At 37.6% G+C, this 72,089-nt stretch overlaps 1 long non-coding RNA gene across 2 annotated transcripts; it reads left to right on the top strand.

Annotated features, from left to right (window-relative positions):
• The first annotated feature begins 35,821 nt into the window (after positions 1–35,821).
• LOC149797830 (uncharacterized) lies at positions 35,822–64,229 on the top strand. 2 transcript variants are annotated; one of them, XR_016421886.1, is made up of 7 exons: positions 35,822–35,849; positions 44,977–45,038; positions 47,702–47,889; positions 48,694–48,813; positions 57,949–58,034; positions 58,536–58,602; positions 62,017–64,229. It is a non-coding gene; the product is annotated as an uncharacterized LOC149797830 (long non-coding RNA). The 2 variants fall into 2 exon arrangements; XR_016421887.1 differs by having other exon boundaries at positions 49,824–58,034.
• The last annotated feature ends 7,860 nt before the right edge of the window (positions 64,230–72,089 follow it).

The raw sequence follows: 72,089 nt of genomic DNA, 5'->3' as shown, positions 1-72,089 counted from the left end.
TCTCTAGCCCGAGTTTTTTTCTGACCCTTCCCACCTCATTTTAGATATTTTGTCATTTACGTTGTAGTACGGGGTCAGAACACATTGGTTGTCGAAAAGCTGGAATTCGCCAAGGAGGCTTAGGGTAGGCCGATAAAGCAGCCCCTCCCCAGTGATGATATTGATTTCGGTTTCGTCTATCAGTATCAACACAGATGGGGGTGGGGGTGATTTATCGGACTAGCCATGGGGTAGCTGCTTACTACTTGGTAATGCAAACTTAAACGACCTTACATCGAACCCTACCTACCACAAATTAATAGGAAAATATTTTTCTTTCTTCACACACATTTATTAATGTTAAAAATCGAAAATATTCTTTGAAGATGTAATGTTTGCAACCTCTAAACAAACAGAACAAAAGAGAAAAACAACGAAAACAAATAAACAAACAAACAAACAAAACACCGAAATGACACAGTTGTTTTCATATGTATTCCGAACGCAACGCTCAGACACGTATCGTTGTTGCAGCGACATGGACAAAGCCAGATTCATCACGTGAGAGCAAATATCAGAGATAGCTTACTAGCATATAATTACATTTTCCAGGGGAAGGAGGCTGAATTTTGTTGAGGAAATAATTCCCGCCATAATATTGGTTGAAATTAATTTTCTTAAGGTAAATGAGAAAAAGAATTATCCCGGATCCGAATTTAATCCCATTCTCACCCCTAATGTACCAAGACCACCAACGGAAGTTAATTGGTCAACTCCCTTGGTTTCACCATGGAAATATGCAATCACGAGCTTCAGTTGCATAGTACATGTAGCCATTGTAAACAAACCAACCAAACGTCACGTTTAGTCTCGGATTGTATTTATTTCACAGAAATACAAAAGCAACAACAAAGAGTAGTTCAGGTGTGGATATTAAATTCAAAATACGAATGAAATTTATCTTCGAGATTCCAAACAAATCAATCAGCTGCAGAATGCACGATGACTATACTGCTTTCTTTCCTTTCTCCGAAATTATTCAAGGGAGGCAAAAGTTGTATCCATGGAGAGTCTTATGAAAAGGGAGGTGTGTTACTTTCAACATTTATATCGCAATTTACAATAAAAAATAAAATACGAAAACTCGGTAGATGGTATCGGCGATGTGATAGCTTCAGAAACTCTGGGTCTAGAATAGGTTGTTGACTTGATTCATTTGAAATACATATATCAATTTTCCGTGAGTTCAGAAGCTAAGGATTTGCATGCATTTGTCTCGAATGTTCGAATTGATATGAATTTGTTCGAATTGCCTAGTTCAGGTGTACTAAAAATCGTGTACTGTAGGAATTGCATGCATTACTCTGATAGGAATTGTGAGAATTAATTTATCTGTCATAAATAATATGTATCATACATGCTAAGAATTGATTTTACTATGTCTATGTCAATGAAGAAGTGAAGTCCTTTAATTCACTTGTGTAATTAAATTGTGAATTATTTTAACCAAGAGAATCATCGGATGTCGACCACCATCGTTCAGTTTGTAATTTACATTGGAACGTAATATTTATCAAAGAGATCTAATTATGTCATGGTCCCAATTGGGATTTCGAGCAGTCGATAGAGAGATATTGAATTTATGTTAATAGGATTGTGTATCAGTATTGGATAGTGAACTGACCACAGCCTTAGTCTGTTGTGTTACGATAATACAGTATCTGACATATCAAGAGTGATAATATTGTTCAACGCCAAAAAAGAAAATGCCTGATAAATATTTAATTTCATTTTATTTATTTGAGGGAAAAATAGCACCATACGTGTACCATACAGTGGGAAAAGAAAGCAGACAGACAAATTACTGTTGATGACCCGAATAAGTTGTGCACAGAGAGAGAGAGAGAGTCAGGTTATGCTTTTACATGCTGGCAATTTGAGTTCGATCACTCACTCGATTATATGATGAAATTTGTTCTATCGGTACAACAGAACGGCTAATTGCATTTCGTATAAATTTTGTAATTATATTTCTATTAGAAAATTTACCATTTAAATGTCATGCTCAATTTCATTTTTGTTTATGTAATTGACTAAATTGTTACATTTTACATACGGGGACTTGTGTCTCCTATTCTATATCTTTGCTTAGATCTCTGAGATCTATGTCACTCCCTCCATTGATTTCATTTTGTTATGTTATTAATTACTTTGGTCCGGGCAATAACACCGCGGTCGACCGTCTCCTAGATAACGATAACCAAACCACCATTGAGCCATAGAGATGGGGGGATCATATCACATATAACTATTACACCCTAACAGAGAACATAGTTTAAGTTACTCATTGTCTATATTTTCGAAGCTTTTCGAAACAACGGCGAATATAGCGACACGTAAATTGAAATATTTATGAACATATTTTCATTTTAGGTAACCGTATCCATTAAACCGTTACTCATAGTTATTTTTGGTACCAATACAAAAAAACTAAAACACAGAGACACACGAAATGCCATACTCTTAGGTCCGTAGTATAATTGTGCAGATTTTGTAAGAATCCGTGTTGCTAAGTGCCCGTTTTATTCTTCGCATATCAAATTCATCGTCCACCTGATCGTCATCGCCATCCTTCGCCTACAACTGTTATGCTCCACACTGTCATTGTCATCATCATCAGCATCATTATCATCCTTCACCTACCACTGTGCTGTCTACCTTATTATAAATAGCACCATTATCATCTTACGGAAAAAGGAACTATGCAGCCATATATATGTTAGATTTGTTTAATTTACTTATATTCACATCTAGTAATTAATAACTGCTAAATCTGATTCCATACATGGTATGAGCATGTGTTAAAGATTTATATACCTTTTCTTTAGAAAGGATTAAGTACTGTAATAGTATGATTAAGTCTTTGCACACACCTGTTCAAGATTTTAACTGAGAATAGTTAGCAACTGGTGCATTTGTCTCCACATTTTTCATTGCAAGGTAAAAAGGTATGGACCCTTGGTGAAAGTTACTATCTATTGTCCAGAACCTTTTCATTTTTATTGCCAACAATAGCCCAGTTGACCAGAATTAATAGTGGGATTGTCTGTTTCACCGGCCTGAATAGGCACTATTTTTCTTTTCACCTCTTATTAATGCAACCCAATGTTTTGCATTCACGGCCGCAGTGCCGGAATAGAGATGGCGGCCAAGGTGACCGTTGAAAATCATAAATTTGACATAGGGACCTGATTGCACAACGGGGCCTACAACAAATCTTTGGACCCCACAATAATGGGTTATTTCATCAGGGAACACCCTAATTTCAGCACTAATGGTCAATTTAAGAGGACCTGTGTTTAATTCAGATGCCTCCTCAGGGCAGATGGTATGTTCTGCATTGAACATCGTCCGTTCTAACCCGCGGCGATACACTGTGGACAGGACATTAGTTAAAACCAACGGTTTAATTACAGTTGTTACCTCCAGGTTTCAAATCTACACAAGAGACACCTAAATGTACATAACTTTCACTTTCGTTGACGGCCAGGAGTGTCGGTGCAGACCGACAAGAAGCTACAGTATGAAGCCCTTTAGCTCAGAGCACCATATGCCGACAGAGAGGGGATTTATTCGGTGATAATTCTTACGAGTTCTTTTATGTGAACAAAACCCAACAAGACACTATGTTGTGTCTTAACAATATATGTGTTGGATTATCTTTTTTTAAAATAAAAATAATATATAAGAATTTGCAAAATAGACACATCTCTCTCTCTCTCTCTCTCTCTCTCTCTCTCATCAATCAAACAGAACTGTGAAAAAAGATTGGCGAAATCTCTTCAAGTTATTAGTGGATTTGAGATATCATTGCAGTAAGGATGATTGAGTGGAAAAAGGAAAAGAAAATATTTCTTAGAATAAATGTGTTGTCTTACCAGTAAAAGTATTATGAAATACATCAATCTGCGCATATTATTCATTCATTATTCATTCATTATTCGCTCATTATTCGTTCCTTTGTGCAATAGGTTCATCCAAAGTTCTTTCTCTCCAACAAACTGGACTAGCCAACTGACAGACTAACAAACCTATCATCATTTAATTTATTCACTCTCACCCATCTCAACTTTGTTTGCCACCCTCTTCTTCTTGTTGTATATGTTTATATCAAGGAATTCGGAACACACGTATACTATATGCATGCATGTATGTGTGTGTGTGTGTGTGTGTGTGTGTGTGTGTGTGTGTGTGATGGATAAACCTTAACTTAGCTAGCGAGACATAAGCATAGCTTAGATATTTTCCCTAACGTCTGGCTGCAAAATAGACACGTCAATAACACGAGTTACACAATGGCTGACGACTCAGCCAAACAACATGTTACACTGGGAAATCTCAGAGCTTCAAGCGCCACGTGACGGAAACGATTGGTTTCTTGTTAACCGAGTTTATTTTCATATGAAATAAAAATATTTTCTTACGTGCAAAACATATTCGTGGCAATCACGACAACTACCCTTTAATTATCCTGCCCTAAGGCTGCGTTGGCCTAAAGGAACGATTTTATAGAACGATAGTAGAGACCAAGCAAAGAAAAATAGTTTTACTTTTCGCACAAAATATGCTTCACACGGTTGCTGCTGTATTAAACGAAATCAAAAGTATTTAGACCATTTAGAACATTTATAAATAACAAGGCCGGAACAGCTCAACTGCTTGTTGGGTGGGGGAAGGGGTTTCCAAAATTTCATAAGGTCCCTGACTTTCCTCGAAAGGGCATCAAAGCAAACGTCTATGTTTCTATTTACTCAAAGTATGCATACTACTACCAAATAACGTGCGCAGGAATAAAACGATGGTCAAATTTCAAGTGACCAGCGATAGTACATTTGTGCGTATGAATGTTTTTATTTCTATTTTAGCGGGGGCTAGGTCAGGTAACCCTGCCCACCCACCCCTCAGGCAATTAATGAAACCTACGGCAATATGAAGTTTTTAATGTTTCGTGCAACCCAGATTTTGCGTATAGTTTATAACGATGTCATTAATTCTTATATTTGAGCATAAAATCGAATTTCATCTCTCTCTCTCTCTCTCTCTCTCTCTCTCTCTCTCTCCTTGTCTCACCGTTCCTCTGTACGTGCGTGCGAGGCTACTTTGAAACTAACATTTCCGTCCTATTCGTATATTTAAATCTATACTTCATGTAGATTCAACAGAAACACACTCTATTCGTCTATCCTTCATGTACATTCAGACGTAAACGCAATCCATTGATGTGTCCTTCATGTACACTCAAACATAAAAACACTCTATTTGTTTATCCTTCATGTACACTCAAGCATAAACGCACTCTATATTTAAATATCCTTCACGTACGCTTAAAATAAACACACTCTATTTGTCTATCCTTCATGTACACTCAAACATGAACACATTTTATTAATCAAAAACATACTAAATATTTAAACCTTTCATTTACTGTTGCGGATGCTCAGGAATCATAGAGACCGCTTACGTAAGAAAAACAAATGTTACGTTCCTATCTGTAAATTGTAATCGTGGCATTCATTCTTGATTTTGCATAAAGTTAGAGCAATTTGGGCAATGTATGTATGTATGTATGTTGTATGTATGTATGTATGTATGTACGAACGTACATGCGTAAGTACGTATGAATGCATGCATGAATGTATGTATAGCGGTGCTACTGGTGGTGTTGTTGTGAGGTTGTACGTTCTTACATGGTGTCCGCTTTATTTGGCTATCGTTATCTAGAGGGTGATCACCCTCTGTATTGCTGCGCGGATCGAGTAAATATTAAAATAAGGAGTGCAACTTACAGATGGAATAAACAGAGATCTGAGCAGATATATTGAACAAAATGACACGAGCCCCCGTACATGGAAAAACAAAACAAATTAATCAATTACATACACAACTGCGATAATACAGTACATGTAGAAGATAACACTTCTTTTTTGAAATAAATCTTTCACCGAATTTTAAACACAAATATATTTATATAAATAGCCGATCTGTTTTAAATGATAGAATTAGTTCATCATATTATCAAGTGAACGATCGAAGTCATTGCTTTGTATATCTTCATAACTTGCTTATTCCAGTCCACTCCAACTTCACTGTGGTGGTTCCTCTCGGTGCTTGCTTTTTCCCTTTTCCAATCTCCCTACTGTCTCGTCTCTTTTCGGCCCTCAAACTTTGTGTGGGTAGGTGGATACGTAAGTCGGTACATACGTAGATACTTTGATAACTAGGTACGTGGATACGTCAGTAGATACTTCAGTGGATACCTGAGTAGATACTTGATTGGATACGCCCGTGGAGCTATTTCCCCTTTCAAAATAAGCAGAGAAGCAGCCTTAATCTTCTGTCAGTTGTCCTACTGGGAACAGATCGTTACTCCGCTCTCGGGGGGCCCCGAGTGGCCGAGTGGTCTAAAGCGCTTTCCGTTACGGATCACTGCCATCTCACCTCTGTCTGCGTGGGTTCGAGTCTCGGATTCGGCTAATGTGGGTATGTGAGAAAGCTTGCCGGTAGCTTCTCCTGGGTCGGTGGTTCTTTCCGTGGTTTTCCCGGGTTCTTCCTCCACCATTAATACTGGCCGCCATGTATAGCCTATCGTGTGCTGAAAAATGGCGTTAAACCCTACAACAACAACAACAACTCCGCTCTCGTTACGTCAGATATCGTTCTATCGGAATTCAAAGATACCAAAGGCTGTCTGGTCAAGCTAAACATGGCAGACCGTAAACAACATAGTTTCGTAAGATTGATGTACTTCTGTTATGTATAATTGACTTAAAATTGCTGTCCAGATTTCTACCTCCCTAGTCATTTGAACTTTATTTTTCGGGATATAAAGCACCACTGAACGACTGAGGCTGTACCTATTTGGAAAAAAATATATCCAATTATAATCTATCCAGAATTGATTAACTCCAGAAAGGATAGCCTGAATATAACTGAAACCTCCTATTATGACTTCCTCGAATATTTTGTTTGCACGTCTACAACGGCTACCTATACAAAAACTTATTCTTTATTTTAAAGGCATCATGACACATAAGTCTTTAAACGATCTTTTTCCAGATTATATCTCTAACCTAACTGAACTAAGATCACTAAATACTGAGCGTAATCTCCGATCGACAACTCACAACGATCTCCAGATTCCGTTGTCGAAAACCAACCATTACAAAAGTTCGTTCAATGTATCAACATCTACTGTATGCAATTCCTTACTCCCGAGGATACGTAATTCAAACTCCCTTGCTTTAAAGAGGTTCTTGCCCAGCCTGAATAACATATCAAAGCCTCTGAATAGAAAACTTTATCATTAGGTCCATAAATAATATGTCCAGGTCTTATCTGATGTATAAATATACACGACAGCTTATGATGATATATATGTATCTGTGTATCCTTTCTTGTTCATATATGTATCTGTTTCACAGTATAGTCACACATATTCATTCATTTAAATATGTGTGAATGAGCGTGTAAGTATACCTGAATATGTGTATATTTTTTAAAACTTTTAACAACCAATTAAAAAAATGTGGACCACGTGGCAGATGTGTCAGTTATGACCAAATGTGTTATCCTCGTTGAAGAAAGTCAGTCAGACACACACACACACACACACACACAGTTAGGTATACAGAATACACTTTTATCTCATGGCAAAATTCTTGGTTACTGTTCTGTTACAAATTTTACATTTTCTTCACTGTTTAAGCAAAGTAGCTTGAAACTTGAAGGAAGCTTCTTCATTTCCTCGATATCTTATCCCGGCATAGAACAGAAGCGTTGCATGGGTTTTGCACGACAGTTCGAACCTCTCTGGCATAAGTATTTGACTGGTAAGTAATCCAATTGTTCCTTGAGCAAATATTTTGAAGTAAATTAAAGTAGTCCATTTCATAGCTTTTGTTGAGTTTATTGTAACCAAGTTAAGACTCATAAATGTTCACTGTCTCAAATATCAAAAGAAGTTTTCAAAACCAGAAATGTTCGTGGTCTCAAGTACCAAATGAAGAGTTTCAAAACCCAGAAATATCCCATGTCCAATACCAAATCAGGCTTCCAAGACACATACATGTCTCATTGTCTCAAATACCAAATGATGTGTTCACGTCTTAATCTACATATACACGGATATTTAGCTTAATTTTTTTTAATAAAATACTTATAAGCTACGACATCCAACCGAAAACAGAACCTAAGTTATAATTAAAAAAACAGTGGAGTAAAACATATATGGGATATTGAAAAGGATGTTAGCGTATAACATGATACAGTAACACAAGAATGATTTGAAACAGATATGAATTAATCTTAATAACGTTAACGATACCGCAGTACAAGCAATGATATTGATATAGTTACATGATGCATGGTGGACTGAGGTTTAGCATATAGAGTGAAAATTATTCGATACAAATTCCAGTTTATAACTCAAAGCGAATCAAGAAAAGAACACAGATTAACTATATGCAATACTATCGGAGAAAAATATATCCAACCAAAAGCAAATAGTTGAGTATACACTGCAAACATCAGCGATAAAGATATGTACATAAAAATAATTGAATGTATCTGAGATAATGAATACAGGGACGAAGTATGTAATATAGAAATAGCAAAACGAAAGCAAAAATATTAAGGGGGAGGCAGTTGTACATCTCCCACTGAGGGAGTAAGTTCTCTGAGTGCGAGCTGACCCACCCCACACAGCCATAATTAACAAACATGAACTTAAAATCATAAAATTGATAACACAATGTAATGCAAAGATAACAAAATAAGTATACATGCAAACGAAGTAAATATTAAAATTATGCATGGGGAAAGCAGTTATACCTCTCCCACAAATCGAGTAGGTTATCAGGGTGCGAGCTGTCTCCCTCCCTCCGCAAGTCACAGTAAAAAAAGACCATAACTAAAATAATAAAACTGAGAGTAGAATGTACTGCAAAAAGATAACAGAAGAAAATAAAAGATGCACTAGAAGAGAATATTAAAACTACAGAAGGGGGAGGCAGTGATACCTCTCTCACAAAAGGAGGAGGTTCGCAGGGTGCCAATTGCACCCCCCCCCCCCGTCCCACACAAAGAGACATAGTCAACAAACATAAATTCAAATCAGTAAAATTGATGATAGAATGTAATGCAAAAATAGCTATTTAAATATATACGCAATAGAAGTACATATTAAAACTAAGGAAGGGGGAAGTAGTTATAACTCTCCCACCATGAGAGGAGAGGTTCGCAAGGTGTGGGATCCCCCCCCCCCGTTAAAAATCATACATTTAAACAATACAGTTGATAATAGAAATACACAAAAATAAAATACTTTAAAAAAAAAACTTAGGTAAGGAGGCAATGTCACTGGGCAAAACCGGACATATACTAAAGAAAAACAAAAGAGAAGCCAAAATGAAAATTCCACATAATTTTTGAACACAGTGAGTCACCAGAAAAAGAACTACACATAACTCTCATGTACAAAATCATATAATGAATAAGATCAAGATACATTTATAACTCGTGAGAGGGGAACTAGTACAATCAATGCGGGGAATGGATCAGCTATATTGCTTCCGTTAAGGGAGTAGGTTCATAAGGTGTGGGTAGGACAATTCTCTTCACATGATGGAAAGACTCACCTCAAGAAAAGGTGTATCATTTATATATATATATATATATATATATATATATATATATATATATATATATATATATATATATATATATATATGTATATAACACCAGCATCAAATGCAGACACTTATGCTAATCACACAAGAGACAAAAGAACGAACAAAACTGAACTCAAAAACCTCAAAGGCAGAGATCACATTAGGATTACAACATAAGAAAAGACTGGGAAACTGGCCCAAAATGGATAAAATGCATGACAGGAAAAAGTACAAAGCTAGTAAACGAAAACTGAACAACTTTATTTGCATAAATATGAAAGGGAAACAAAGAAATACATCAACCCAAATTGTTTTTTCCAAATACAAAAGAAATATATATATTTAGTTTTCTTGGGAAAGTACCTAAACACAAGAAGGGAGGACAGTGAGGTGTTGACAGTGATATTACATCATGTTTTCATTTTTCATGCAAAAATATTTGAAAATAAATAATTTTACAAAAGAGTTGAAATTGTCACAAATAAAACTTGAATATTATAAATATAATTATATTTATAACCCTATAATCATATGTTGGACACGTGTCACGTGTGCCACGTGGTGGCCAAAGGGAATGTTTTGAAAGCTATTCAGACCAAATCCAACTTTAGAAAAAAATTTAGATTTAGTAAAAATGTCTTCTTTTTTAACCTTTATATTAGCATAGTACCTTTGTAATATTACGAATAATCCTAAGATTTTTTAGGAGAGCAGATGTTACCTGTTTGAATTTTGAGTAATTTGTCAAATCCATAAAAAATGTTCTCGCTTGCTGAGTTAGTGTGTTTTATGATTACTGTCCCACTCTGATAAATATATTTCCCATTCGAAGTTTCCATGATTATTATAAAAATAAACTAGCTCGTAGGCTTAGATGTCAAAACTTCTATTTTAATCAGCAGGCACAAAAATGTCAGCAAAATGTCTATCATACGAGGTAAACTGTAACATAAGCTTAATCATCCCACTTTAGTTAAGTTTTGGATTACAATTTATAGAACAATTAACATACACATATGAAACGCTTTTGTTATTTGGTACTGACAATTTGATGTTTTCCTTTGTGTGTACGGTGATTTTGTTTTGAGCTGAGACATTTTATTGTTTTATCTCTCAATAATTACTTTGTTTCCTTCGAAGAATGGATATAATATGGTGTTAGAATACTATAAACCAGAGTAAGATATTTTTTCTAGCTATTGACAGACGGAAATTTCTACAAAATAAAAGTGTCATACCCCTGTCTATGAACATTAAATTGTAGGTCACTAATATAATTGCGATAGGCCGCGGTACGTATCGCGATATGTTCAGAAATACCGCAGTATACCACGGTATTTTTTGTTAATTTAACAGTATGTCAATAATAGGTTCCATTATTCCTTTAAGCGCTTTCTGATCATCGTCATGGATGCTCTTCAAGTCGACACTTTTTATATAATGTATCTACTTAAAGAGCGTCCATGATGATGATCCAAAAGCGCTTAAACGAATAAAGGATGAAACTGTTACTGATATCGTGATCCCTGTGTATCATACTGTTTGAGTCGTCAGCCATTGTGTAACTCGTGTTATTGAGGTGTCTATCTTGCAGCCAGACGTTAGGGAAAATATCTAAGCTATGCTTATATCTCGCTAGCTAAGTTAAGGTTTATCCAACACACACACACACACACACACGAGAGAGAGAGAGGGAGAGAGAGAGAGAGATAGAGATAAGTGTGATTGCTAGAAATGTGTTCATAGAACTCAAATGTCCTTCCACAATGCCTAAAATATAACAGAAGCGCAAAGTAGAATCTGATGGACGAACAGACAGACCAATGTAACACGATCGTATTCGTAGTGGGACAAAAAATTGAGTTCAAATCATATATATAAATTAAAAAAGTTATTTGTGTCTCGCAGATTTGTTAGAAATATTGCTTTGCCATTCTAAATAATTGGTTAATTATATGTCATTAATTTTAGTTGCTTTGAATGCGGTCCACCATGACGGTAAACACTGGTTCTTATACTTGCAGATACATGTGTTTGTTCGACATAACGATTAGTCTAAATTACAGAGGATTAAGTATAACACGGATCACTGATTAATTAATTATTCCGGTGATACATGGCAAGAACAGAAAGCTAACGTAAATACTTAAATGTACGAAGTACATGTATTTATATATTGAAACTGAGATAAGAGAAGACTTGAAACACAATTTATCGAATGTCCCCCTCTACCCACCATCCCACCTCGTAGGAAAAAATATTTTGTGTTTTTCTATCAGAGGCAAGAAGATTAATTATTTTGTTGCCATAAGCGCTAAAAGTCAGCTTGCTGTTATTGCTTGGCAGTTTATTTTATTTGCCAGACCAGGAAAATCTGATTTACCCCTCTTTATTTACTATGAAGACAAATATCATCATCATCATCATCATCATCATCATCATCTTCTTCTTCTTCTTCTTCTTCTTCTTCTCATTATTATTATTATTATTAGTAGTAGTAGTAGTAGTAGTTGTAGTAGTAGTAGTAGTAGTAATAGTAGTAGTAGTAGTAGTAGTAGTAGTAGCATCATTAAGTATTTAAGCGCTCTTTCTCCAGATCATATCTCTAACCTAACTGAACTAAGATCATCAATACTGAGCATAATCTCCGATCGACGACTAACAACGGTCTTCAGATTCGGTGGTCGAAAACCAGACGACTAACAACGGTCTTCAGATTTGGTGGTCGAAAACCAGACGACTAACAACGATCTTCAGATTTGGTGGTCGAAAACCAGACGACTAACAACGATCTTCAGATTTGGTGGTCGAAAACCAACCAGTATAAAAGCCCATTCACTGTATCATCACCTACTGTATGGAGTTCCTCACCCCTGAGGATACGTAATTCAAATTCGCCTCGCTTCTTTTAAAATGTCATTAAAGAAATTCTTTCTTGGTCAGCTGTAATGACATTAGTAAAGCCTCTGAATAGAAAACTTTGTCATAATGCCTATAAATAACATGTCCAGGTCTTTATTGATGTATGTATATACAATTTAGGTTATGCTGAAATGTATATATCTGTGAATAGAATATTGTTCATATATGTATGTTTCCCAGTATAGTCACACACAGTCATTCATATAAAATATGTATGAATAAGTGTGCAACGATACCTGATTATGTGCATAATTTTTTATTTCTTATTTTAACATAACAAATTACATAAATGGAGGACCACATGACATATGGGTTGGTCATGCCCAAATGTTTTATCCTTGTTAAAGAAAATTTATTATTATTATTATTATTATTATTATTATTTGCCCTTTTCACTCTATCAAGATTCATATTCATACTTCCTCAGATATTATCCAGGTTTTCCTTTCTCAGACATTATCCAGACTTTGTGTCGCATACATCAAGGATAAACTTTATTGACTTATTTACCTGCTATCTTGATCTCTTTAAGCAACATTCGCCTCCGGCAATAGTAGATTTTGATTTCCACTAGGATAACGGCACATATTTTAATGGACATTTTTTCTCTTTCAACGAATCTAATGTATCTTTTTCTTATGTAATGAAACCCGTGAGAAATTCTGACACATCCATACATTTATTTGTGTTCATCCAAGCATTGTATGATTAGTAAATTCTAGCATGACTTTTTCCAATAGTAAATGAATCAGTAACCAGGGCGTGCAACAACATTTGTGGTTTGCTAAGGCCAAATGACTTTGGATGGGCAAAGATTGCTTTATAATCTCTTGCCTAGTGGCTTTGTCTGGGCAAAGGTTACTTTATGATGTTCTGTGTAATTGCGTCAGTTAGATTTTCTTGGGCAATGAGATTAAAGTGTCTTGCCGAACATATTGCAAATTTATATTTTATTCAGATTAAATTATAATTAATTATAATACTTAATGTGTAATATGTTGCTATTTTTATAACCTGTCCTATTGTCTTGTATTCTTAAAATTTTTAAAAAATCTCTTCTAACTTGTTTTACCCCAATCGGAACACCTCTGCATAACACCAGACTCGAAATTCTACTTAGTCAGTATAATAGATTACTAATTTGTTTTAATGTAACAAAAAAATCTGGGTCAGAAGGATGATTTTCGTTTAAAATGCAGTCCACTATATGCTTTAAAAATTGTTTTAAGGTTTCTGTTTGTTGGGGGTTCTTTTTCTTCTCCTTTTTGTATATCCATATTTGACGGGACATCAGTATCATTCATCAAATAATAAAAGGCCCCTATTCCAGGACTCATTTTAGTATCATTTGTCAAATAATGAAAGGCCCCTATTCCAGGACTCATTTTCTTAAAGTTGGTCAAATTCGGTTCTGCAATTGTTGTTGTTTAGATTGTTTTATTTTTCTCAGTTAAATTGTGTTAGTGCATTTTTGCTGTCACTAACAACAGCTATATATGATGGCAGAAAGAGTACAGGTTATATAAATCTGAACGGCGTTAATGTTAGAACACTTTCTGTTTTTTTATCAAAGTCCAGTTTTTGAAATACATCTTTGAAGGTTTTTCTGTATCTATTATTAACGCTAAAGCCCATGATGAGAGATTGTTTTATGAAAAAGCTGGTCAAATGTTGTTCAATAGTGTTTCAGAGGTGATTGTTTAAAAGATTATCTATTTTTAGCAACGGCGGCCATATTTAAAGATAATTTTTCATCATTTGCATACCTTTGTACGCACTAATTACAAAAATGCTTTCTTTCAAATCAGATTCTGCTGCGCAGTTTCTGAGAAGATGTCGTGTAAAATTTTTAAATTTAATTTTAGTGACTGCAGGCATCTGTGATAACGGCCATGTTTGATGACAGATAAATATTATTTGATCAAATTTAAAGGCCCTTCATACCATAATGCTATCTTTCAAATTTGGTCAAATCCTGTTGAGTGGTGTTTAACAAGACGCCTTTCATTTTGTTTTCCATACTTAATAACGGCGGCCATATTTGATAATGATGACAGCAATTTGAACAAGTTTGAAAGAGCTTTATGTCAGGATCAAATCTGGTAATATTCTGTAGCGTATGTTGAGAAGAAATTGTTTAAAAAAGTAATCGTGAACGATGAATGTGCGAAGGATGACGCATTATGTCTGAAGCTCACTTGACTTTATGACAAGGTTTGGTAAAACTGAAAACTTTGGATAGTTTATGAGGGCCGGTTGATTTGGTCAAATGTTCTTTTATGTGCAAATGACATGTATTGTTATGGCAATCAACCACCAAATAAAAAGCCTTAATTTCTAGATGACTTGAATTATTTCTACCAATGATCGCTGGTGGCCTAAGTGGTTAGAGCGTCCGCATTGGATGCGGTAGGTCGTGGGTTCCATCCCTATCGAGTCATACCAAAGACTTATAAAAATGGATATGGTACTACATGTGTTTAGCATGATGGCACAGTACTAGATATCACTATAAACTGCCACACTGCAGACATCATAGCGAGATGACTGATATTGCTAAAGCTACGCTAAAAATCAACACACACACACACACACACACACACACACACACACACACACACACACACATTTAGACCAATACTTAGAAGCATTTTGTGGATATAAGCTACGTTTGATTTCCTAGCTGCAGCATAATTAGATCAGATCCTGAAAACAGTGTTTAAAGTGTCTATAAATTGGCAACAGAAGTAATAGGCGGCTATTTACGGACAAGTGGAAAATACATTACAGACCCCTTTGAGCTGTTTAGGGACAAGGTTTTTCATATCACCCTGGGTCTGTTTACGGACAAGATTTATATGGGTCTGTTTACGGACAAGATTTATATGGGTCTGTTTACGGACAAGGGAAAGTTGGGTTGAATAGGAATGGAACAGGTGAGGTGACGTCACGCTACTGGAGATTGTCAACAATGTGGCAAGAGTATGTGACCTGAATACGCGCTACTCATCAATCTATCACACCTAAAATATAAAATCGACTAAAAACGTTTTATACCGGAAAGCAAATCTTTTTGAGGCATATGAGTGGCCCTGAAATGGGCGTTTGGGTTTCTTCTTCTTCTTGTTCTTCTACCTTCTTCTTTTCCTTCACCATCTTCTTAGTTTTGTTATTGCTGTTGTCCTTTTTTCTTCGTCATTTTTCCTCCTGTTTTTCCTTCTCCTCTTCCACTTTCTTCCTCTTCTCATCCTCCTCTTCCTTTTCTATTTTTTCACTCCATTCTCTCATTTGTTTTCTGTTCTTTTCATCCTCCTTCTCCTCGTTTTATTCATTTATCATCTCTTTTAACGTGTCCTTTGACTTTCTCAAGCTGTTGATTTCCATCTCGACACGACGGGGACTATACTAATAATCGTCGTCCAGTTTGATCAGCATCTCTTCGATAATCCCCAAATTGTCCAGAACGTCTTGCAACTTCTTAATTTTATCAAGGTGATTACTTGCCATCTTAGTTTATTTAATGTTGAATAGCGTGAATGATGAACGCTGGACTTCATATCTATCAAGCACGGACGTCAAGGAAAACATCCCTTACTATAACTTCACGTATTATCTACTATCCGCACACGGTAAGTAGCAAAAAATAAAAAATATATTTTTTTGTGCTATCCACACACAGGAAGGAGCAAAACAACAAACACAAATTCTACTGTCCACACAAACGTAAGCGAACGCATACAAACACCATATCTACTATCCACACAATAGTACGCGAACGCATACAAACACACTGTAATATCCAAATAAACGTACGCGAACGCATATAAACACAGACTTATAGTCACACTACTCCACATTCACACAAACTGGCAAATTGAATGGTCTCTTTATAAGAGATCTGGTTAACTCTGAGATGGGGGTGTTTTTTAAAACTCCGAATACACTTGGCTAATGGTGATATCTCTCAGGCCTGGCACCACAGACACGTCGCCGGCTCCAGTCTTGCTCCCAGTTTGAGGTTGTGGCTGATAACGCAGAGAGTGGTTGACTGGCATTACTCTCACAGTCTTCACTTTCATGGATAGGAAGACTTCTGTACCACATTCCAGAATGATGTTGCCTCCTTAATAGTGTTGGCCCTGGTTGTGGAACTGGTACTGGCCGTGTAGGTGTCCTCACCTCATGCGGGACCTTACAATGTGGTCTTAGCATAAAGTGATGCAGGATCACTCTTTTCTTTAACTCTTCTTATATTTTTCTTTTTTTCCCTCTTCCTCCTCCTCTATCCTAGTTTGTTCGGCCATAGCCACCTCGTCTAATATGCGTCTGGCATACTCCAGGTGAATTTGGAGTTCGATCAATTTTGCAATTCTGTTATTTATTGATTTATTCGCAGTTGATGTGTCAACGCTGGGTAGCCATATTTGTGAAGCGTGGACGTGAATGAAAACATTGCTTGTCGCCAAAACTCACGCCAAAAACTCACAAGACAAACATTATCACAAAAACATGGAACGCACGGACCTAAAAGAAACACTCACTTAATTTTTACCTATAATCACTTACTAGAAAAAACACAGACTATTGACAAGCTAAGAAAACGAAGTACTTATTGACACACTTCAATATTTTTTGGACTAAAACAAAGAAACGAAGTGCTTATAGACACACTTCTATTTTTTTTACCTACAGACAAACACAAATACACAAAAGTGTGGCAATTCGACTAGTATTTCTTTTTTAGAATATTGAGGTAAAGGGCTGTGTTTTTTTGGACGGGGAGTTATGGCAATCTTTTATGGTCTAAGATTACGTCCCCGTCTGGCGCAAGGCTTTCCCATATGATAGTGTCTGCTTCTTCGAAAAGAGGAGAACTCTTTCGTGTCTACACGACAGTCAACAAATCCTCTGTTTGGTTTCTGCTGTTGCTGCTGCTGATGTTCTCTTTGCTCTCTTTGTTTCTGAAGTCTGTACTTCTCCGTCCACTCTTTTTGTTCTTTCTTGATTTTCCCTCTGAAGAGCTCTTCTATTAGGTCTTTGGTCATTTCGACGTTCTGACATTCTCTATCTCTTCAGGTTTCAGTATCAGGCTTTACCTGACACGATGTAAATTCAAGTAAGCTTCGTTCAGCTGGTTAGTCTCGAGCACATCTTCATAGGAAGATGAATCAACAATGGATGGTCAGACTGGAGACCGCATCGCTTTATATCGTTCAAAGTCGGACGCGGTAGAAAACATCCCTACGACTTTTTATTTGGTCGGAACGCTATCATATTTGAATTTAGGGTGAGGGATAGAGAGAAGGCAAAGAGCATGTGTATACTGATAAATATTGAAAAGAAATTACATACAATTTTTTCAAAACTCAATATTTTGTATTCAAACAAAAAACCAACAATTAACAATAAAACATATTTTCAAACAAACAAACAATTTTTCAAGCAAACTATTTTTGACAAGGATGTCAACGTTGTGAAGTGAAGTTAGATTTCCACTGATGGAAGTGATTGGGCCATTGATGTACACTACGTTTCCTAGCTAAAGACAAAAGATATCCATAATGGTTACAAAACCATCGATCTATTTTGTCATCGTTAGTAAAGATGTTACAATCAAAATTAGTCAACAAATATTGTTCACACACCATGGAATTCGTGCCTTGTAATTTCACATTATTGAATCGTGTCGTCTGGGCATCTCTTCTCATAAAGTCGACGATGTCGTCTTCCAAAGATGGTAATCCAAATACACAATCCTCTTTAGGAAAGTAGACGTCTACCTAGTGGGTTCCTTTGATATAGCAGTCGTCCGTATTGATAACATAAGCTTGATGGTCTTGAGGTTTGCGATGAGGCAATTCATCTTTAGCACACACGACTGGATTCTAAGAAGCAGTGTACGAACTGTGGTTCAAAAGGTAATAAAGTTTCCAGGTATCCATTTTTTTTGTTTTGTTTTGTTGTTTCTGTTTTTTTTTCTGTCTCCACAGGTAATGATAAGTCATCAATTTAATCTGGATTCTTTACTTGAAAACCCCTGACAAATAATCGTTTCTTTGCTTCGTCTTCACACTCTGAACCAAGAGAGTTACGATGTGATTGATCTTTAGAACAATCAATGGATGGAGGAGAGGAATGATCACGCAAGTCTTTATACCACTGCTTCCACCGAGATGAGACCCCAAGCGTCCTCCAGACATTCGTCAAATTTTTCTTCTTGACTCATCATCATATCTTTATCATTTTGAATTTGACTGGGATGACCGTTTTGACATCCATAGCAATCTTAAGTGGTCAATTCCGTAACGTTTTCTGCCAGGTGTTTAGAAAATCAGTAGACTAAATATTCTTGTTCTAGCCAGATGGGACCTCATTACTATATCCTCTTCGTCTTTGTCTTAGGTTTCTGCTTCCACGGTATCCTTCCATTACATTTCCATAGATTCTCTACTATTCAAAGAGGGATCAAGTCTTCCATAGCTTCTAATAGTCTAGAATGACTTCTCTTAAACTGTTGATTTTTATCGTATCATCGAATATGGCATACATGATGACGTTCACCGAATTGGTGAGAGCTTCTACTAACTGGAGATCCACACGCAGTTGGCCGGATTTTATAGGAAGGAAATGTCCCTCGTCGCTGCCTTGGTCTGGAGTGAAATCAAAGGACCACAAAGTGTAACCTCCTGCATAATCTTCGTACGAAATGCCGTGGCTGGTGTTGGTCCCTAACTGTCCAGTGGCTTCGTACAGGGACAAGTACGATCTCAAGTAATTCTTCTGGGCAAAGTTATGTTCGAAGGGTCGGGTACACAAGGTGTTGCCATCGCGACTGACTTAAATTTTGGACACTCTGTAGTGCTTAAAGTGGAAAGGATTTTAATCGTGGGATCCGTTGTGGTCTGTATTACTAACGATACCAGTGATTAAACGTTTGGGTAACTGTACTTGGAGAAGATGATCTTCGATCTTGGGTCGGAGTCCATCAACAATGATGAAAGTTATCTCTTCCACACGTCGTATCGGATACTTGGCAGCCGTTCTGCTCAAAGTGTGACAGATGTCGTTTCCCGCCTTAGGTAACACTTCCACACGACGCACGTTGAGCCTGGATGATGGTTTTGTATTCGTTGGCATGGGCCATCAGATTTAACGAGTGACTGCCACGATTCAGTCTAAAGCGGATATCCACCCCGTTCAGCAAATAACTTCCTTCCAACCACATGTCCAAATGCAAGCGATCTAACAGTTCAAAACTACGTCCTTGCAGGATTTTCTTTCTACCGTCGTTAAAACCCACATTGTAAGGATTTTTATCTTCTGTCAAGGCTGTGTCGTTAAATTTGTCCTTGCCTGCTGTGTTAGGTTTCCATACCAAGCAAGCATCCAGATGAGTGTTCTTGGCTTTCTACGTACGTCAAGTGATTTTCCAGGGACGCTTAGTAAGAGTAAGTATCCATGTTGCTGCTGACCAGTTAATTATTCAAATACAAATCCACTTTGTTGAATAAGGAATGCATGAAATTGTTGACTGGATCTACTCTAGCATCGGCTCCCGGATTGGTGTTGTCCATTTTGATCACTTCGAGTTTCAAATGCAAGTAACTGCTATTCAGATCTATGTAATCTACGGGCTGTCCTTTGATTTCAAACTCGATGGGAGCTAAATCCGTCAAAGAGGAGACGGGATGAAATTATACCCATTGGGATTCTTGCATTGTCATCATAGTGGGTGGAAAAACAAAAAGATCAAATTCCGACTTGGAACAGGCGAAAGACTCTCGATGGGGCACTTTTTCTTTCTCTGTGTGATTTAATGATCAAAATGTATGAGTCTCGGACGGTTCTTCTTGTTTTTTAGTCTTTCTAGATCTAGGGCTATGAAGGCTGTGTCGTTAAATTTGTCCTTGCCTGCTGTGTTAGGTTTCCATACCAAGCAAGCATGAGGGATGTCTTTTTCGTCGTCACTTTCTACCTTATCCTTGCTGTGGTGCCAGGGAAGCAAACATGATTGGCTCAGCAGTGTCTGGGGCATTTATAGCAGTTTCTCGTCGGCCCAAATCTCTTTGCCTGTTTGAAGCAAGAAATTTTTTTGCCTGCTTTCAAGAAAACGTCTTTGGGGTTTTGTTTAACGATGATGACATTTTGTTTGCCATGATGACATGTTGGAGAAATTCTTTGCCTTGCGTCAAAGTGGCATCTTTCAAGGCGTGCAGTCCTCGTGTCACCATCGGTTTCAAAACTGGGGACACCGAACGAAAGGCTGATTTTGATATATCTCCAGACCACGTCCTCGCTGTCGAGCGACTCCTCGGTACACTGGATACATGACTGACAAGTCGTTAGAGAATCGTTTTCGAAAATGGAGTTTCACCGTGACTTTCTCTCTGGTAAATGGAATATTTTGTCCCAGATCGCCTTTTACAGTAATGATGACACTGTCAAAATAGGACTAACTTACATGAGTTTGTGTAAAGTGAACGTGGCTTGTTCTGGTAACCATCGTTGCACTTGAGGTAAACGGAGACTTTTCAGTCGAGTTTTGGCAGCACGATACAATTTCTGAACTCATCCGTAACCTGCAGAATGGGCTGGATCGTAGTAAATGCTGGTTAACACCTTTTCCAGCTTATGATAAATCACCCACTCTTCAGTGATGCTATTTTGGATAGGACGAAAGGTGGCTTGGAAACGGCTTTACGTTTCCGATGTACCACGGGGGTGGAAGTCCATGGTAGTGGTTGCGGTGGTGGTGGTAATGGGATGACTTTGGTCTTCTTTTCATTTTTGACTCCTGGTTTCCCTTCTTTCTTTTTTGACTTCTGTCGAAGGAGGAGTGGACATCATCTTTCTAACCAAACTTTAAGTCCTTCTCGTTGGAAGTGGGGGAAGGGGTCAGAAAGGACCCTGAAATCTTACTAGGAATGGGAGCTTTTGAAAGACTTCTCCTGCTTTTACTCCCTCAGACATTCGTGGCGCTATGTCTGTCTTGACCGCTGATGGTTGTGGTGATGAGATTTTCACGAGGGCCTTAAAATCGTTCAGATTCGGCTGAGCTGTTTCGTCTAAAGCTTTCTGATGAAAGGGTTGTAGTCGTTGCAATAGTTGACCGTACCTTTGCAATTTTTCTGTTTCGGACAAATCGTTGCGATCCATCAAAGATTGCAATTCGTGATGTAACTGGGACATCTTGGTCAAATGAGGAATGGGAGACAAATGTGGGGTCCGTGGATCTTGCAACGATGGTATCCCATGCAACGTTTTTAAAGCATTAAAGACAGTTTTCGCTATGGTCTTAAAATTTTATATTCTGGACCTTTGACATCTTGGACCTATGGGCAAAACACCTACAAGGATTCGTCTCAGCAAGGCTCCCGCTATTCCTTTGTCATGAGGTCCTAAGATAAATTTTCCGCGTTGCACCATCATCATTTTTGTTTTTGACAGATGCGTATCTTCTTTTGGACCATATGGCGCAGAACGTGTCGATGTTTGGCTAAGAATTCTTTCTGGTGTTTAGAAAAAGGTATCGTTCCTTTCAAGACATTCAGACAGTATTCGCTCACGGTTTCGATGCTATCTTTGGAGGCTGTTTGAAAGAGTTGTTCTCGCATGGGTGAAGGAGCTTTGAACAGGAGAGACAACAAGTCCCAATGTTTGTCTAAACAAGGAGGAAGTCCATTCCTTTTCTTTTCTTTTTTTAGCGAGAGAGTGGTGTGCACTTGTTTTAGGAGGACATCTTTTTGGTTCAGGAGCAAAACATACTCTGACGTCCATCGCTTGACACGCGTCCTTTTATTTTATTTGTCTGAGAAGGTTTGAAAAAAAATCCTCCCTTTTGGTTATTTCTCTTTTCTGTGGACGACTGCGTATTTTCAGATGTAGACGTCGATGAATGGCTAAGTGTTTTTTCGGATGACGAGACTGTCCTTTTCTTTTATATTCTTTTTTATTTTTGAGCAGAAGAACGACGATGGTGACGGTGTGCACTTCTTTGAGTGGACATCTTGGGGCGTTCTGGATCACTAACAACACCGATACCTGTCCTGTCCGCAGGTCATTTTTATACTGGATTTTCTTTACGTCGTATCAACTTGACGACAGGCATACGTCGCGGAGGGGTTCGCAACGGACAAAATCGGGACAGTTCTTACTTGGACTAATCCAGGCAACCTGTAACATGCCCGATCTCTCTTGGACTTTGAAGTTGGGGGCAGATACTTTGTGAGCAGCTGATACTGCATCTAAAGAGGAGGAGGGTGTCAGCGCTAGATGAGGAGTGTTTGGAGGCGCGGGTTTTTATTGTTTCATCAAATGAGGTAAAGGGCTGTCAAATTGGGTTTGGCTGGCATCACCAGCAGCGGAGAAGTGGATGAACCTGAGGCTACTGGAGACGCGGTCACCGTCGAAGCAGGTCGTGGTTTGCGAATCTATGGAAGCTGTTTTCTGGGGGCGTTTCTTTTTCTGTGGGTGTAACCTGGTCTTGATGCCACTGTTATTTTTCTTTTGGGTCCGTTTGACTTTTTTGAGAGTGATTTGTTTTCTTGGGAAGACCTTTGGGGCATTGCGATCTCTTTTTAAGAGGGAGCGGCGAATGATGACACCCCCTAGAGATCCGCTGCCTAGGTTTCAAATTGATTTGCTTCTTGGCTTGAGTGTTGATGAGAGGATTGGCCAGTTGCGTCAAGGCAACTTTGTTTCTCTCAAAAAAGCACTTGGTTTGATGAGGGATATGAACGATGCCTTGCAGTAATTGACGTGCAGTCACCGTAAGCCATTGTACGACTTCTTTGAGACTAGCTTCTAATACACGAACACGTATTTCTGAGTTTTGTTCGGGAATGATGCCGTACAAGGCACGAATCAATTTGATCGGAAGATGAGACTGAAGGAATGTCACGTTGACGATCTGTGAGACAAACCTAAAGTGACCGAGGTTTTTATAGATGTTTTGTTGCTGTTGTGAAGTCGAAGACGGGGAAGTGTACAGGACAGGCCATCCGTCTTGGCACCAGTGGTGAAACAGATGGGTACGAAATCGCAAATAATCGGGGTTGGTGGGTTTTAAATACACGAGTAAACATCATGTGGGACTGATGGTGCAATGGGCTTTACTTTGTTGAAATAAATTTTGAGTGATGTAAATGACACTGGTATTAGGATGATGCCCTTTGCGTGTAAAACAGTTTAATTTCTTCTTCGTCTTCTCCTAAGATGTTGTCGAAAACAACCAGATGGGTTTGACTGGTGTAAGACACGATCCCGTCGTCTTCGCCAAGAATGTCTTCCACAAACACGATTAAATCGCCTTGACTTTATTACAAGAGACTGTACGCCGATTACCACTCTTTGTAACACCACACGATCCGTTGAGGTGGACGATCGATGATGTTTATGTTTGATTAAACACTTGACAAATTCGGTTTTGCCTGAACAGCTGGGTCAGGCAGTTAACATGTTAAAGTGATGGCAAAGATACAAGGCCTCTCAACTGGCACGATCTAAGTGTTGGTCGATGACTTTGAAAGTCGAGGAAGAGGGAGTAGAAACATCAGAGGTAGCCATAGTGACGGTTTTGACAAACTTGACCCGAAAACAGACAAGACAAGAGTTTTTATACCTTTTTCAGGAAACGTTTATTTCAACACATGTTTAAAATGGAACAACACCAAAGACAAAAATACTTAAAAGCCAAATGGTACAGCGATAACATATACATCACAACGATCGCTGTGGAGTATAAACAAGTCTCTATATACCATTTTTTGACCAAGCTGTGGTGTCCTGGAGACAGTGTGTTATGTTCTTAGAGTCTCTACATTGGGTACAATCACATATGATCCTCCCGGTATGGTATTTCGGGAATGTACATGACAGTCCTGTCATGAAGGGAGTGGTTGTCCTCGGTGACGGGTCCTTCTTCCTCTGGCACTGTCACTAACACATATTTAAAAGTTACTTTTTCACTGGACGTCAAACCACAACTCTCGGGCATAATTGGCCACTTCTTTGGTCCAAGCCTCGAAACCCCAACGTTTCCAGTCACGTACATCTCCCCAGTATGGGTGTAAGTCAGAAGTTACACACACATCGTGGTACACATCTTCAGTATCTAAAAGTTGACGAATCTTTTCCCCCGTAGAGGTCGAGAGGTATCGAAATGAAAACGCAAGGCTTTTAGCAGAATGAATCTCTCGTGGACATTTAAAGGGACCACTTTCATTATTTTATTTTTTTTGGTATTATGTACCGTTCGTAAGGAATCCACAAGGAATCGTCAGGAAAACGAAATCACAGAAAGGAAGTCACTAAGACACACACCACACGTCGACCCCAATTCATGGGACACAGTACTCTTAATAAGTGTTGATAATCCTCCACAGTTTGAATACTCTCATCGATTTTCTTCCACGAAATATGTTGTAACACAGCTGATAAAGGTTGTGGCATGGTAGACCTTTTTTTTATACCTCTTTTGTTGGAGATATTACGTGTACTTTTTGCACAAAACTGATCGTTCTCCAATAGCGAATCCAAAGTTTTTAGTTACTAGTTCACACAACAAACATCGCATATAATTTTCCTCTACGGACAAATTTGGATAGCGTAAAAGAATTTGGTAATCCTCTAACTCTTCCTCTGGAACTCATTTTAGTACGGCCAACTTGTAACAAAAAGGATGAATAGCCACCAAAGTCTTCTGGTCCTCGTCCAGTTCAACAACGTCTGACCACTGAAACACTTTCAAATGAACCAATTCTCTTATAGCATTCGGGTACCAGTGGTTCCAACATTGGTGACGTAACGGATGCAATTATTCTTTGCGTTTCACTTGTATTGTGACCAAATCTCGATAAATGTGTTCTCTCAACTCCACAGGCAAACCACGATGTTCTCTTGTAAAGTATACATTCAGTCTACTCCAAGAATCAGGAATCGATGGGTCTTGGCCAATAGCCTCGATATATTTGTAACTGAAGTAGTATCCTCCCATAATCAGTCTTCGTTTACTTTGCAAAAGAGCATAGTTTAAAAATGGATTGGGTTGGATGACATCTGTAGGGTGGTAATAAATAGCATCGCGTGGAGGTTGACATAAACCATGAAAACTACTAAAAGGTCCACGATAACGAGTGACATCGCTTTCGCATCCGTCAGGTTTGACACGCACATCATCACATAACAAAGCTACCGTGTTGTCCTGCAGAGGTAGTCATAGCAAAGTTCCCATGATGTCGTGCTGAAGTAGTCATAGTACACTTCCAATCACGTGATACTGAATCGCTGAGGTCACAGCATATGGAATCCCTGAAATCGCAAGGTACAGCATCGAATTCCACTTGAGAATCCTCGAACTTCAATGATGCCTGTTTCAAAGTATTTATCTTTCTCGCTTGGTCATTGTAGTTACAATGAACTATCGGTCCTAGACGCTGTCCCTTTTAATAAACTGACCAATATCGACGTGTCCTTACGGCAAATCGAAGTGGTTGTGAAGTCGCACTCGATTGTGGTACACGATTTGATACACATTTACCACAGGTCCACTGACAATTTAGTGTGTGTGGGTAAACGTACAGTCTTCTGCTGTTTGTAGGTGGTCACTTTAAAGTTTCCATCCTATCCAGACTGCAAGGCTTCTTTCAGCACACCAAAGTTCACCATTCGACTGGTGCGATTCAATCCTTTCACGTTACACTCGGGGTGCACTTCTCCTTGTTTGTCCCTGTATTCGTAGCATTCATTCTTAGGACCGCCACTAGTAAAACCTAGAATCTTGTCGTCGGGGTGCTCGTCAGTCCAGGCTCCTAAACGGTCTCCTTCGATGTCAGGGTGACGTTGACCCAGCCGATCAATGTAGATGCAACTGTCCGTTTCAGAATTCTGGACACGATCTCTTAACAGTTCTGTTCTACAGCTTCGTACAATTTTAAGCGAGCATGAGTCCAGTTCTTCTTCGTAACTGAATAAGATGAAATCCTCACGAAGGACGTCCACGTGTTTCATGTATTTAGTTTTGTCGTGAATCATCTGAAAGTAGCGAGAAGGTTCTGTCAAATACTCCGTCTTGGGTAAACACGGACGTTGTGCCATTTTGCCCCACAAGCAATTTAACATCATTCTGACAAACGATCGCCTTCCTTCATTTTTCCCCAAATGGTCTAAAGTGATGCCTTCTTGCTCCCAGTATTTCTCTTTGAATTTATTTTGGTCCTCGGGAAAGTGGCACCAAAAAGGATAGCTGCTAGCTTCTTGTTTCAGTTTCAAAATGGCATCCACGTAGTCGGCGAAAATGCCTTTCTGAGTCTCGTCTAGCTCTAACAGTTCGTATCCCAAGTCCAGAACTTTTAACAAATCCACGCTTACACACGTTCCTGTCAAGGAGCGTTCTTCCTGGGCGTGCTGACAAGGTCGGTCTTGATTGCATGTTTCGGCACAAGTACGACACAAGGGAAACACCAGTTTTCCTTGACAATGGTGTGGTAAAACGGGATGGTACAAGTCCATCTAAAGCAAAACTTTGTACCTGATCAATCCTTCGTATTGTCGAATGTTGTCCAGGTCGATGTGTTGCATCAGCTATTGATGTTGCCATGCGGAAAAGTGACGATATTTGCACACGTATGGATACATCGAACACACGTCCAAGTATTTGATTTCTTCTCCTTTCTCCTCGTCGGTTTGGTACATCAAACAGGTGGCATTCGTCAGTCCTCCGTACAAACTGTCCCTCGGGTTCAGTGGCTCCACCAGCTTGTAACTTTCCACGATGCGTTTAAACTCGGGATCGGTTTTCAAACGGTGATCATACTAGTAGTCCCACATTTCCACCACTTAGTATCCTTGCTGTTCTAACTTCAAGCACCGCTGACAAGTCGCCTCGTACAAGTATTCTATGGTACGTTATAAAACTGATCTTTATTGTCACGTTGAGGATAGCAGAGGGGACATCGGTGAAAAAAGCATCTGTTAAACTCATATACGATATTGGGGTTTTCTGAGTCCCATCTATCCACTGAATACGTTCCGATGTTCCTTTAGCCTCCTCCGTTTCGGACATGTTGGATCGACTTATTTTCCTTGTCGCACAAGTAATGTAACCAGCGTATTACTTTTACCAAGTACTGACGTTTGACAAAGTTCCCCGTTTGAGGGTTGATGACAGCCAGGGTATTTTCGGGTATGAATCGCTAGCGGTACACTAAGGAACACACTTTGGCAATGGTGCAGGCTTCTTTCAAAGGATCGATCCCTCCGTGTTCCATGAACAGGTCTCGAAATGTTCCACAGCAACGCCGTAAAATTTCCACGTCAGAACGACAATACTTTAACATTTCTTCATAAAAGTCGAAGGGGGCCACGCCGTGAGTCTGGTACCAAACGAAGAAAGTTTCTCGTTGTTCGGTGCGCATGTTGTCCGGGTCGTAGCAGTGTTCCTCAAGCAAATGGGGTAGAACGGCGTGTTGATTGGCTTCAGTACTGAAAAAGTTCGGAAAGTAGCCTTTGGCTATTTCTGTCATTCCAAACGTTTTAGGCATTCGACTCAAAGGCATGGCCAAGTACCTCATCGAATATTTAAATTGCACTCGGCCCACTTGCATGGAAATGATTTTGGCTCCGTTCAATGTCACTTTAGGACGTTTGTACTTTGTTCCGTATAGTATCTGAAAAGAAACTGTTCATCGTATCCTGAAAAATCGTGAGCCATCACCGTGGCATGGTGATGACAATCTCCGTAACGTTCGATGACCTCTTGGCGACACGTCTTGTCGACGGAGTCTAAGATACATGAGGCAAAAATCTTTCAGCATGTTCGGTCCCCAAAATATGTGTTGAATTTCTCCAGGGATCTCGCTGCAGTGAGGGAAATGACTAAAGATAGGCTCTTGGATGCACTTCTCGCACGCTGGATGAGCCACGCTGAAATTATGAAAGTGAATGCCAGTCTCTTGCATGCATCCGAAATCGAAAAAGATGAAATTACCTTTCTTCTGGTCATCTTCTTTATGTTGGAGCATGTATTTTTGAATGTAGCATTCGTGTTCCAAGTTTACGATTAGGTGACAAATGTTCCACCGTTTCTTTCCTGAACATACGTGATCGTTAGCATTATTGATACGTCCACAAGTAGGGCACAAACACTTTTTCTGCTGTGAACCTTGCGTCTTCGGATGTTGCTAGTAACAGGCAGGGCTGACAAAAGCGCGCTGACAAGTAGGGTAATGCACTCGTTCTTGTCTTTCGTCAAGACAGGGTTGAGAAGCCAAACCTCCTGAGCATTTCAATCCACAATGCTTGTATTGCTCTCGATTGTTATAACCATAGCCACATTTCTCACAGTAATAACCGTGTCCCAGAAATGCGGCGATACTGGTGATGTCATCGAAATGTTCATCATTATAATATACGTGAATGTATTTTCCGTTTTTGAAATCTTTGCCTCGAAACAATAGAGGTCTACGAACTTCTTGAGGGTGTACTTTCAAGGTGTAGCGTGGAGCCAAGACGTCTTGCAATTTTTGCATTTCAGGAATTCCGCAGCGTGTGTCTTTGAATAGCCCTGCTTCTTTTAGTTGTTTGGGTCAGTTTGACTTTTGAATAGTTTGCCAGGCTCTTTTCCATTCAACCGTGTCGTTTTTGTCGGCATACGTTCGTCTTACGGCACCGGTTAAACACATCTTGTCTTGATTGTTGTTAATTTGGACGAGACTCGTTTTGGTGCTGCGAAGTTCGTCCACCAATAACACCTTTTTGCGACCTGTCCCTTGGGGAAGAGACGCGTGGGTCATGAACAGTGTCGCTTTTCCATCGGTGATGTGAAACTTGTCTTTGGATTGTTGCACGTGTTGAATCTTGTCGATGACTTTAGAAGGTGTCAGTTTTGTTGGGCTGCTAAACTCGATCCAAACGGGGTATTTCAAACTGTCGTGATGAATGGAAAGTCTCAACAGATCGTTTTCTTTGGTTGTCATTGCCGGTTCAGTGTGGTTAACAAAGAATCCCACACCTCGCTGATGAACCCCTCTGATTTCTCCAACGGTATGTTGGACTTGAAATCTTTAAACTTCACCGTGTAAGTGTAAGCTGTAGTTATAAATTTTCTTGAGGAGCGCCTTTCCGTCTCGAATGTGGTAGTAGTTTTGAGGGGGTAATGGTTGTGGATTTTGTTCGGGTGTAGAATCTCTGAGTCTTGATTCTGGCCCACTCATGTCATCTTCAAAATCGCTGGCATGAATTTGAGCCAAACTTCAGCTACTGTGCGAGGTGATAAGTCACGTAGCGGCCTCTTACTTTCGTCGCCTTTCTCCATCACATGATGCGATCTTTTCATCTAGACTGCAAAATGTCAAATGACTGCATTTATAACGCCATGGGTCCCTTTATATCCATGTCAGACCAGTGTATATACAAAGGGTCAGTGTTAATTTAATTTCACTCTTAAACCGACCAGAACAATGGAAAAGCCCACACAGATCGAACTTCTGATCAGAGCTTTGCGATGTGTGATATGAAAGTTTTCTTCAGACAAGTCAACGGACTACTTCCCCTCCTTTCAGGATAAAGGTCAAGATACTTGCTATATCTGTCAAAAAAAAAAACAAGACAGGTGTCAAAAGAGACAAAAGTCAAGACACCTCTTAGCATTGTCAAGAGAAAGGACATTGGTCTTCAGAATGCCCTAAGAAACAACAGGAGCAAGAGGGAGAGGGGGTCCTGAACAGGAAGAAGACGTACCCTCCCCAAAGGAAGAAATTAGACACGTACAGAAAGAGAAAAAAGGAGAAGAAAAGAAGACCAAGCGAAAGTGAGGAAGGAGGATTAACCTGTGAAAGTGAAGAAATTTAAAAAAAACAGAGAGAGACAGAACAAAGAGAGAAGAAGTCTATGAACTTTTTAAAGTATTGTGTAGTGATATTGGATTGCAAAATTTGTACCATAATAGACGTACAGAAAACATAAGTGTCTATTGGATTTTATAATAAGAACCTACACTCACACAATCACTCACTCACACACGTACATCATAATAATAATAATGAGGACTTTGTATGGCGCCTAATCTTTAGAAGCTCTAAGCGCTTTACAACATTAGACAAAACCTATAAGATAAAAAACATATAATAATATTATTACAAAACAAACACCATGAAATTAGAAAAAACATTAAAAAATAAAAAACAAAAACATGCTGAGAATATTTCATGTAGGAAATATTATTAGATCTTTAAGTTTGTTCTTGCAGTCTAAATAAGTGAGTTTTGAGAGCCCTCTTGAATGTGATCACTGTGTCTTTGTGTCTAAGTTCAGTGGGCTATTCATTCCACGTTGCTGGGCCTTGGTATGCAAAAGAACGCTGTCCATATGACTTTGTTTTCATAGTGGGAATAATGAGTATACAATTGTTAGAAGAGGAGCGTAAGTATCTTGCTGGTGTGTACACATGGGTGAGATCGGATAGGTATGTTGGACTAGAGTCCGACAGTGAAACAGAGAACAAATTTTGTGTTTGATCCTGGATCGAATGGATAGCCAGTGTAGGGTACAGAGCAGCGGGGAGGTGTGCTCTGATCGTGGTACTCTAAGTATGATCCGAGCAGCTGTGTTTTGAACTTTTTGAAGTTTCTGGAGTAGATATTGAGATGAACCAGACAGAATTGAGTTACAATAGTCCAGTCTTGAAAGTACTAATGAACACACAAGTGTTTTAGTGGCATCAAATGAAAGATATTTGCGAATTAAGCTGATGCGTCTCAGCTCAATATATGCAGCCTTGCATATGTTCATGACATGTTGGTACAATGTGAGAGTACTGTCCATAGTAACACCTAGGTTTCGTACTGATTGTGTGAATTTAATGTTGGCGTTGCAGTTATTTATTGTTTGAGGTAAAGGATGTGAATGAGAAAGTCTTTGTGTTGCGATCAGAACGGCCTCAGTTTTATCATCATTCATCTGCAGCTTGTTACATGTTATCCATGATTTCACATCAGAAATCATGGGGGAATAAAAGGATTTTGAGTTTTAATTGATTTTGGCAAACTTAATGCTATCCCTTTTCGAGAGAAGTGGGTATTCCTGAAAAGGGCATTTGGGTGTTTGTTTGAAAAAAAAATTCAGGAACGGGACCTAGTCAGCTTTAACTGCCTTAAGCCTTTGCCACGGTCAAGGCCTAGTTCTGGACTGGCTCTTATCGATGCTGATTTGGTAGAAATCACTAGGGGTGGTACCGCAGGCATAGCAACAGGGCTGGGTTGTTTGGTTCATTAAGGTCTTTTTCTCTTGGGTCATATTAAAGAAGTCTCATACATTTGTTTCACACTCCTTATCTCTGCGAAAATGTCTAAGAGTACCGTCACTGTTTGCTTTTCACAGCACCCCTTCTATTCTAGACCTTGTTTCTTCTCTGATGCTTCTTCTTCTACCTGTGGTTTTCTTCTTCTTTCACCTTCTTCTCGATGCTGCTATTGAAGGAGAAAAGCTTGCTCTGCTTCTTTTTGCTGTTGTAAAAATTTCTCAAATTCTCCTGTCTGTTTCTGTTTAGAATCCTCGACATGTGGTAAAGAAGGAGAATTTGGCGAATGCATTGGTACCGGAATAAATTCTTGCGAAGAAGAAAGAAAATCCACTAAATCCCGATTAAAGTCAGTCTCTTCTGGAAGTAAGACTGTGTTGACTTTGGTAGCCGCTGCTATACCATCACTTCTCGTCTCCACTGCCGGTGCACCCCAATTAATCGTCTTCTTAATTTCCGTCATGTTTGAAAACTCTGTCGCATTGATTCACTCCGCACAGACGCTAGCGCACCTATATAGGGAATGTGACGTCATAGTCAACTCTCTTCGTATTGGAAGACATACGCCACACTGTGACTGAATTTTGTAACGAGTGTTAGGATTGGTGAAAAAAACTCAATCCTTTTCGATCCGCTCTTCCACTATAAACAACCGCAGTTCATTTTATTCCCTTCACCTGTTCTCGTCACAAGATGTGGACAAACGTAGAATCATTTACCTTCGTATCTTCCATACTGTGCCTCATGCACTTACTCATGTATGTCATACCATCATTGACAATTATTCGGATCACCGATACGAGCATTTTGGAAAAGAAGAATTTATGTGGAGAGACAAGGCTGTTTAAAGAGAGTCATCGTCTACGGTCCAGAAGTCAGAAGAAGTTTGAGGACGAGAAGAAGACCTATGCGATGCCCTCTATGGCAACGGAATGATGTTATCATAAACCCAAAGGTCCTTTTCAGGGTCACTGAATGCCTCGAAAAGATTTGCTTTTTTTGCCTAAACAATGTTTTAGTCTGTTGTATAGTTGTTTGTGTCATAAGTTGATGTTCATCAATCTATGTCTGTATGTTGTATCTGTTATATATGTCTATGTCCCGCCAGACACGCCTCAGCCAAGCGTTCTAGGTTATTCCGCAAGTGTTTGATCAAACTGAGGTCAGCCACTTGCTACATTGTTACCAATCATCAGTACATACATCACCTAACCTGTTCCATTCATATTGTCCCTATACAACAACCCCACTTTCCCTTGTCCTTATACAGTCCCAATTTTCACATGTTAAATTCCCATTGTCCGTAAACGTTCCCAGGGTGTATGAAAAATCATGTCCGTAAACGTTCCCAAAGCGGGTCTGCAATGTATTTTCCCATTGTCCGTATGGTACCCCACTATACTACTAACGAAAAATCCACATTGATAAAACTGTTCGTTGATTATGTTAAACCAGCAATGACTCATTTAAGGAAAGAAAGATCTCGACTAATTGTCAAAGTACGTATAACAGTTATTGTACGAAAAGGAGAACGATCGTATAGGATACCAAGTTAAAGAGTAATTATTGTAGTTGTTAGCGAAAAAGGAACCGCGCAAACGACAATTACCGGAGATCTTATTATTATCCTGGAAACAATTTTCTTTCATTGCATGGCAGTTGTACAGATGAAGAAAATTAATTGGTTGGGAAGTCCATGTGCGTCTTGCGACTGATCTCGATGCATCTGGACATGATCAGTCTGTCGAGGGATTATAGTTTGCTTTGTCATTATTAATTTTTTTTTAAAGCGATGAACCTTCAAAAATTTACCGACGCGAAAAAATAATTGAAACAGAGTTACAGCTCAGAGATGAAATCTCGAAGAAAACCGCACTACTCGCGAAATACAAACGCATGAAAATTGTTGCAGCAGAGGCGTAGCTGGGGGGTCAGGGGGGTACATATGTCCCCGGGAGCCAAGGTACAGGGGCGCCAAAATGAGGCTTACAACGTTACATTATAATAAGTAAACAAGGGTAATATTCAAAAATGTGATTAAACGGGGAGGGGGCTGGGGCGCCAATTTTATAGTTCGTCCCCGGGCGCAAAGTATCATAGCTACGCCTCTGTGTTGCAGACGGAATTTGTTGTCTCGCCTCGGGAACAGAAGTTAGCCTGGGTGTCGAGGGAATCGCGACTACGGCGACGGTCTTAGGCACGCCAGTCGACTTTGCTGTCAAGACTATATCGATAGCAAACGGTGTCGTATGCTGTGCTGTCCAAATAATTTTGTTATGATTTTTTCCAAGAGTATGTGTTATTCTGAAATTCTCGCGGTGGCACAAAAGCAGTATCAGCACGTTTAATATACTTTACTCTGTGGTCATTGAAGATAAAACCATGACCAAAGCTAAACTCAAGATCTTGTTGGCGGAAATGGAACAAATGTTAACGACTTCGCGCGCAGAACCGAGGCACTAAAGCATTCGAGGCAAAACTGAAACATGGACATCGATTTAGATGCGGAAGAAGTCGAGTAAATGCAAAGCTGTCTCTCGTATCGCGCAGGTTAATGTAGACAAAGAAAGATGTGCGTGTTTGTGCGCTTTTGTAGGTTTCATCCGGGTTTGGTTCGAAACCGAGCAGGTTTAAATTTCTGGAACCATTTCGGCAGCAAGTTTGTTTACAAAGTCATGGGGCTTTATTGGCTAAAAGCTGGAGCAGAAATAAAAAATCCCGAGGGCCCAATTTACCACTTTTATGGGTAGATATAGACGACCTTACTGTGATTGATTTCTATCATGAGACAACTATTTTAAAAAATGGACTGAGAAAGTAAACTCTAAGTTTGAAACCTCTAAAAAGTCAAATCTACGCAAACATTAAAAGATATCTTTACAAAACGTTTTACCTCGCTATTGCTTTGTAGTTGGAGTGAAATTGTTGTTTAATGGTTGTATGTTGCAGTGTCTTGCATAACACAGCTGCAGAACACCTGCTTTGTGCAGCAAGTAATGCATTGTCATTGTACCTTATTAGAACTGCATGTGCTTCTTTTAAGCGGGAAGAAAATAAAGACATGCGTTACCAGGCACCACGTTTCGGTACTAAAACAAACAAACGAGCAAACGATAATAAAGCGAAGGAACGAAACCTATTTCTAGATTATCGTTTAATTTTAGAAGTGAGAAAAATCTGTATTGCCTTAGTACGATGGCTAGCGAAAAAAGAAAGGGTCAGACATGACTGCTTTGTATTTGTATGGGTACAATTTAATTACAGGTGACGTCAGAGCTTGATTAGAGTCTGAGTAAATATTGTCATTAACAAAATAACCGTTACAATTCACGTTTTTATACAATCGTAAATGTTTGGTTTTAAAGACGAACAAGAAAAGCATAATTTCTATTTTGTCCGTTTCCGAAAAGTTTTAAGCATTGTTGTCGGTCTTATTAAAGGTAATATTTTGTTTTGTGCTGTCTGAAATGTGCAATGACGTCATTAGGAAAGTGATAATTTTCAGCCAACTTGTAACCATTCCATTACAGTTAACGTATTTTGCTTCTTTTGGGTAAAAAAAAAAAATCACATGAGACGGCACCGGTAATTTTGTTAAACCAACTCTACAAATTTTATGATGATATGAAGAAAAATATAAAAGTTGTAAATATAGCATCATACATTGTAAGCTGTATTTGTCACACATAATGAAATGTACATATAGGTCCCACTCATCGACCGAACACTCTTGTCTAGACAAAATGATGTGACTATTCACAAACATAGATTACGACTGCACTGGTGAGGGGTTTGTCGCACTGGTGGTTCACAGCTACGCTAATGGTTTAAGGGAAACAATTTCATTCCACATAGCATAAGACTACACCAATAGCTTCCCTTTATATATAACTCTTCATTTGGAAGGTAAATACTGCTTTTGACAGGTAAATGACTGTAAGGATATTTAAAACTAATATTATTTTTATGGTGAGTTAGGAAGAGTACCCAGTTGCCAGATGGTTTCTCTGTAAAGGCTGCAATAGTTGGCTCCTGGCAGATAATTGACTGAATTGCCCACTGAACTTAGACACGATGACACAGTGATCACATTCAAGAGTGCTCTCAAAACTCACTTATTTCGACTGCAAGAACAAACTTAAAGACCTAATAATGTTTCCTACCTCAAATATTCTCAGCATGTTTTTTTTTTTTAATGTTTTCTAATTTCATGATGCTTGTGTTTGTAATCATATCATTATATATTTTTTCGGTTGCATTCGGTGTGAACCGCTCCGATGGCCTAGTAGTTAGAGCGTCCACCTCGGTCGTGGGTTCAATCACTGGCCGAGTCATGCCAAAGACTTGCAAAAACGGTTTAAAAAAATGGTAACTTACGAACAGCTGCTTCGCTTGGCGCTCATTATGAAGAATTAAGAGGTTAGTGTTAGAACTGGTCGTCCTGGTGTCAGAACAATGGGACATCATGCCACATGTCTGCGGTATTCAGGAGGTCGTGGATCAAATCTCTGTAGCGTTGATTAGTTGATTTGACACCACGGTTACCTATACAGGTTCGATCTTCTGCTCCCTTCCCCCTCCCAAACTTCAACCCTGCCCCAAAGGTGCAATGTGAATGATTGCCTTGCATTCGCAAACGTAGGATTGGTCCTAAGATGCAGAGTAACCAGCTCGAGCAAATATATATTTTTGAGAAAGTGGTCTTATTTGGCCTCCAGTTAATCCTTGATTTCATCAAGTCTTTTATTAACATTTTGCTTCCATTTGACCATTGTTGTTGGATGTATTGTTCTATTTTTTTATGATAAAGTGTCAATATTGTTGGAACCATTGCAGTGTTGAGAGCTTTTATTTAATGGCATAACAGTATTTTTTCAGTTTTGTGATATTTTTTCTTCTTCCAGTGATGTTATTTTTCTTCCACATCATCAAATTCAAGCATTACAGATTTTAAATTATCAAATACAGGTGTAAATCTTTTCAGTTCATATCAGATTGTTTTACACCTGGGAAAAATTTAAGATCATTCCATATCTGTTATAATCTAATTGAACTCATTCTGTAACATTCTTCAACTTATTTTGCAAAGCAAATCAAAGCATTGCATCCGTAAGTGGGGACGTGGTTCTCAGTTATAGATGCTTTTAGGTACATATTGACTACAGTCTGCTTAACCAGATTCAGGTGCTCTAGAGAAAAGTATTAAATCAGGTACAACATAATAAGTCTTTCTGACACATCTGCTGACCTGTGCTGATTTTTTATGCTGGTGCGTGTACAACCATAGCTTGTGATATGCCTGTGCATCATAATTGTTTCGAAATCAAACAGAGTTTCTTTAGAGGGTTCTTGATGAGTGTTAAGCCACATATAAACTTCAACACATTTTGTACTAGTATTCTGCCAGCCTGTATGCATCTGAGCTATGGTATGAAATGCCACAAACACTTGTTTTATTGCACTGACACCTTATTTGGACCTATTTGCCATAAAAAACTGCTGAATGCTTTGTTCTGTTGAGTCTGTCATCAGCTTGAGAAATGACCGCATTCAAATGCCCCCGACCCCATAAACAACAAGAAACATATTTCTGTGGTCATCAGAGGATCTATCACAAGCATCTTCTGTGTTAATTTTGACAGCACAACTTTGCTATCATTGAAACTGTCATCATGCCATATTGCATTGTTGGTGTCAGTCTTTTGGTTTTACATGACTGATTGTTTGGCTCTGAAATAGCTTTACAGATATGAGGCAGGAATCAGACATGAAAACGACATTGAATCTCTATGCAATTGTCATTGAAGTTCCGCAAATCCAACACTGAAATTCAGGTTTGAAATTCGTATAGTGGTGCCACCAGAACCAGACCTGGCAGACATACTATTGGGATGTGGGTCCAGGAAATCCTCCTGCCTAAGTTAATGTGGGTTATGCAGTAAATGATCTGGCAGCATGTTTGCTTGAATTCTTGTGATGGGACATCAGATCTTGCATAATTGCCACTGTATTTGGTGAGTCCAAACATGCTTAGGTTTCCTTTTTGCAGATGGCATACTGGTGAACAATGCCATTGTTGACAAATCCACCTTTGGCACCATCAGGATGATCTGCATCATTGACCTGTAGAAGATTTCCATCTATTTTCAAGAAGGCTTCTTATGGGAGAAAATACAGAGATGCATCCTTCACATTTTTGCTAGGTCACATTGATTAGGGTCCTTAGCTGGATATGAATAATGCCGAAAATCTCAAAATGCTTCCATCAGTCAACAGGGGCACAGCCACTTCAAATGCGGTATCAGGTTTATTACTGAATTTTGCCATGATGAAATGTGATAACTTATAGGTTTCTTTTTATACCTTTTGCATTATCTTAATCTGCTTCTCATCACCATATTTGCAATCATTGAATCAGTATTGGCTTGTGCCTAATATCACTGAGCAGCTTCAATGATGATTTTACAGACTGGCATCGGGAATTGTTATCATTGATGTAAGTGTAACTTCTTATGGGACCTTTGGTTGCCGAGTCTCTAATTGTTTTAGTCATTTGATTGAACTTCCTGCAGTCCTCACCACTCCGGTGGCCTAGTGTTTAGAGCATCCGCCTCAGATGCGGGAGGTCACAGGTTCAAACCCCAGCCGAATTATACCATAGACTTACAAAAATGGTACTAACAGCTGCCTCACCTGGCGCTCAGCATTAAGAGGTTAGTGTTAGGACTGGTTGGCCTGGTGTCAGGATAATGTGACTGGGTGGGACATCATGCTACATGTCTGCAGCATGATGCCCCAGTGCTAGACATCACTATAAACTGTCACACTGCAGACATCGTAGCGATATGACTGAATTTTTTTTAAAGCTACGTTAAAAATCTAAATCACAGACACACACACACACATACACTCCTGCAGTCCAAGATTTAGCCACTGATCCACTGGTACTTTTGATGCTGTCACATTGCAACTTGTTTCTCATCTTGGTAGTGGTTTCTGCAACTTTCTTCACCTCCTCATTGTTTTTGCATGTAGGATTGTGTGTGTGTGATTTGTATTTTTAATGTAGCTTCAACAATTTTTCAGTCATATCACTATGATATCTGCAATGTGGCAGTTTATAGTGATGTTTAGCACTGGGGCATCGTGCTGGAGATATGTAGCATGATACCTCACCCAGTCACATTATCCTGACACCAGGCTGACCAGTCATAACACTGATTTCTTAATGCTGAGCACTAAGCAAGGCAGCTGTTAGTACCATTTTTGTAAGTCTTTGGTATGACTCGGCCGGGGGTCGAAACCCACGACCTCCCGCATCCAAGGCAGATGCTCTAACCACTATGCCACCAGAGCGGTCTCATGCAGGATTGATCAGGGGAGCAAATGTTTGTTTTGCCCAATCTGAGGTCTTCCCATGTGAATTTCGATGATGCAGGCATATCTTTGAAATGTTCATAAACAGCTATGTGATCCAGTTGTTCATGGGCAACTTTGCAGCATTGGTCTGCACCCTCTGTTAAGACATCACTGGCCGGTTAGTCATTGCATGCATTTATCCAAGTCATTAAATTGCTTTGTCTAGCCCCACACATTTTTTTTTGTATTTTTTTGTGGGGGTACGGTCTTCTTTAAGTAAATTAAAAAACTATATGGCTGCCAGGTGACCTCTGCAAACATATGTCAAAACTACAGAAATACAATGCCAGCATGGTTCCATTCCTGCAAAAAGAAGTCATAAAAGTGTATGGAATCTGCTGAACAGAATATATCAGATATAGAATTCTCTCAAATTTTGCCCAGCTGTGAAAGCATTTGATATCAGCCAGACAGATCTACAGCCTATTATTTGATAACATTAAGTGCCTGAAAATATCTGATATTGACAAGACAGATCTGCAGTTTTTAATGGATAGTGTTAAGTTAATAAAAACATTTGATATCGGCAAAAAGGATATAACAGCCCATACTTGATTATATAATATCGAGTCAGTGAAAACATTTGATATTGACGAGAGATCTAAAGGCCATAATTGATAATCTCAAAATAATGATAGAAGAATTCATTGCTGTTGAAGAAAAACATCAAAATGGGATAAACAAATATCAGCAACTGAATCAATTATGAAAATATGATACTTTTACACAATCTTCTAACACTTGCATTGCATTCAGCTGCAGATGGACACTTTACTACAAAAATCATCGAACATTTTATGCAACAAAAGATGGAAAAAGGAGGCAAAATGGTTGACAGAAGAATTGTTTGGTTTTGTTAACCAAGAAATCAAGAAAGAACTGACTGGATTAGGCAGCTTAAACAAGTTGGTTTACCAGTTGTACCCAATTTGTTTGTTTATCCCATGAGTATTGATGTAGATCAAGGCAGTAGTCAGTGGATAATGGAATTATAGTACTCATTCTATTAATGGAAAGTCTCAGAAATCTGAATAACAATTGTGGGCACAGACAGTGGACTGTAGATGTGGGTATGGACAGTGGTCATTGATGTGTATGTACTTGTGCATTGTATTAAGACTGTGGTCTTTAATTAATAAAAAAAATAGCAACAAGTTTTGTAAAATTCAGTAAATATTTATTTCCACAAATACAAGTGAAAATGTAAGAAGAACTTACAGTAATGCAAATTAAATCACAAAATAGTCCAAAAATGTCTGAATGTTTGAAATAAGACCCAATGCTGTAGGTGTTGATATGCCTGCAATAGCCTGTGATGTAGTGATGTGACAACGGTCTTTTGATGAATGACAATAATATAATCCAAGAGGTCCTTGTTTTATTTCACCATAATTCCCAGTTACTGTCTCTGCCCAAGAATGATATTAATGAGCACTTTGTATTTCCAGTAAATAAACAATTTGAGTACTGGTAAATAAATTCCAGTCCAAATCAGATATGGAAGACAACAATAAAACTTTATACCTTAAGATATTGAAGCAAGAATGAATGTACAGTATTTCACAGTAAACAAGATTATAAGCCCTCTACTTTACCTAGATCACAGTTAGCATTTTCTGGAAATGCTATAACTTAATGGAAGTTTCCATTCTAGAAAATTCTGTGTTCTCAACAAAATGAAATCTGTTACTAAAATTATAATAAGGATGTAGTAAACATCAGGTAGGCTAGGTATTTGTATGGGGGAATTCCGATAACTATGACCCAGACCTAATAAATAGTTTACTTTTATTGATAATGATCCTAATATTTAACCCAGACTGATAGAGAAAATATTAGCTATTTATTATTTGTTTACCAAAATAAAAACATCATCAGTTTCTCTAGTCAGGAACACAGTGAACTTGATTTTTGACAAGGTCAAGTTCAAAATACAGTTAAACATAACACACAGTGATGGAGAAAAAAAACTAACAAACAATACAAATTAAATATACATAACAATTGTACTTGTCGACTGAATATCTTGGAGTACTATAATAACAGCTGTTTTGCTGGTTAATGATCTAGGTTGAAGTCTTCTATCCCACATGACTATCTTCTTGCATGGATGCCTGTTGGAGACACATGGATTATGATTGTGCATCTGGATGCATGTGTATCTGATGTGAGGAGAAAGTCAGTGGAGGGTAGAAGGCTTTGACCAAGACCAGTAACAAAATACAAAACCACTATTACCATACTTAGGTTTCAGCCACCATACTTAATGCTAATGACTGTTCATGATTTTGTATCTCACCAATTTCATTCATTTTGGATCTATATATGTAAACTGGCCTATGTCTGCCTTTTTTCAGTTTTTAATTCTTTGTGTGCTGGAGGAATTTTAAGTAATTTGTGTTATTTGCATCTCCTTTTCAGAAACTTGGATATATAGATAGTCACATTGACCTTTTACTCATTTATTACAAAATATAACAAGGCTGATAATGTAGTCAGTCATAAATTAAAGAGAGATAAATGATGACAGCAGACAAGGTAACTCTTGATTAGACATAATTTTTATATTTTTTTCTTCAGATTTTCTCAAATACTTGAAATGCAGAATTGCTTTTGTTGGTATGCAAGAAGTTGCAGTATAATTTAATATTCACTAATGTAATCATTGACAAGCAGATCTATGTGCAGTGTTTACTTATGTATTCTATTACCATACATAGGGGGGCCCTGAGTGGCCGAGTGGTCTAAAGCACTCTCCGTTACGGATCACTGCCATCTCACCTCTGTCTGCGTGGGTTCGAGTCTCGGATTCAGCTAATGTGGATATGTGAGAAAGCTTGCCAGTAGCTTCTCGTGGGTCGGTGGTTCTTTCCGGGGTTTTCCCGGGTTCTTCCTCCACCATTAATACTGGCCGCCATGTACAGGTGGCGCTCACCAGATAATATGTACTTTTGAGAGAGTGACGTATGTAAGGTGAAGTAGTTCGCATTTAAAACATGCACAGTGGAGAGAATGTTTGCATACCTCTATGCTACATTAATTTAATGTGGATGATATTTCTTTTGGATGTTGTACTTTTGGAAATTTTACATGATTTAAGCACACTGCTAACTAAAATGACTGCTCCCTTGTGTTAAAAAATCAGTCTGAATTAGTCTAAAGTACACTATACATAGCAGCTATTAAAGTAGGGAAAATGAATTTTGCCAGACTAGACAGTACCAGCTTCTGAAAGTGCAATGAATGAATTACCAAATATATAAAATGTAAAAAAAGTTATCAGCTCTTTTTTATACAATTTACCTCTGAAGTTCAGGAAGTGAAAATGACCAAGTAGAGCTAGCACTTTTTTGAAAGGTGCACATTTGAAGTAAGGCCAAGCTGTATACTCTATAACCCATAGTACACCCATCAATCATACACCAAAATAAAGGAAATTAAAGGTTCTTTGCATTATACCTAAGATATACAAGGTCTTTTTTAAATAGCCAGTATAACCAGTGAAGAAAGCCGGGGACATTCTTTTTCTTTAAAATCCTAACCCTATGCAAAATGCAAAACTGTATAGCGCCACCATAGCCTATCGTGTGCTGAAAAATGGCGTTAAACTCAACTACAACAACAACAACAACCATACATAGGTCTGTTAATCAAGGGTACTCACATTACTAATGGTAAGAAAGAATGGGAAACAGTCATCAGATTTACTTTCATCAAGGATTTGTCTATCCTGATAAATATAGGTTTGATCATGGGCTTTCAGAAATTCAAAGTTACTGAATTTTTAATATCATGATGTTTTCATATGTTTACTATGGGAGCTGTATTAGTAACACGAATCCTGCACACTGTATTCCACATCAGGTAAGTATAGAATGAAGTGGATCAACACATGGTCATTCACATCACATAAGCATGGACCGAAGTGGATTAACACACGGTCATCCATCCACTGTATTTCACATCAGATAAGCATGGAATGAAGTTGATCAACACACAGTCATCAATCATCTGTATTCCAAATCAGATAAGCGTGGACTGAAGTGGATCAACACACGGTCATCAATCCACTGTATTCCAAATCAGATAAGCATGGACCGAAGTGGATTAACACACGGTCATCCATCCACTGTATTTCACATCAGATAAGCATGGAATGAAGTTGATCAACACACAGTCATCAATCATGTGTATTCCAAATCAGATAAGCATGGACCGAAGTGGATCAACACACGGTCATCAATCCACTCTATTCCACATCAGATAAGCATGGAACGAAGTGGATCAACACACGATCATCAATCCACTGTATTCCATGTCAGATAAGTGTGGAATAAAGTGGATCAACACATGGTCATCAATCCATTTTATGGTCAGCAAAGTGCTGATGTGTAAACAGTCTCTTGTTGAATCACAGAAATATTATTCCAGGTTTGAATTCAGTATAAATTGCAAAGAATGTCTTTATCCAAGAATGTTATCAGAGTACTTTTGTATTTCCAGAGAACATAATCACTTGAATTAAGCAATTTGAAGAAAATAATATTCAGCCCAAACTGGTCACAACATAATACAACCTAAAGTGCTAGATATTAAAGCACGACTGGTAAAATCCTTACAGTCACAAGATAATATAGTTCTCCGTTTGACCTCGGGTCACATTAGCATTTTCTAAGAACAACCATTACCTAATAGAAAATAACCTTCTAGAATGATCTGTAAGTAAACTTACAACACAGTAACATATAAAATTCACATGGGAATCTCCAAAACCCTGACCCTGATCAACACTTTTACCACATTTTGTTTACCTGAATTATAATTTGGTTAATAAGCTCATACATATAGAGTATAATAAAGCTACTTTTAGTTTTTTACATAAATTTAAAAAATCAAAAAGGTCAAGCAGAAAGGAACTCAATTTTGGACAAGGCCATGTCCAGCAAACAGTGTTACATTACAATAACATAATAACATGTAATGAAAAAAAAAATGTAAAACTAACAGTCAAAACAATTAAATAAACATAACATGATATTCACTAAAAGACATGTTTTGATGGTCCTTAATATAAACGTCACCCCAACGACAGCCACTATGGCCACCACCATAGTGGCCATCTTGAAAATGTTATTGCCACTCCTTGTAATAGTATGGTTGTAGCCACATAGAGTTTTCAATAAAAATTCTCTTGGTATCTATTTGGTTTTAACTGAAAACATTTCAAAGGGAAGTGAATGATTACTGTGACACACAAATTCTTTTCCAAACATCATAAAGGAAAGTTGTTGATTACAGTGACTAATAAAAATTAAAAAAATTAATTCTGAAAGCCAACAGCATAATATTTTAGTGCCATTTCAGGGTTAAGTAATTTATACCATGGTATCAAGCTCCTTTTGTGGTAGGAGAAGACATCAGTATGATTTGTAGTCTTCTGTCCAATCCTTTTGAAAAGGAATCAGTATACATTTATTGATCTGTTGAAATTTTGTATTTGATACATTACATTATCCTGCCAGTGAACTATGATTATTACTATTATTATTATTATTATTATCTCAGTAGTTAATAAGGTTGTACAACTTGTTTAAAAGTTTGTTGATTTTTAAAAAAATGTTTTTATATGCCCAGGTGCATGTCAACATGAGGATTTCTATGGTCACAGGGGCATCATATCTGCTGGAGATTAACAGGTAAATATAAAACAAATCAACTAGATAAAGTAGATTTTAAAGTACCACACATTGGGTATGTCTGGACCTTCTTTAGGCCCATTTATCTCGTCAGCAGATTATTTGGTGTCTGTTAAAATACATTGAAATATTACTTAAAGTTACCTAATATCTCACTTAAAAGCTTTTTGCTGTATGCTTATTATCTCCCTCGAACCCTGTACTCTCTACTTAATGCCCCATTAAGTCTGTGCATTGTGTACCTAATATCTCACCTTCAATCTGTGCACTGTGTACCTAATGTCTTACTTCAAGTCTGTACACTGTGTACTTGATCTCACACTTTTAGCCAGTGTACCTAATTCTCACTTCAAAGCTGTGCACTGTATGCTTATTATCTCCCTTGAACCATGTACATTAAGTCTATACCCTATGTACTTTATATCTGACTTTAAGTCTGTACCCTGTGTACCTTATATCTGACTTTAAGTCTGTACCCTATGTACTCTATAACTCACTTTCAGTTTGTACCCTATATACTTTATACCTCACTTTAAGTCTGTATCCTGTGTATCTTACATCTGACTTTAAGTCTGTACCCTGTGTACTTTATGTTTCACTTTAAGTTTGTACCCTGTGTACTTTATATTTGACTTTAAGTCTGTACCCTATGTACTTTATATCTGACTTTAAGTATGTACCCTATGTACTTCATATCTCACTTAAGTGTGTGCATTGTGTATTTAATATCTAACTGTAAATCTGTACCCTACATAATTTATATTTCACTGTAAGTCTGTACCCTATGTACTTTATTACTCACTTTAAGGCTGTGCCCTGTGTAGTTTATACCTCACTTTAAGTCTGTACCCTATGTACTTTAATACTCACTTTAAGGCTGTACCCTATGTACTTTATATCTCACTTCAAATCTATACCCTGTGTACTTTATATCTCACTTTAAGTCTGTGCCCTGTGTACTTTATATCTGATTCTAAGTATGCACTCTATGTACTTTATATCTCACTTAAGTGTGTGCACTGTCTATTTAATATCTCACTGTAAGTCTGTGCCCTACATACTTTATATTTCACTGTAAGTCTGTACCCTATGTACTTTATTACTAACTTTAAGGCTATACCCTGTGTAGTTTATATCTCACTTTAAGTCTGTACCCAATGTACTTCATACCTCACTTAAAGTCTGTATCCTGTGTACTTTATATCTCACTTTAAGTTTGTAGCCTGTGTACTTTATATCTGATTTTAAGTCTTTAAGTCTGTACTTAATGAATGTTGCATACAGAATCACAAAGACATGGTACATTGTGTCCAACCCTCATACAATATTTCCTTGCTGTGTTTCTTTCCTAGAGATCAAGAAAATTATTTGATTATTCATTGTCAAATCTGGTAGTTAAATATTGGCTTTTGCATTTGTTTATTTTATTTTAACCTTTAAAAGGAAAGAATTATAAATGTATTTTATCTTGTTTCAAGCCACACATAGCTATACAGTATCCAATAGCTGTAATTTTCACTCTTTGCCTTCAATCAGAATTTTTCAACATAAGTAAAGATAGAAAAAAATATAAAAAATATAAGGTATTCAGACACTAATATTACTGAAAATAAGAAAGACTAATAAATTATATTAGTATATGAAATTTAGAGTTGATGCTTATTCAGATTCTTCAGTCAAGTCAAAAAGTTTGAATCCCCATAAAGGTATGTCTCATTTTATTCATGCATGCTCATACGCTAATTACAGCAAAGTGTTGATGCTCACACTCTTCACTAATATTTGGACAAAACCATTGAATCAGCATCACATCAATCAAGTCAGCTGGTATACACAGTTGTCAGTTGGGTAAATAATCTGGAAATTGTTGAATTAAACAAGTCCAGCATTCTTAAAGTCAAGGATAATTAGGTCAGGTTTTCAAATGTGAACCACAGTCATCTCAGCACGTTTTTTATTTTTTAATGTTTTTTCTAATTTCATGGTGTTTGTTTTTGTAATAATATTATTATGTTTTTTTATCTTATAGGTGTTGTCTAATGTTGTAAAGCGCTTAGAGCTTCTAAAGATTAGGTGCTATACAAAGTCCTCCTGATGTTTTAAGTAAAGTCTGGTGGTTGGACTTAGATGGGCCTGGCTTATACCAAATGTTGACATTGCTTGCCAATTGCATTAGCATTGGGCAGCTGGTCATGTTGTTTGGTTCGCATTTTTCATGATGATTTTGGGTTGGCCCCCTTTGATGTTGAGGCTAAGTGATGAATCTTGACAGGTGTTTGATTTGTGGTTATATAGGTAGTAGTTTTGTTTTGACCATTGAAGTGACCTCTGCATATTTGTCTTCTTTCGTATTCGTTATTTGGAATGTTTATACAAGTTAATCCTCAAAATTAAATACCTACTAATATGAAAACTGTGACAGGCAAATTCATGAATTTAAGTATCTGAAAATGCATTTTTTAAATTAAAATAAAAACAACAGAAATTGAAACCCTTGAAAATAATTGTGGTATCTGTAGGTAAAGAAATATATAAAAAACATGGTGTAGAAATGTTTTTCTTCAATCAGAGTGAGTATTAGATATGTTGACTCTGTGAATTTTACATTTTATCTGAAATATATATTCATTTTCCCAGTACAAAAACTACATATATCACTTCAGTCGATGATGACAAGACGTATTGTACACTGTGAAATGGCAGTGAAGAGGCGCATGGTCTGCAGATTTGGATCCAGCAAGGATAAAATGGTAGAGCCAGCATACCAAGAATCAAACGGCAGATATTCCAAAATCTACAAAAGAATGGTGTTACTGTTAAGGTCATTGCTGGAGAGTCATTTGGCATTAAGGTTAGAAACTTACCAATTTTCACACAAACTAATATCTGTTGTATAATTGTGTGATTATGAAGCCATTGGAATAGACATTGGTATCAGTACAGATGATTAAGTAAAAATTAGATTGATTAATCTTCAAATATTGGTTTGTACAACTGAATTAACAAACATTTAGTTTTGGAAAAGATTTTTGAATTTTTTTTCTCAAGAAAAATGTTACAATTATAAACTTAATTCTCATTCACAAAAGTAAAGCCAAGTGTTGCATAATTTGAACTATTGATGTGTTAAACAAGCATATTTGATTCAAAACATCTAATCTGCATGAAAAGTTAGCTCAATGGTAGCATAGTTAACAGGAGTACTAGATAATTCAGAATGATAACCATGCTTGTCTTGTAGCGTAGTTAACAGGAGTACTAGATAATTCAGAATGATAACCATGCTTGTCTTGTAGCGTAGTTAACAAGAGTGCTAGATAATACAAAATGTTAACCATGTTTGTCTTGGTACAGACAATTTTCATCTGTTCCAAGCAGAAAGTGACGTACAGTCACTTTTTTGGTGACACCGAGACATTGTCAGCAGTTTGCTATGGTTTTTATTGAAAGTTTTTCTGCAAGGCTTTGATCATGGGCTTAATTTCTGGCCTTCCTTGAATTTATTTCTAAACTTTGCAATTACTTGGTTATATAGATAAATTCTCAGCTTGAATGAAGGTTAAAAATATATGGATTTTAACTCACAATTTAGTTAGGTCCCTTCATTGAAATGTGGGAATCAAACAGTAATCAAATTTTTTCATATGTATTTCAGTCCCCAGTGTACACAAGAACCCAGACTATGTATTTTGACTTTACTATGCAGCCAGGCAGTATGATGGAACAGAGTGGAATGCCTAAATTGCCTACATCCTTGCAGGAAAGGCTTTGTTTGGTAAACAGTTATAGTGTCTTCCTTTTGGGGTGGAATGCATTTGCCTACATCCATTCAGGGAAAGCTTTGTTTGGTAAACAGTTTTTGTGTCATCCTTTGGGGTTGGAATACCTTTGCCTATATCCTTTCAAAGAAAGTTTTCTTTGGTAAACAGTTATTGTGTCTTCCTTTGGGGTTGGAATGCCTTTGCCTACATCCTTTCAGGGAAGCTTTGTTTGGTTCAGAAAGTGTATGTGATTCGGATTTTTAACGTAACTTTAAAAAAAATATCAGTCACATCACTATGATGTCTGCAGTGTGGCAGTTTATAGTTATGTCTAGCACTGGGGCGTCATGCCGCAGACATTTAGCATGATGTCCCACCCAGTCACATTATCCTGACACCAGGCTGACCAGTCCTAACACTAACCTCTTAATGCTGAGCGCCATGCAAGACAGCTGTTAGTACCATTTTTGTAAGTCTTTGGTATGACTCAGTCGGGGATCAAACCCACAACCTCCTGCATCCTAGGCGGATGCTCTAACCACTAGGCCACCAGAGCGGTTGGTTCAGAAAGTAATGATGTCTTCCTTTATTCAGTGTAGGGCTTGGACCACTAAATCTAATCTGAGCAAGATACCATTCTCGATGTGGGGGAACAAATGATACCATTCTCGATGTGGGGAAACAAATGATACCATTCTTAATACTGAAACATTGGATGTTTGGGTCATTGGCTGTAATTTTTATTTCCTTTTCCAAGACTTTTATCAGTGCTTTCAACTTCAGCTTCGGTTAGTTACACACACACTATTTCGATTTTTGCAACAGGCCAAGAATATCCAGTGTCGAAATGCTGCAACACTTTGTTGAAGGTAGTTTTTAGTGGTCACATGTGCTAGGGACATTTATATTAAAAAATGATGTGAGGCATCCAAGTTTGATTGTTCAGAATGGTTGCACTAATTTTGGTCAAAAGAACAGATATTTTATACTGGTTCCTTGTGCACAAAAATTACTCATTTTTCAGACAGTTACAGTGATGTCCATGGAAGATGAATTAGTAGTGTAAATCATTTGTACCTGTCTTACCTGTGATGAGGATGGTAAATTTATCTATTCTCTATATCATTGTACACATGTTCTTTTTATGATTCACTATGGCAGTGATAGGGGCATATCACCCATATATGTTAGTCCATCCTTCCATCTCTCTCACCTTGGTGAGGTTTTGCCTTTAGGTCAGTTTTCATGCACTGTGGTGAGGCATATCTGTATTCCTTGAACACATTTTTCCTTCAAATACAGTCTCTGATCATATTAGCTTTAGAAATGTACACTACTACCTCCCGAATCCAGACCTCCCAAAAGATGAAAAAAAATCCGTCTTTTATAGCTTATATGGACAAAGGGTAATAACTATTGCTTATTACCTGCCCTTACCATTGCCAGGTGGCACTAGTTTTAAGGTTTCACTGGACAGTTTATCTGGTGAATTTTCATCCGACAATGACCAATTACAGAAAAATGAGAATAATTTTACACTGAAGATACAAATAAAAACAAACTAATGATTTTTGTAGAAAGCATACATGTGAGATTTTGACTGCAGTAATCAGGTTAATTCCTGATGCAACTGGTGGTTTTCATACTGAACCAACACTGCCACCAACCCCTAAATTTTACATTCATTTTTGACAAGAATGAGCTATTTTGAATATTTTTCTGTGACAAGGCAGCTAAGAGAATCAGTATGTGCCTTATTCATGAATAAAGTTCACTAGTACTATAACAAATTAGCATACATTTCATCACCCCTCAACCATCTAGATTTTTAGATATTTACCTCTGTAGCAGACACACATAAATACGTAAGCCAAGTCGACAGCTCATTTGCAGTCCAAGTTATGCATTTGATCTCCAATGCTCATCTAACTGTGACAGGCAGTCACCAACAAGCCAACCTATTTCCAAGCCTAACTCAAAGTAAATCTAAACCACATTATAGATTTAGCTTATGTGTGAATTTATAAATGCTAGGCTTGTGATAATTAGGTTCATGCCTTCTACCTTAAAAATTAGGTGGGTGTCAAAATATGAAACTATCCAGTGAGACCAAAGCTTTCACTGTTGAACTGGCAATATCGTTTGCTTTGCCTTGTGAAACTCCATGATATTTTTCACTTAATATCAGCCAACCATTCATTTTTTTTTGTTGTAGTAAGGATTATACTCTAGGTGGTATACATTACTTTGTTTGCTTTGACCATGTTTTATGTGAATTTTTTCTATTACACAGACTTAGTTTCTCTGCAATCTCTGACCATATGCTTCACCACAGAACCAAATAAGAGACATGTTTTAGTTTGTTTCATGCTCACTGACCGTTTGTGCAATGGGTGTTTACGGTATTTTGCTAACAAAGTCAAGTTATTAATTTTTTGTCACTTTTTTTTTTTTTGTTTCTGTCAATCCTGATGACAGAATGCACAAACTGTAAGAAATTTATAGCCAATGAAGATTCAGACCAATCTTGTCTAGGCTGCACCAAATGTTCCTTGTGGGCAACATGTAGTGTGGATGTGCCATGTGGTCAGAGAATATATGATCTGTGGTTCTTCAGAAAACAGTGATAAGAACAGGAAAAAATGAGAGAAATATAAGGCTGCACAAGCAGACATTTTTGAGTATTGCTTCTAATATGGAGCTGCTGGCCTGTCAGTTTCTGCCCCCCCCCCCTTTCTGTGATATGACAAATACCAATATAAACTGCTACCATTACATTTGCTCATTTGGAGGAACCAGACCTGTCTTGTACATCACATCATTGGCACTGCACATGCCTCACCAGAGGTGATGACACAGTTGATTAGTTCTTGTCAGTTTAACTGTTATAGCTTGGAGGAGTGTCTCTCCCCCACCCCATTTTCCAGCTACCCAATGAGCATAAGTTCCCCACCCACACATGTTCAAGCATGGCCTTTGGGTCTGTAAGTCCAGGCTAATCAGGTTTATACATGCTCTATGTGACCCATGCCATCATACAATACTTCCATATGATGCAATCTCAGCTGCTGCCTGTCCTCTCCAACTGTCCAGTTCTCAATACATGAGGTTTGTACATGATCTAATCGAGCCATTTGATCAAACTCACATCCAGACCATGTTGTCTCAGCTGTTGACCATTCTGTGCTGCCATCCAATTCATTTTCAATACATGTTCCCTAGTGACCACTTGGCTTCATTAGCAAACCACAGACTAACGGTTTGTTAGACATGATGGTTGGAGACAGAAGGACATGGTTTCATTTGATGCACAATCATAAAACCAGCTTCGATCTCAAGACAGTACATGGAGGCAACCATCCAATCAGTTTTGGAGTTAGTCTTTTAGAGGGTGTGGAAAGAGTTTCTCAGCCCCTAAACTTACACACTCTTACCATTGACTCATTCCCCTTCCCACCCCCAGACAACCTACTGGGGAGTGACAGACTCCTGCACTTCTGGCATCATTGGATCACCATTTATCTGCACAACTAGTGGCCAATCCGAATTGTCTCAGAAGGCTTCAGATTAGTTGATCCATCCCCCTCCCTTTTCATTCTAACTATTCCTGAGAGAAGTGCCATTAGATTTGGGGAAGGATGAAGTTTTGTAGCAAGAGAACACAGTGCTCATCAAGAAGTGGTGGTGGAGATTATTTGAAGACCACCATATCCAGGGATCTGCTCCATCTGCTCCAAGCTTTGTTGAAAACAAACCAGTATCTCAGACATGTCATTGACCTGAGCCAACTAAATCACCTTATAGTCCCACCAAAATTCAAGATAAAGACAGCATGATCTGTTCAACTCATCATCTGTCCATATGAGTTATCTATCAGTTTTAATCTGACCATTGCATTACCTTCACTTCTCCATCCATACATCTGCCCATTTGCATACTGCAGGAATATTTACCAGTTTTGAGCTCTCCCATTCAAGTTCCTATCCCATTTATGTCATCTTGGGTTTTAGATAAATTGGGAAAAGTCAGATGTCCGGTCATCCCAGAAGTTTGTCCATCTGGGTATGGAATTTCTCACCCATCACAATCTTGTACATCGTACCTATGCTTGGGTAATCTGAATCATTAAAGTTATGGAATCACAGCCAAATAGTTTTTGCAACTTGTCGGATCGTTCATTGTGGCAGCAGATCTGATTCCACTGGGTCATCTTTACATACACCATTCACAGATGGCCTTTTTATCTGTGACACCCCTTTACATTGTCACTAAGTTTCAGGGTCAGTCACAAGTAACATAATATCATTCCTGGTTCACTGGTGCAACTAAAGTTGACCGCTCCAGTGGCCTAGTGGTTAGAGCATCTGCCTTGGATGCGGGAGGTCGTGAGTTCGATCCCCGGCCAAGTCATACCAAAGACTTACAAAAATGGTACTAACAGCTGCCTCGCTTGGTGCTCAGCATTAAGAGGTTAGTGTTAGAACTGGTCGGCCTGGTGTCAGGGTAATGTGACTGGGTGGGAGACATCATGCTACATGTCTGTGGCATGATGCCTCAGTGCTAGACGTCACTATAAACTGTTACACTGTAGACATCATAGCGATATGACTGAAAAATTAATTGTTAAATCTACATTACAAATCCAAATCACACACACACAACTAAAGTTGACTCGCAACAGTCATTCTTCAGGCACATCTGCAACTGGAATTGATGTTATTTATGATACATGTACCTGTGGTTGGGGAGTCCACCTGTTGCCAGGATTTGACACTGTCAGCAACCAGCAGAGTCTGGGGGACACATGTCTCAACATCAGTCATTTGGAAATGAGGAGGTCATGAAAGCCATTAATTTCTGGAGAGACTGTCTCCATAGGAAGCTTGTATTAATAATGCCAGACAACATGGTTCTAACATACCCCCTCATACAAGACAGCACCATATTACCTCACCTTTGTCTCCTGGTCTGAGAGTTCCAGCATTGGTGCATACATCTCAAAATCACAATTCAGATCAAACATACTCACTGTCCTGTCTATGTCCAGGAAGGGTCAGATTCTCCATATAGAAAGGTCCCACCATCCACTATTCTTTCATCACATTTGCACACTATGGGCCTGTCCACTTCCAGATCCAGAGATGTGTCGTAGATTCAGTTGGGAAGGGATATCAGTCTTTGCATACACCACCCACCCCCTCTCATGGTCTTAATACTGAAAATTATACAGAAGTTGTGGAGTGGAAGTGCCATGGGTCAGAAGTTTAAAACAACAATGACACTTGATTTTAGCAAGAGATCTACCCATCACTGTGATCAGGTAAGTATTCTCAGAGAAACTTAATTTATTGAAATATTTGCTTTTTTGTTTTGTTCTGCAATGAGATCTCTCTATACACATTATGTCACATTATAACACAGACATATGTTGCCAAACCACAGAAAACCCAAATTGGTAAACATGTTACTTTATCAAAATCTGGAGCAGTCGAGTCAGATTGCAAAAGACTGAACTAAATATGGTTTTATTGCTTACCTGATTCTGTAAGTTGCAAACAAGTTGAGTTCAGTAGCGACTTTACAAAGTATTGTATAGGGAAGGGGTAGGTATCAACAGAGGGATATCACCTGCTGGTAAGTCCAACCTTTTGGTTTCTTTCTTTCTTTTCACTTTTTTGTGGGGCAGTGGAGATGGGGGGAGGAGGATGGTAAATTGGAATGTCATGAGACATTAGGTTCAAAGAGCATTTCTTTTCCCTTGTATGGCTGTCTTACATTCTTTTCTTCAACTACTGTTTGACCATAATACAAATAGGCTTTCTCAAGTTTTAAAAATAATTTTATTCAAGTGAAAATAATTTGTTTTAATACTATTCAACTTTGGGTTCAATTTCATTTTGAAAATGTTTTTGGTATTTTTGATGTAGGTGCTTGACATTTTCATCATAGGGGACTAAAATTATTTTTCAGATCTTTTCTCATTATTAATATCTTTTGTATTTAACAATACCTTTACAATACTTCAGATCTAAATAGGGCCTAAAGTGCCATAAGGTCAGGAGAGCTTTTATTATGGCCTTGTGCCTCTTGTTTGTCCATCAACATTTGTTTGTTGCCACTCAGGAGGCCATGTTTTGTTATCTGAATTTTAATTAACTTAGAATATAAATAGACATCATCAAAATCTTGAACCAGTTGGAATATGATAGAGAAATTGCTAAACCAAATCTTGAAGTCCTGGACCAGCAACTTGAAGTCCAGAAAATAGGGACAGAGGTCTCTGCTTTGATAAGGCCTTAGTCAGTTTTGTGTTTCATCGTTTTCCAGAAAAATTTACCACATATAAAACCTCTAGTTGACATTAGAAATTTGGCCATAATTTGTATTAGTGTTTATCCACTCAGTAACCTTTGATAGACTTTACATTTGAAAGACCTGAGTCATGTTTGACTTTCACCATTATCAAACAGAACTTAACAGGGTTTTGGCCCTTGTTTGACTTAGAACTTTTGTTTCAGCATCATAACTGTTGAGGGACTTTATGATCCGAAACAATATTTGGTATGAGGCTTTAGTTCCACTTCACAGTTAGTGATCTTGCACTGGGTTGTTGACTTCTAGGATCATGTTTTATCAAGATGAAAATTTGACTCAGTTTTATTTAAGGGTTCTGTATGTATCGGTTTCTAGCTCAGTATCATTACCACATTGTTCAGAATGTTGCAGGTTTCTCGTTCCACATCTACCACATAGTTCAGTATATACCCAGTGCTGCATGTTTCTAGCTCAATACGATTACCCCAGGATTCAGTATGTACCCAGTGCTGCATGTTTCTAGCTCAATACGATTACCCCAGGATTCAGTATATACCCAGTGCTGCATGTTTCTAGCTCAATACGATTACCCCAGGATTCAGTATGTACCTAGTGCTGCATGTTTCTAGCTCAATATGATTACCCCAGGATTCAGTATGTACCCAGTGCTGCATGTTTCTAGCTCAATACGATTACCCCAGGATTCAGTATGTACCCAATGCTGCAGGTTTCTAGCTCAATACGATTACCCCAGGATTCAGTATGTACCCAGTGCTGCATGTTTCTAGCTCAATACGATTACCCCAGGATTCAGTATGTACCTAGCGCTGCATGTTTCTAGCTCAATACGATTACCCCAGGATTCAGTATGTACCCAATGCTGCATGTTTCTAGCTCAATACGATTACCCCAGGATTCAGTATGTACCCAGTGCTGCATGTTTCTAGCTCAAAATGATTACCCTAGGATTCACTATGTACCCAATACTGCAGATTTTTAGCTTAGTAAGATTATAACAAAGTCCAAATGTAAAACTATGCATACAGAGCGAGCACCAGTTTTAAAACGCAATCATGTTCTGAAATGTTCTCATTGAATTAAAAAAATATAGTTGATCAGATTTTCTTCAAATCTTGTCTACAGAAAAAACAAGGTACCTAATTCTCAATATGAGAACAGGTGTAAGACAATGTGTTTGTGAGAAAAGAGGCAATTAAAAAGATACAGAATTTCAGTTTTTAGGGAGCAGTTTTTATTTCACTAGCTAGATTTAAATTGTCTGATTTACAAAACCTTCAAGGTTTTTGCTACTAAAGATTGAACTTCAGACAGACAGCCTAAATGTGTTTGAAAACAGTATTATGTAACCATAAGCACATAAAGTCAGTTTAATAAATTTAATGGTTTTTTGCTGCTTAATGTCATTTGTGTATGATTTGGTAATTTTTTGTAAAGGACTACTGGTATTTTGAATGAGGGCCATTTTCTGCCGCTTCTCCAAATGTTCTTATATGGTGTATACTGTACATATGAGATGGTTAATATTTATTTTTAAAAAATTTGTCACAAGAAATACTCAATCATTAGAAATTCCTTCTTGGAGTGACCCTGTGCACAGATCTTATTTCTTGTTTCAAGTTGCTCAAATGAAACATTTTGTGCTCAATTTCCCAAACCAGCTCATATTCAGTGGTTGTGTTTTGGAGTGATTTTTTTTATTTTTATAAGCATATTTTATGCAGAAGAGTGATTTGTATATTGAATAATACAGTGAGACAGATAGTGATGAAAGTTACAAGTAATTATTTTCCCATAAAAACGGTGCAGAAAACGACCCTTACTAAATATAGTCCTTTAAGATAAAACTAAAAAACTGGTTGCTGTTTGAAAAATGCTTCAGGAAACATTTGTGAACTGTTACTACCACACCCCATTAATATTTATCATTGTATTTAATGAAGATCACTTCAGATAGACAGATATCACATTTTACATCATAGGAACATGTATTGAATAACAGGATTTTGAGTTAAAATTGTAATATGTGTCATTATGGAATCTGCACTTTTTTATCAGCTTTGTTTAAGGGTGTAAATGGTACAAGTCATTAGGGACAGAGGGCCATAATGTCAGAACCTATTTTAGGTCAAAATGTTTAGAACCGTTGTTATACTCAGTTACTAATGCACTGGATTAACCTGTTTAGGTACATAAAGAATTTATCAGATATTTGAATACATAATTAACTGAAGATGAAATTTTGTTTTTGGAAGCATGTAAATAGCATGTGCAGTCCAACATTTCTCTGGAAAAGCATGAACATTATAGCAGGTTTTTCACTCTGTAATTCCACAAATTTGGTAGAATGATAAAATCAACTGGGAGAATCGAAAGACTTAGTGAATTCAAACCAAATTTGGTACATGTACAAGACCTGACAATGAGAAAAGCTAGGTCATGTCTCATTTTTGCCATTTTCCAGCACAATCCAAAAGAGTTATGGACTCTGTTTGACTTAGAACATGGCCATTCAGTTGGATTAGAATTTTGTTTCAACTAACTTTTTGAGAACTTTTATTGACAGAAAGAAAATTAGTAATGAGACTCTAGATCTGTCTGCATTATTTTGTTAAGAGTTGTCTACCCTAGTTTTTGCTTGTGCCCCATTAGTGTCATATTGACACATTTCTGGTTATGATAAATACTGCTAAAAAGTTTTTAATCATGACTATCTTGGACTATTGTAACCCAAAAAATACAGAAAAATGAACCCTTTTTATAACATTGCCTTGTCATTGTAGACAGCATAAGTTGTAATGATTTTATTTTCATAGGTCCCAAAGAGAATCAGACTGAGGGTCTATCCCACCATGCACTTGTATTAACCCACCAGGGAGATGGACTGCAAGTGGAAAATAAGGTAGCAAGGATTAAGTTTACACGTGTTCACACACTTGTAATTCTGTACACATTCGCACAATGATTTCCTTTTTCTGGTTGGTATTTTCACTATGAAATGATAGCAGCAGTTTTATCTTTTTCACATGGTAATAATTTAAAATTGATTGGTAAACTCTCATCGCTCTAGTCCCAAATTTTGGGTTCAAGTTTTCAAAAGTTTCCATCTTCTGAGGTTTGTATACATTAGAATATTTGAAAATGGGACTAAGCGTGTCCTTTGAGTGATACCAAGTATTTGAATGATTATGATTGAATTATCAAAGTATTACTGATCAGCTGAACTTCTCTTACAACAAAAATAAAATACATTTTAAAACAAAAAGCACAGAATGAGAAATGATTGAGTTTCTTGCAGATAAATATGTGGTGTCCGTAGTGTCCATATACATACATTCCGTACATTAGTATTTTTCATCAATACAGTCTGACTATTATGTGTGTTGTATTTTTGTTATTACAGAGCAAAGAAACTTGCCAATTTGTATTAATTGGAGGGGAGCCCATTAATGAACCTGTTGTGTCTTATGGTAAGATATTTGATGCAAACTAAAATGTATTTGATTTCATTTTTATTGTTTAATAAGTTATGTAGCATGTATAAGGTACTCAGTGACGATTAAGGTGTTGGCTTGAGATGATCTTTTGAGGTAGAAGGAAGACAGAGAACCATGTATAGTTGGATACAACAAAACAGGGCACTGAAACAATGATCAGGGAGATACAGTGGCACAGTGGTACAATACTGGATTAAGAACCCAAAAGGTAATGGTTTGAATCCTGTGCAGACCAGAACAAGTCAGTTGTCACAGTGTGTCCCTGGGCAATATACTTTACTCCCAATTCTTTGGCACTAAATAGTCATTGATTTGACGCTGTGCTGCTAAACACTAAACAGTAACTAAAGACCATAGAGGTAGAAAGCATAGGTACAGTATTACTAATGGGATATCCATGTTTTTATTGTCCCTGACAAAACTGAGTTGTGATGTTCCTATGAAATATAGATACACAGAATAAAAATAAAATTAATGTAGATTCCGGTAATTTGAATCATATTATTGCCTTTAGGTGATTCATCTAGTCAGGAAATTGCCTCCAAGTTTCAGTGTTTTTACACCATTAGGAATTATTTCTGAAAATAAATGCCTGAATGTTTTTTTAATTTTTTAGCTCTTCTGGTCATTGACCAGATCTTATGGGTTAGTCTGTTGACCATTATCTGTCATATGTTGTCTGATGCCCATCCATCCATTAGTGGCCATCTTGAAAATCGCCACTCGTATTGAAAATGTGCCAATTAAACATCCCATATGGCTGCCATGGAAGACATCTTGAAATTTTTTATATCACTACTCTTCTTGGATGTATGGTCATAACAACATGGGGTTTTCACTAAAAGACTTCTTATATTGCCGAGTTGGTCCCAAATCAAAATGGTGCTAATTTGACAACTAATATGGCTGCCACAGTCACCGTCTTGAGAATCTTGTTATTGCTACTCCTGCTTATAAAGTATGATGCAGGATTACAACAAATTTAAGTTTGTTATGAATATTTAATTTGTATTGTGTACTTTACCATTGCCTGTAATTGAGGAAGGAGTCTGAGACTATCTGATTAATAACTGATTTATATAAAAATATGTTTACTTGGATTTTAGTTCAGGACCTTGGCTTTTACCTTGGAAATTATATTCACTACTTGATTTTTGACATTTTTATAAGTTATAAATAAGTTGTTTGCTGATATTTAATGTCAGTGTCTAGTTTTTATTAGAAACTTAGTATTTTCTGGAAATAAACTTCTTACCCACATCCTGGTCATTTTGTTGTGTCTTAGAATTTTAAATATGGTTCTGATAAAACAGAATTATTTCATTCCTTCTTTAAGTTCAGTCTCTGGATTTAATTACTGTTGTGTTCAGATATAATTTGAGAGAAATCATTTATTTGAATATTATTCATTGGAATTACAGTACTCATTGATATTTTGGACTAAGAAATCACTATTAGAGGATTAATTTGAATTCATTAAAAGACATTCTATGTTATATCATTGTGATACATCAAGATGGTCAGCTCGTCAAAGACTATTGGTACATTATTATCCCATTCAATACTAGAATGAATTCAGAATACTCTATACTTTTGAACTTGTGATAGAACTTTTGTTATTATTTGAGATTGAATTCAAAATTATATTTTAGGTCTCTTTTAAATCTTCACTTTGTAACTTAGAAAAATAAATTTATTTGTTGACTTCAATAAACTTGTTGGTCTCACTTCTTTCTGCTACTTTGTTTAAGACCATAGAGGAAAACAAATTAAAAAAAACCCCCACAAGCCAAGGTAATAAAAAGACAAAAATAATCAACAGATGTACATACATTTTTTTTATTGCATGCAATATTTTGACTGAAATAAGATGTACAATTTAAATATAAGCATTCAGCATAAAATTCAAACTTTTCACAAGTACAACAAATAATGTCATTACTGTAAAACAGTTTTGTGCATTGATACATTGATTTTGATCATAATTAATGTGTCTCTTTCAATGCAAACGTTTTTCCATGCTGGTTTTTGGGTTTGGGAATATCTGCAAAAAATCCCCACTTCAGTCCATTGAGGATAATGTCAGTGTGCATTGCATGTGGCCCAAACAAACGAGCCAACCCTTATTTGATAAATTTTTTGTGATTTTCTGCCTAATCTTTCAAACTCCTTTGCATTGTAATAAGAAAGTTATCAAAAACAGTTTCATTTGTGAGAGAATGTCATGGATAGCAGTGCATAACTACACAGTGAATTTGATGCCTAGTTTTGATTGGTCAAAAATAATTAATATGCCCAGTTTGATTGACAAGTCTGAGCTATCCATATGGCCACCAAGGCAGCCATCTTAAAAATCTTGTTGTCATTACTCCTCCTGAATGGGTAGACATATTAACATGGGGTTTTCACTTAATGGTGTCCAATTGGTCATAAATGAAGATTATGCTGATCTGAAGTCCAATATGGCCACAAGGACAGTCATCTTGACAATCTTGTAATTGCTATTCCTTTTGAAAAGATGGATTTATACACATGGGCTTGGACTGAAAGATTTCTTATGATGTTTAGTTGGTCCTAATAAAATTTGTGCTCATCTGATGTCCAGTATGACTGTCACAGATGCCATCTGTTAAATCTTGTTATCACTTCACTTCCTAATATGTTCACTAAAAAATTTCTTATGATGTCTAGCCTGGTCTAAAACATGATGATGATCTGATGTCCAGTATGGCTGCCACCTCTGCCATTTCTACTTGAACAGAAAGTCATATTGATGTGGGGTTTTTTTTACCAGCAGATTTCCTATAAAGTACATTTGGTCTTCAATGAAAAAGGTGCTGATCTGACATTCAGTATGGCCCCCATGGCACCCATTTTGATAATACTGTTTTTGCTAATCCTTCAGAATAGAAAGATATTTCTTCTTAATATGTTATCTGTACTCCTTTCCAAACTGATGGCTATATTTGCATGGATTTTTCACCAATAGAGTCTTATGATACCTGATTGATTCTAAATGAAAATATTGCCAGGTATTTATCCAATAGGGCTGCTATGATGACCATTATAATAATCTTGTTGTCACTTCTCCGCTTGAATGGGTGGTCATTAAAATGGGATTTTCAACAATTCCTGAATGAAACATCCACTATTACTGCTGTGCTGACTTTATAAAAAAAATCTTGTCACTACTTCCCCTGAATTGATGATCATGATGTCATGGGGTTTCACCAAAACACTTCTATTGATGTCTACTTTGTGACCCTCAGTTTTTGCACTTGCTAGAACTAAGGAATCAAACCTTGGACTGCAAAGGAGCAGAATGTGTTACTTAATCATTGCTCAATTCTAGTTATGTGATATCATTTCAATAATTGACTTTTGCAGGTCCATTTGTAATGAATACAGAGCAAGAGATTGAGCTTGCAAAACAAGGCTATCAACTGGGCAGGAATGGCTTTGAGAATGCACACAGCTGGAATTCATTTGTTGTCAGGGAAGATGAGGAATTTTTGTGATAAAATCTTGTCTATCAGACTTCCCGTAATCATGGTTCAGTGTTTCTTTCAAAATAACTGCACTATTGACAGCAAGAATCTGGGTCTACACACACTGATCTTTGCCAAGTGTTCTCTGATTTGAATGGATGCAGAGGGAAATATGAGGTGCATTGTACATAAGGTCATCATGTATTTTGAACCCTGCTTATGTAGCTATTGTTTTTTCATTATTTGTCACATTTTGTACAAAGTTTTTCCAAACTGAATCTGTCAGATTAATATTAGATTAAGGAGCATGGATTATCATTGCAAAAAGATCTAGGACAGACAAATTTTCACTGCACTAATTATTTGCCAAAGGAAATGAAGGGCTCATAAAAAAGGCCACATTTAGTTTGTGAGAGGATTTAGACACTTAGGGAATATAATCTAACATTGCTTTCAGTAAAACAAGGGCTGTGCATGATTTGGAAATATGGATTTTGCACATGTTGATTTACATGTAGTGGTTAGACTCATATGTATTCTTTTGATATAGGTCAATTCCACTGGAAAAATGGGTATCAGTTCTGTGCATCTACCACATTATTTACTTATGTGTAGCATAAGCTGAACTCCACACAACACAAATCTAAGTATAAAGCACTGGCAGATCAGGGTCTATACTATTATATTTATAAATTAATGCTAACAGCATAAACCCTGATCTGATGTTACAGTTGTAGATCTAACCTCATATATTTGAACCTAAGTACAAGAACTCAAATCCAAACTTTTGGACAGTCTATTGCTTTAACAAGAATATAGCTATAATTGCAAAACTTTCAGACTTTATCAGTTAGGGTCCATCTACTAGGCTACCAGATATTGATAACTTAAGTACCCCTACTGGGTTGCCAGATATTGATGACATTAGTCCTGCCCCTGGTTTGTCAAATATTGACAACTTCTATCAACTAGGCTGCCAGATATTGATGACTCCAGTCCCTCTACTAGGTTAAGTAATATTGATGAGTTTGGTCCTGCCACTGGGTTGTCAGATATTGATGACTTAGTTTCCTCTTCTAGGCTACCATATATTGATGACTTCAGTAGCTCTCATAGGTTGCCAAATATTGATAACCTCTGCTGGTTGCCAGATATTGATGACTTCATTAGCTCTCATAGGTTGCCAAATATTGATAACCTCTGCTAGTTGCCAGATATTGATGACTTCAGTAACTCGCATAGGTTGCCAAAAATTGATAACCTCTGCTAGTTGCCAGATATTTAAGACTTAGGTGCACCATAGTGCATTTCACTTGTGCTTTATCTTTTACAAGAATTATTATTAGGATATAGCAAAAGAGGTAAAATCAGCATGGTGTAGAGTTTGGGATATAGTTCATGTAAGTTGTCTTCATAAATACTACATAAGCTTGTTTATTGATGTGTTATGTAAATCGGATGAGTTATATCGGCCAGTTGGGCATCTTGTTAAAAAATGTTCTGTGATATAATTTTTTTATTATAGTTAGCATAAATTGATTTTTTTATTTTCCAGCATAAAAAGTGTTACTTGATCATGAATGTGTATTGTTTTGACAAATATACAATGTAGTATGTGTGTTTTGATTTTGTAATTTGGTATTTACACTGTATTTACATTGATATAAAGGGCACAAAGGTTTGCTGATGTTGATATCAGCTGGAAACAATATGTTTGTTGGCTTGAAATTTAAAACAATGTGATCCATACAGCTTATTTAATTACATTTAATTATGAGAAGGTTGTTGAGTTATATAAGGTGGTGAGGGATTGGTGTACATATGTGTGTGTATTATACTGTGTCTTATATTTTTTAACTCGGGTGATAATGTGGCAGTCAAGCTGTTTTTTTAATGTAAATCTAATGATACATAATGATATCAGACTGCTTGAAGGAATTTTATTGAACATAGATGATATCGTATGGAATTTAAAAATGTATTTGAGGACGTGAACTTATATATGGACATATTGACTTTTAGGTATAGAGAGAGAGAATATTTGATGTAGATTTCAAACTTATTTCATCTGTACATTTGATGAGAGTAATACATTTTATTGATAATAACTGATTTTATTTGTTTTAGTTGTAATCGAAGACCAGAAGAGTTTATGCAGTGGCATTTTGTGCCATCCTAAACTTCTAGTGTCTGTCATCCCATCATTCTGTTTCTAGTGTCTGTCATATCATCATCCAGTTTCTGGTGTTTGTTATAATATCTTCCATTTTCTTATGTCTGTTATCCCATCATCCAATTTCATATGTCTGTCATCCCATCATCCATTTTCTAGTGTCTGTCACTCCATCATCCATTGTCTAGTATCTGTCATCCCATCATCCATTTTTCTGGTCTCTGTCATCCCATCTTCCATTTTCTAGTGTCTGTTATCCAATCATCCATTTTCTAGTGTCTGTCATCCCATCATCCAATGTCTAGTGTCATTCCATCATCCAGTGTCTAGTGTCTGTCATCCCATTGTCCATTTTATGGTATCTCTCATTATCTTTTAGTATAAGTTTCCTATCTATCTCATCTGTCATCAGGGGTGCACAATCTTTTTTGGCCAAGGGACAGATTGTATTTTCTAAGACCATTCGAGGGCTGCAAACATGATGCTACATGTTCTATACAACAGTGACTTGGTAAACGAAATTAACGTTAATAAATGAGGTAGACTTGAGCTCTGTGTCAGGTTGGTATTGGTCGCAGATTTGTTAGTAGCCCAGTGGAGTTCTAATTTCTTTAATATAATTACTGTTCATGGGCCAGATTTTTGTGTTGTTTTAAATTGCCCTAGGGCCAGACAGAACACATGTGAGGGTTGTGCACCCCTGCACTATAGCTATCCCAGAGTAGTATGATAATAGTGGTTTTGCATTTTCATTAGTTATCTAGGTTTAATCCTTATCCCCTCATGGCTTTGTTTTCATATCATGTGCACATGTTGACCCCTGTTACCCACAGGGCTCATGCAACAAAACCACTATTATCATACTACTCCATTACTCGAGTTCAGAATCATCTGAGTGATGATTATGGAACCTACCATAAGTGATTTGGTAAACGAAATTAACGTTAATAAATGAGGTAGACTTAAGCTCTGAGTGGGGTTGGTATTAGTTGCAGACATTTATCGATTTTCACTGCCAGTAAATCCTCTACTCTCCCAGTTCTGTATCTGTGCTCACAGTTCACAATGGTTTTCCATTTCTGATAACATGGTGTCATCCTCAGCAATGCTAATCATTTTATTCTGAGTATCCACTGAGTAGAGTTTATTAATTGTATTGAGACTGCTTTGTGCATTCACAAGAAGTTTTAAGTAAATATGTATTCACGATTATTTTGCTAGTGCCTCCATTCACACTGGTTATTACTGATATGACTCCAACAACAATTCCTATTAGTGTGGCTATAATAGTTGCCACAGCTGTGATTCCTAGCACACCCAGAATTTAGTGGGTATGGTGGCCATGGCAATTCCGTAAATAACATCTTTGACCACACACATGTGCATGTATTTCATGATAAGCACATTTCTGTTAGTGGTTTCATCTTGCACTGTTGTATCACTCAAGTTATTTTCTTAGTTTGTAACACATTTGGGCCTGTCATAGTTCTTCTATTAATTATGTAATTGCATAGCTTAGTTAAAAATCTTACCTTGATCAGGTACAAGATGCACTTTTAACCATTTTAACCAGTTATTCTTTTTGACCGCTCTGGTGGCCTAGTGGTTAGAGCGTCCACCTCGGATGTGGGAGGTTGCGGGTTTGAACCCTAGCTGAGTCATACCAAAGACTTATTTATAAAGACTGACAGCTGCTAAGCACTCAGCATTAAGAGGTTAGTGTTAGGACTGGTCAGCCTGGTGTCAGGATAAAGTAACAGGGTGGGGTATTTTGCTACATGTCTATGGTATGATGCCCCTGTGTTAGACATCACTATGAACTGCCACACTGCAGAAATCATAGTGAAATGGCTGAAATTTTTTTAAAGCTGCATTAAAAATACAAATCACAAACACACCAATTATTCTTTTTAACTGGTACAACTATAATACAATTATAATCTCTCCCTGTGGAATATTTAAGGCTTTGTCAATTACATGTTCTTGGGACTTGGCATTAAACTCGTATAAAATCATACTGATTACAACATTGAATTGTGTCTGAAATGATTGTTCTCGACTTTGCCTGATAACCGTGACATGGACAAGTGCCTCATAGGTGTAGACACAGTCATGATTTTTCTCTATTTTGTTGAGTCAGTGTTGGTGTAAGATAATCAACGGGGAATGTAACCATGATGGACTTGTCAATCAATTCCACTTTCTCAATGTAGAAGACATTACTGAGTGTTTCCGTGCCTGGTGATGCAATCAACAACTATGTCTTCATTTTCTAATTATATGACTCCAAGCTGGTCTCGAGTTTGTAGTGGTACAGCATGGTGTTTCCAAATCTTGCCTTCACATATATTAAATTTGAGCAAATACGAGATTCTGGTAATTTGTTGACAAGTGGAACATAATTGCTATCAATGTTAGCATCAATGGTCACTCAATCCATTTTCCCTTACACATGTAATCATCTATGCAAGTTCATCCCTCATAAAAACTTGAATTGAAAATTCGAATCATGGTGGCTTCTTTACTTTCAAGGAAAAATCTATCCGTGCGGGAATTCCTTCTCATACTAGGCTTGCTCAATTCGGCAGCGGACATTGTCGTCCTAGATCGCATTTATATGCGCCCATTACAACATATTCTTTAGTCCCAGTGGAGGCCAAAAATTTGCCAACTGGACTAACCCCTCACCATCTGCAAATAAATGAGGTACCATCTGCAGAATTGGGGTGACCTAACTTGGCTCACGGCGGATATAGCTCTGCAATTACATTACCAGAGATCACATTTTGTACGAATGCAAGTAAGGAAGGCTGGGGAGCACACCTACTACCGTTTATCTTTCTTTCGGGAAGCTAGTGGTGCATGGATTCCCCAGGAACAACATCTGCATATCAATATTCTAGAGATTAAGGCCATTTTGAAAGCCTTTAACTGGTGCAGTAATATGTTAATGGAAAGGGTGTCCTCATTCTATCCGACAACTCTATGGTGGTGACTTATCTCAACTCTACGATGGTGTCAACAACAAATCCACGTACAAATTTGTGATATCCCGGGACGACTAAACGTACTAGATGATTCTTGGTCTAGGAGCAGTCATACAGACTGAGTAATTTCACCATCTCTCGGTTTTCACTCTGATATGTACCCGATGGGACCGACCGTTGGTGGGTTTGTTTGCGACAAGGTGGAATACCAAACTTCCAACCTTTGTCTCTCCAGTCCCAGACCCAAAGGTCTGGGAAGTCAACGCTCTATCGATAGATTGGACTGCCAGGACGCATACGACTACCCTTCGTCAGTTCTGATTCCAAAAGTGATACAGAAAGCAAGGAAATCAGAGTGTCTACCCATTCGCACTGCAGCACTACGATAGTAGAAGTCGTAGATCAAAGACCTCGTCCATCTCGCAACGGAAACTCTCCAGAAAATTGGGATTTTCCCTTATCTACTCAAATAACCACGACGGCATTTATTTCATCTCTACCCAGAGCTACTGAACCTGCACGTCTTGATCATATTAAACAGGCTCTCGCAACAGTCGTGAAGACAATCGCACTATTAAGAAGACCCTCCGCTCTGAAAGCATATGAGGACAAACGGCACATTTTCACACAGTGGTTGTGTTAAAACGAACACGTACCTCTTCAGGCACCTGTACCGCAAATACTTGATTTCAATTTCTGGCTCTTGCAAGAATGAAAGTTAGCACGGGTACTATGAAAGGTTACCTCTCCACGATTGCTGACACCTTTCGTCATCACGAAAGAGGATATATTGGACAAAACAAGGAATTATCTGACCATCTCTCCAATTTTGTGAATATATCGACAAAACGTTGGTTCTGTGCCCAAAATGAAACCTGTCATGGGTACTAACCTGTTCGAAAAAGACACCTTTTTAACTACTTTCAAGGCATCTGTCTCACCTTTCATACGAGACCTGCTTCCTTGTTGTATTAGCGACGGCTGGCACAGTCAGCAAAATACATGCCCTATCAACAGACCCTAATTACATGCAGTTTCCGTATGACCGGTCAGTTTCACTCATGACGTCATCCTCTTCCATCATTAAGAACAGGCTACCGTCCATTGATAACCAGAGATTTGTTATGAAACGTACGTCTAGACTGGACATTTCAGCTTAAGGCCACCTGTAAGACTAAGTTTTGGTTTTGTTGTGGTGTCTTAATGGAACAGAACAGCTACGTTGAGGGAGATCACACCTATTTTTACATCTCAAGCAAGAACAAGAGGATATAGCAGCACAGACTATTTGGTCTTTGATTAAGTGAATTTTTCGCTTTGTATAACGAGAAATAACCCAATGAACGTATCACGCTTTCTGCACCACGGGGTTGGAGTAGTTGCCACTTGCATAACCTTTGACCGGAACTGTTCTCTAGCCGATATTATTAGGGCCGTGGGATGGAGATCGGAATCCAGATTCTCGAGCTTTAATCTCCAGGACCTGTTCACCCAAAAGGGCTCAGTTCAATCTGGTGGGACCTATATCCGCAACTCAGCAGGTAAAACTTCCAGATCGCTTGATGGCTTCTTAAGAGACGTCTTCACGACTTCTGCTGGATTTGCGGAGGGAGTGTTTTTTCCTATTTGAAGCTGCTCCCTGACATCCCGAATGATGGAATCCCCTCCAGTCAGGTTACCTAGAAGCCGTCTCACTTACCTTAGGGACCGGAGATGGTATCTCCGGGGTAGGGGAATGTACCTCCCTCCACCTCTTACCTATTCTCCTAAAGTATTATAATTAGGTAACGTATTTAAACAAGAAACCAATTATCTCGAGCAAAATATGTTTCTTCGAGAATACTTACCCAGTTATAATACATATACAGCCTCGCAACCTATCTGTAGTTACAACCGCAGAGAGTGTGCCTTACGCTACAGTAGTACCTGAGATATTCACGGGCTTTTCTGCCAGTCCCTATACCAATGGGAGATCTCTCTCTCCGACCTCAACCTAGGTAGATGGACAACTTTTAGCTTTTACTTAGCTTGAAGCATTATCTGGGAGGGCTGCAGTTGCAAGGTGTTAGTGGTTCTTCTGCTATATTATGACTGGATAAGTATTCTCGAAGAAACATATGAGAGAAAAAAAATGATGTCTTGAAGAGGTTCAAGCGTCAACGCGCAAAACATATCCGGTTCCATCATGTTGTTACTGAGCTACCGCTTATAAATTGATGCTGACTCAATAATGTCTTCTAGCGCGTTGTTCCTCTCGCCAATAAACCACATGAGTGTTTCCAACTCATCTGTATGGTCGTGAGGGTCACACAGTCCACCAGACCTTCTCATTTCTTTTCTTTTTGCTCAATCCACATCTTCATTTCATGTTTTGTAGCCATTCGGCTTCATCCTGTGTACGAAGTTCGGGTGGGGTAGTCCCCTCTGCCTCAGCCACCTTCCTTAATGTCAAATTCATCTTAATTATAGTGACGGGTAAATTACTACTGATAACAAAATGTATTTTTTAAAGGTGAGTAAAATTATTTTCTTGTCACTACTGTATGCCCTACTCCAACCGAGCTTTGCTGTCCTTAAAAATAGCAAAACGTCCTGGAAAAAACAAAACAAGTACGCATTACAGCGCACAGGCTGGTGACGCAAGTTTCACTGTGTCGATGCATGTGTTTTAAGAAATCTATGGAACAGGGAGTTGGTGCATCTAGCATGGGTACGAGGTATTTTGATTGCGGAAAGGTAAATCAAAGCCGTCCACGAGAATTGTTCAGCGATGGGTTAGCGGAAAGCCATAATCCAGGAGGGTGAGCAAAACCACAATCGATGGGATAAATTTCATTTACTGCACAATGGATTCTTTTAAAAAAATCTGTGGAAAGTGCCATCCCATAGTGACAGGTAAATAATACATAATTAAAATTACTTTTGCTCCTCGAAAAAAACTATATTTAATTACCAGATTTGGTATTTTGAAGCGTCTTAAGAATATCAGAGATGGTTTTAATAACTATGGTTTTAATACTTAGCATTATAAAGAAGAAACGGGCTTATCTTAGATTCCTGGACATCCTTTATGGCCATTAGAACACCATTCTCTTTGAGGGATTCTTGTTTCCTGATGTTAACATGAGAATTCGTTGCGAAATGGATATAAAAAGGCCTAGGTACTATGAATAATACCATTCTTGTCCATATTGCCTATCCGTCTTTCATCAACACTGAGGTTAGAGCATGCACTTAGGCTAAATTATTGAAAACGTTGCTCATGTTCTTATGTTACGTGTTTAGGCTCGAATAAACAGTAACACAAGAATTAGTGAAACCAACAAGCTTTGAAAAATATAACAATTTATTTCCCTGGAAATAATTCTGTAAAAATGAAAAAAATAATATGAACTTACGTTTTTAAGAATCAAATCCAAAAAAAATCCTCCAAAAAATCACGAATAAACTTTTAGAAGTCCTAATAATGTTCTATGATTTCAAGTTCGAGTCCTGACGAAGAATCCCAGATGGAACAATGATGCTGTAACCTGTAGTGTTGAAGTCTACAGTTCCTTGTAGAAACAAGAAATATCACTCCTGTTTTGGAAATCTGAATAATTTTTTTTTTATAAGAGCTGTCTTTGTTCAAGAATCTCAAATGAGCACACATATTTTTCAGGAAAAAAGAATTAATCCTTTTGAATCCATATAATTTGAAATGACTCAAAACGGCATAACAGTCACTCTCCAGTGTAACAGCCCAGCTGTGTTTACTTATCTAATACGATGCTTTAAAACTTAAATTTTATGGCCCGGATAAGGGTCACGTTGTCATGTTTACATATTTTAAAAAAATTACGTAGCCTCTGTATGTCCTTGATAAGACCCAATCATTTTACTCTATGAAATAAAATAAAAAAATTGTCTAAATCTTAAATCAGTAGTCCCATCATGACCTCGACAACAAAAAAATCATTTTAAAATAAAATAGAACTTATTTACGTGGCTGCTACTAATTTTGAATCAAGGTCAGAATCTCGGTTAACACCTGGTGTTTACTAAAACGAATTGTCAAGGTCAAACTATTTTCTAAAAAAAATATTAAGTTCCTAACAAACAGAACTACATTATTTGAAATATAATGAAATTTAAAAAATAAAAAGATTTTAAAACTTACAAACAATTAAAACATATAATTAAATCAAATATACATAACAATGTAATCACATGACTTTGTATGCACATATTTCATGAGGACTGTTATAGCCACCAGTAAAATGTAGGGCACCTTATTTGCATTCGGAAAATACTGCCGTTAGTGATTAGACACTGTGTTTGCAATCGGACAATACTGCCATTTGTGGTTGTCTTGTTGTGTCATGAAATTAACACAAACAGTAAATTCAGAGAATAAACAATATGAAGGTTTTTAGAGAAAACAATTCTTAATACATAATCTTGTAATTTTAGCACACACAAATAGTTTAGTGAATATAGTTTTCCTACAAAATTTGCTAAACGTTTGCGCTCATTAAGTTTTGTGATTTATATTTAATAATACAATACAAATAATAGAATTTGCATAATTCAAGATAATCTTTTCACTGTCATGTTTTATCCATGGCCAGAGATATTAAGATGTTAATTTTTGTTCTAGTGTATAAAGTTATTGGGAAACAACAAACCAAAAAACCTTGTGACACATAACTAATGAAGGTTTTATATTTTAAACTCATATTTGAAGATAAGTACCTTTCATCCTGTGTCCCTGATCTGTTCTGTCTATTTTAAATAGCATAATTAATCTGTAACATCTCATGCATTGTTGTG

The sequence above is a fragment of the Sinohyriopsis cumingii genome, chromosome 6 (genome assembly GCF_028554795.1).
Source record: "Sinohyriopsis cumingii isolate HCF-2022 chromosome 6, ASM2855479v2, whole genome shotgun sequence".
Lineage (NCBI taxonomy): Eukaryota > Metazoa > Mollusca > Bivalvia > Unionida > Unionidae > Sinohyriopsis > Sinohyriopsis cumingii.
The sequence above is the reverse complement of the archived record's forward strand: the minus strand, read 5'-3'. Positions and strand labels throughout refer to the sequence as shown.